Below are 72,089 nucleotides of genomic sequence, written 5' to 3' on the forward strand. Positions count from 1 at the left end.
AAGACGTATCCAGAGGGAGAGTCCCAAACGAGTCCAACTATCTTGAACTTTCCCCCCTTATTTATAAATTAGTAATAGAATGACATGTCCCTTAAAGAAAACTTGTTAAATAAGCAGCTTCAATGGTCAAGCAAGTGGTTCCTTCTGATTATTGATTAACCAGGTGTGGGTTTTTCCAGAGTTTGCAGCCTTGAGACCCCAATAGACATTCCTGGGGCAAATACATGCATATTAAAAGAGCAGGATCAGCAACTTCAACATAATTCTTATCAGGAAGGATGTGGGGTCAAGCTGCTCTTTCTGTGGCAGCCCAACCCCCCTCCCCTCCTGCCTTGGTCAAGCTGAGACTGCTGAATAGGTTGCTTTTAACAATAAGCCATAGTTGTTTCAGGCACTTTACTGGTTTGCCAAAATCTCCCCATACAGGGTAAGCCCATGTCTGCATATCCCCTCCTGTCAGCCCCACCCCTGGGGTGGCAGCTTACCTACTTTAGGCTGGATGGCACATGTTTGTCTGCTGTCTGCACCAGGCAGAGAGCTGGGCCATAGACTGTTGTTGTTCTGCCTCACCCAGGGGGCTTGAACCTGACTCTGTCTGCCCCATCCTGAGAGGTGGCCTGAAGACTGCTAATTGCCCTGACCTGCCCCAATGGGCCATAGTCTTAAACTCCTCATTGGCACATACCCTGCTAATTTCCCATCAGTTGGCTATCAGCCACTAGATGGCATAGTGCAGTGGAGTGGGCTCCCTCTGAGGCTGACATGGAGGAACCACTGAAGCCACTACACTGCAAATATTCTATGCAGTTCTTGTTAAAAGAAGCAGTTGTATCATATTCCATAGACATGCACCATCATCCCATAGACATTAAATCTATACTTCAGAGATATTTGTCTCAGCAATTACCAGGGACATAGCATAGCTTGCTTTACAGCTCATTTGCCTCATGTCTGTTTTGGTGCCTGTTAAGGAAAACCAGTTTCAGAAACACCATTTCTGTCCACTTGTAATAGTACATTTTAACACATATATATGTCAGACTTTCGCACTAATGGAGCTGATGTATAAATTTATGGAGTATTTTAAACATTCAAGTACACTTGAGAAATGTAATTGCTGGCCAACCCTTGAGAAGTTCTGGCAACTTGTTAGAGGAAAACATACTTTTCAAAGTGTTTTAGCTTCAACTAAAATGCATTACCTGGCTAATCTTTCTAGGGCAATGGATGTTAGTGTTTGAAAAACTTTAAAACTACAAGAGCTGTACATCTTCTAGGTAAATGTTATTCCAGGCTTAGGAAAGCATAACAGAGATCCTACTGGGTCATCCAATGATACTAGGTTTGTAGGGATCCAGAATGGGCATAGTATAAAATTAAGATAAGGCTCCCAGACCTGAAAATTCTTAAAATTGTCCAGAAGACCTAATTTCACTGTGAGTTAGACCAGTAGTTTCACTGAAATCAATGAAGTTACTCTGAATTTTACTGAAGAAATTAGTTCTAAATGCAGCTTTTAACATCTTTGAAAAAATCATATGATATTTTAGGGGAAAGTCAGCTCCATAATTAATGTCAAATCTCAAGTTGGGAAGAGTACTAATGCAATTCTATATCTATCTTAGTTATAAGATACCTGTTATAAGTCTGTAGTTGAATGTTTCATAATGGCAGAAGAAAGTAGAAGACTGATTCTCCACTGCCCAGCATTTTGTGTAATCATTTTACAACTATGCAAAGTGGTTGTAAAATGCCACCAAATTACAAAAAGTAGCATTACACCCAATTTTGCACAGGTTTAAATGACTGATAAAAGTGCAGGTCAGTAGGGAATAAGGTTCCATAGCAGAAAATAAATTGCACATGAATATGAAATTGATTTGGCTTAAAGAATGACAACTGACATAATGGAATGTTTAAGCAGTTCTATGCATAGGACATTGAAGGTTATAACTCATCTTTACACAATGAGGTATTACCAATATCATTGTTATTTTAGTGTGTGTGGTTGTGTGTGTAATATATATTAGGGCTGTTGATTAACTCACATGATTAACTAAAAAAAAATTAATCGCAATTAATCACTGTTTTAATTGCACTGTTAAACAATAGAATACCAAGTGAAAATTATTAAATATTTTTGGATGTATTTCTACATTTTCTAATATATTTATTTCAGTTTCAACACAGAATACAAAGTGTACAGGACTCACTTTATATTTATTTTGTATTACAAATATTTGTGCTCACTAGGAAGACTGATTGTTGTATGTAGACAATGTCTGAGTTCAGTGGGACCTTTGCATTCAGGAAGACTGCAGAAGCAGATTTTTGAAGTACTCAAAGCAAAACTAAACAGAATTAACTGGGATTCAGTAGGATTAGGAACATTATCCTGCAGTGATACATGGAATGGATTAAGTACAGTAGTCCTTTCTCAGCCCTAAAATCTCTGAGCATATAAATATTTATTGTAAACAGTTTTGGCTTTCTATCATTGCTTGAGTCTACAAGCTTGTTACTATAGGTTTATTCACAATGTTTAGGAGGATCTTTTTGGTGTGGCTTTTTAATAGAAACAAGATTACTGAATGCACAGCATGTTGGTAACTGACAGCTCTTTGAGTCACCCGAAGTATGAGGTAGGCAGAATGTGATAGTGGGTGCTGGCAGCCAAACACTAGCTGCACCTGAATGAGCTCAACTTCTTCAACCTTGATTCTTGACCAGGTTTGTCTTTTGTTAAGTGCAGAGTAATTGGCAGCTTGAACATTCAGGTGTACATTAGGGCTGTGGAGGAATTTACTCAAATCTACTGGAGGACAGGGGTGATGTCATGGCCACTGAATAGATGAGCGACATCAGGGCTAATAAGGGATTCAGCAAAGGAAGATATAGAAAGTACTTTGGCAATGTCAAATATGTGTACCATTGAGGTTTCCCTGCTGAACTGGGATCCCATTTTGGGGGGAGCTGGAGTTGTTCTGTTCCAAGCTATGCTGGGGATATGAGTCCAATGGATCATGCCTCTCTTTGGTAGCAAACAAGTGCATATAAGGGACCTGTTGGTGAGGGTAATTAACTCTTCCTTGAAGATCTCGTCATTGTGTCATAATGTAGGGTAGGGATCGGCAACCTTTGGTGTGGTGGGCCGGGACAGTTTGTTTACCTGCCGCGTCCGCAGGTTTGGCCGATCGCGGCTTCCACTGGCCAATGGGGGCTGCGCGAAGCAGCGCAGGCCGAGGGATGTGCTGGCCGCCGCTTTGTACAGTCCCCATTGGCCTGGAGTGGCAAACCGTGGCCAGTGGGAGCTGCAATCAGCCAAACCTGTAGAGTGGCAGGTAAACAAACCAGCCTGGCCTGCCAGGGTGCTTACCCTGGCGAGCCGCGTGTCAAAGGTTGCCGATCCCTGATGTAGGGTGACCAGATAGCAAGTGTGAAAAAAGGGGTGAGGGTGGAGGGTAATAGTTGCCCATAAGACAAAGCCCGGAATATCAGGACTGTCCCTATAAAATCGAGACATCTGGTCACCCTAGTGTCATCGGAGGACTATAAGTGCAGACATAATATTGTGCTTCTGGCCGACAGGCAGGTGGCCATCTTCCCCTGGCAGCTCAGTGCTGGGCCTCAGTGGAGAGGCAACGCTGATTTGGCATGAATGGAAAGGCACATTATCGGAATCAAGGGAACAGGTCATGAGAGACGAAGTTTGGATCTCTGGGCACCAGACCCACAGGTGATTTGCTAATTTCCCTGGAGGTCCACAGATGTGCCTCGGTGGTGAAGTTACCCTGAATTTTACTGAAGGGAAATTGGAGTTGGCATGAAAAGAGAAGTATGCTCAGGGACCAATTTATACTCTTTGGCAACCAGGAAGCATCTGCTTGGAGTGCTTATTTTACACCGGGCTGAAAAATCATTGTAAATTTTTTAGGGGATTGACAATCATGAAAGCATACAGTTAGAGCAGATTTAGGACCTTTTTCCAAGGGAAATTGGTCTGAAATGTTTAAATGGAGCATTTGGTAGGGAGCTGCCAGACCTCTACAGGTGAACTAGGCCAGAAGATGTGTGAACCATTGGGAATGAGAAGGATCAGTAATTACCTACCACAAAAATCATATATGATAACTTTAGTTATTCATGAACTATACAGTACATCTCTCTGAGTGGGGAGCAGATATATTTTTGGGTGTTAAGGAGGGAATTGTCACCCATCTGGGAGCCTGGCTTGGAGCGTGGGAGGCAACCAAGCTAACTGCTGGTGGCAGATGTCCAGTACAGATATTCATTCCCATATGAACTTGAACTGGAATTGGACTCAGTAGAAGGTATCACCCAAAGAAGGTGGAGAATGGGATTGGGATGCCTAATGTCTGGTACAGTGAGGAGACAATCACCATTACTCAGTCCCTTAACCCTTGTTCAAAAGAGAGAGCATTTGAGTCCCAGCAAAATGATGGGAACCATCAGTGAAAGGGTGGTGGATGATGGTAGCCCTCCACCAGGTGGAAATGATTAAGGAAGGAATTTTGATCTGCACTGTAAGTTATTGCTGGTTAATTCCCAGGTTAATTTAAATTAATAAAGTTGCAACCTAATTAAACCACATCCTTTGACGGAAAATGCTAGATTATACCTTTTAGGCGTAGCCTTGAGCAAGAGGTGTGGTACATCATCTGTGCCGTCGAGATGAAGACTGGGAAACTTTGTGGGTACACTTACACTGGTACACTTTCACTGCAGCTGGGAGTGTGTTTCCCACCTCAGGTAGACAGAAACATGCTAGCTCTGTTTGAGTTACTGCACTGTGGATGGGGTACTGTGGGCAGCAGCTTAGGCTATCTAGCCAGCTGAGGACAAACTCACCTGGACCCCTTGGGTATGTACTCAGGTGGTTAGTTCAAGCCTTTGCCTGTGCTATCCAAAGATGCTGCTATTTTTAGCATATTAGCTTGAGTGGAAATAGTGCATGTCTGTCTACCTGCACTGGGAAGAATGCTCCCAGCTGCAGTGTTAGATATCCTTAGACACCCTTTGAGGTATTTCACCCTCTTTCTGCTTCCTCCTTTCTGTGTGTGTACAGGTAAGTGCATTTGTTACTGGTCGTACACCCCTCCCCCCCCAACCTCTCACATACACAATCCTCCCCGCCTTGGCTCCCTGTCCAGTTGCTAGAAGTGTGTGTATATAATGGTGGGGAAGGAGTACACAGATGCTATGCAAACTTATTCCTGTGCTCCTACCCCAGTGCTCAGGTAATGCCTTCAAGGAGACATGTAGCAGCATTGCCAAGCTCAAGCTCTTAGAAACCACGAGTCAGGTCTAAATAAAATAAAACAGAAAGAAAACAAAAAACAAATAAAATAAATGTATTTTTAAAAGTGTATTAGTTGCCATCTGTGTATTTTGTTTTTTGTTTTGATTTTGAGCTTCATGCCTCACTGGGTTTGAGTTCTCAAGGTTTCTCCCACAACCATGAGCTAGGAACTTTAAAAACAAACAAACAAAAATAACCCTGTGATTCGCACTTAACCACTAGAGCCCAGGCACTGGGGCTTTAAATTAAACATCAAACATTGTGAGTCTTACAATAAAATTGAGAGCATTGGCAGTACTGAACTATAGTCACAAGTAGCCCAGGTGTCAGGAAAACAGATGTCAAAGGTTGGGCTTGACTCTTACTGTCAAGGAAGCTAAGACTCCCTTCTAGATTTGGTGGAAAAGCAATGATGATTTACTGTATTCTGCACTCTGCATAGTGGGGGAATAATCTGTGCTACTGGAGTTATTTCTTGGAATGTTTGCTGCCCTTAATTTTAATGTGCAGGAATCTGCAAACTGGACCAGCCTTATTGACCATTGAATTTTGTAGCAAGCATGAAATTGGTCATAGTGGATTTGTCTAAGAGAAAACAACATTCAAGTTTTAAATTATAAGTAATTTCTCTCCATAGTGGACAGGAAGTTGTTTTAATGGATAATGTATTCTACACACCATGTTATGTTACTAAATGAATATTCTAACAATCTCTATTCATCCCAGAACTGTTTTCATCACATGCTGTGTAAATAGCTTGGGAAATTATGTTCTGTATCTAAAGCAAAGGCATTGCTTGTACATAGAGAATAATGAAATTCTCTATAGCACTTTAGTCTATTCAGGCGTAATATTCTCCCTCTGCAATTTGATACTGTGCAGCAGTTGTTAGTTTGAAAATTACTACTGAATAGCTGAAACTGATAGTTTTCTATGGGTATTAAACTCTGTAAAATATAAAAATGGCAAAGGAAAGCAAAGAAACGTCACTATCCACAAGATTTATTTCTTCATCAGATTCATTAAACATGACTAACTTGTTCTTATTTTCCCCAAAATGATTGCTATTATTTTATATATTACTACAAAATCTTACGTATAAGAACATGAATTGTTTTACATTTTTGACCAACTAAAATCATTGAGATGGACCAACTAAAAAGAAAAGCTAAATAGCCCATACTCCTCTCTCTTTGTCATTGTTTATGCAAAAGGTCAAAAGTAACATTTTATTATTCAAGTTGTCAAAAGGAATAATAAAAGATGAGCTACTGCCTGAATCTAAAGTTACTACTCCAGGAGAAATGCCAGATGCTTCAACCACTTTCTCTTCTTTTAGAGCATGATTTAACAGATAATTCACATTCCATCTGATTTAAAATTAATGTTGTGTCAACATTATTAATCTGAATACACAAATTTTAATACCTGTATCACTTCATTGATCTCCTAACCTTTATGTTCTTGGCCAGATTCTGTCAAATTGATTTACCCTGAGAGGACCTTATTCCAATGATAATATCTTGGAGTGAAGTGACAGAATTCCGACTCCCGTAAATCAGAATCTAATATCTTTCTTGGTATGTCTGTGCATCCTTGTCTGGTGTAAATGGGCATGCCTCCATTTGAGTCAATGCTCATCTTTCTTCCCCAATGTGATCAAAATGCAGGAGAATTGTTGGGGCGGGGAACTGTTTTCAGGGATAAGGGATTTTTGTGTTGAGTTTAAAATATCTTAACTTAAATCTGAAATGCATCAATTTATATCAAGGAATAGGCATCCTTTTTAGTATTTGTATATGTTTACGTATATTTTCAAATATGTAATTAATAATTCTTCATATTGTCTCTTCAGATACTTTTGTCTTTGTTCTTGTGATTTCTGAGGAACACGTAGTGCTACTGATAAAGCTCTCCATCTGTTCTACCTAGCATGCACATAAATGGTTTTCAGTATCCATAATGGTGGAGAAGTATACACATCACAGGAAGAGTAGATCCATCATTATATATATTGTATGGTATAGTCTTCATTATATTTTCTAAATGAGTATAGAATTCCAATACTGGATTGCAATTTTGTGGAAGAGAAATGTTACCACTTCCCATTTTCCCCCCCATAATTCATCCCCCTTCACCTCCAATACCAACATAGATGGGCTAATCATGGGACATACTGAGGGACTTCAAGTTCTATTTACTTGAATTCAAGAAAATAGAATTTAAGGGCACTGAACACCCAGGTGGTCTGAGACATTTCACCGGTTCAAGTTCTGAATGTGCAAAACAGCTGTTTCTGATCACCTATTTTTATATATAATTTTACATAAAGCATATTTTATTGCTAATTGCCGGTATCATTGCTAGTCTGTATTCAATAACAGTTCTCATGGCAGTGGAAAGCTTAACTCTCGAGTCCCAAGTTGAGTTTTCAGGACTAACAATTAGAAGAAAAATCTTATTAGAGCTGGTCAAAACTTGGAATTTCTGTTCCATGGGAAATTCTGACCTTCCTTTCATCCCAAATCGGAACAAAAAGTTAAAAATGTGAAATTTCTCATGGAATGAAAATTAAAAAAAAAAAAGAAAAAGTATGTATCAAAACAACTTTACAGAACTGCTTCATTTTGATAAGGTCAAAATATCTTATTTTAAATGTACATTATATAGAAACGTTTAAATTAAGTGTTTTGATATTTTCTGTTTCTATAATTTTTCATCAAATTTTGACTAAATTGATAGTGCCACCAAAAATTCTGATTTTTTTTTTTCCAAATCAGTATTTTCCAAGGAAAAGCTGTTCAGTAGGGAAAGTTCTGAGCATCTCTACTTATTACTTGTGAACCAAGACCATTTGATCGGGAAATCACTGAGAAAATATGAACATGGAAATCAATTTTTATTTAGATCTATTTTGAAAAGTGACTGTAATCTTAACATAGAGTTATCCCTAGCTTCCTATACAACACAACAGAGGGAACGTCCTGTGGCAAGTTTGTCAGGTAGGTTTCACTTGAGTCTATGCACATTGTTTTCATTGTGTGAGGATCCAATGTAGGGACTGTATCCAATTCAGATAATGGGCCTGTTCCTATTGATGTCAATAGTGAAACTCGTTGATCCCTCTAGAATAGGAAAGGGTTCAAAGTCAGGTTAGAACTACATTTAGGGTCAAAACAAAATATAGCTTTGTTCCTAGTTGAAGGCTTGAGGGAAAAATTCTAAAACATTAGCTATGTTGTAGCCTTCAGGACTCGCTACTTAAACCATCTCCCCTGAATTAATTATGAAATCTAATCTTGCTTGCTTTTACTTTACCTACAAGTTATTTAGGGATCAGTTCCAATGATCGTCTAAGTCAATGAAAAGATTCCCATTGGCTTCTGTGGGCTTTAGAAAAAGGCCATTCCTCCCTTTAATAGTAAAGCATTACAAAAGGCAGGTACTATTCCATTTCACATGTTCGTCCAAATGGAACAAGGAGCAGCTTGTGCTCCTAGGAGTGATGTAGTGTCTCTGGTGGAGACATTTCCTTTTCCCATATTGTGAACTTTCCTTATGTTAAGTTGCTAGAGTTGGTAGATGATTTTTTTTGTGTGACAAATCCTCATAATGGGCAGTCTAAAGAGCTGAAGAAGGGATTGGAAGTGGTTGTGGTGGGGTTCCTATAAGGAAAAAAGGTTATTTGAAGAAATGCAAAGAAGTTTTTCAGATAAAAAGGAATATTTATGTGCTGGCCAATTCAGGACTATTGTTAAATCTACATCTTGCTCAGGAAAGGCCTGGGACAAGCCCATCAGTACATGCCTCATTGGATTCTGTTAGCATTTGGAACTTCTTTCTCCTTTTTTTTTTTTTTTTTTTTTTTACAGCTTACTCCTAATCTCTTTAAACAAACGAACGTTTTGTATATTTTAACAGAGAACTAATGAGGTAATTTGTAAAACTCAGACTCTACTATTCACCCAATAAGGTCTAAAAACATGAGGAATTCTACCTCTTCTACTGAGTTTTAGCTTCCTTAAAGACTATCCCTGTCCAACAACTCAAAATACTGAAATGGAAATCCTGAAATTGTACATCAGACTGACAAGATCCGCTATAGCGGGCATAGACTACTGTGTATCCACAAAGAATAAATCCTTAAGTTTGGCCTGTGAAATACAATAGCCATACCTTCAGTGGGAAACTTATGACTAAAGTTTTCCTCTCAAAATGGGGAAAAATATCTTTTTTTTAAATCTGGAAAATATCTCTCCCTGGTCAGCTGGGGTGGTTTTCTCTTATTCCCCGCTCTTCTCTATGCACTCCCTGCCCTGTTGGGAGAGAGGGGGCAGCAAACAGGGAAGAAGGAAGAGTAGTGTAGTTTGCAGCTTCTCTTCTAGCACACCAGGCTGAAAATAGCAATCTAGCAGTTGTGCAGATCAGGAAAGGGAAGCCCAGCAGTGCATGTTAGATTGTCACTAGTTTTATGAAAAGGAGTGTATATTCCTACTGGAAATCTATCACTTTTATGGGGTAAAAGGGTTGAACTGTTATGATATATCATGCATTTCTATTTTAAATGTGTCTAGTCTGTGTTTGATGTGAGGTGGTTGAAGAGAGGGATGTGAGTTGGGAGAAGGAAAAAACATATTGTTCCCTATGAGAATTTCAGTTTTCTGAGGCAGACAAATGTCAGCCCAGTAGATAACTTCATTGTGGACTCAAAAACCACAGCAGAAAGCCAAATTGCAAAACATTGTCCCTCCCTCCTCATTCCAGAATCATCACTCAGCCCTCTTCCCCCAAAAAACAAGATGACTGAGGATTCTTGTAGTACAGAAAAGCTTACCCCCAAATATCTAAACCTTACCAATGACTTCTATTTATCCTCTTCCCCACTCATTATTCTAAAGTACCAATATAGCATTTTGTGATTCTGAAATATTTTGTAATGGTTTTGTATTGCCAGGATGTTAGATATATTTCTTGATAACACTAATATAATTTTAGAAAATACATGTTTTGCTGTCAGGGTTATATAAGCATTCCACAATGCTCATGAGTTCAAGCCCCTCCGCCCTTAAGATGGCAATAGTAACCACAGGTTAGTACTAATAAGTTGACTCTTAAGAGACCCATTGCAGTCTTGTTTGGGCACTCTTGATTGGGTTTACGATCAAAGACAGGAATGAGTAATGATGACAAATTAAAAGGGAATAGGACCAAGATGACCTCCAAGAAATTACCTTTAATTTTACTGAGTTAGAGGGGTCATACAAAGCACAAAGAGGGGTTGAAATTCTTGCAGAACTAGCCACCGCAATCAAGCAATAGCAACAAGTATGTTACAAACAGCAGCTTCTCCTCCCACTAACAGAATACTTTGTATTTATATAGAGAGGCTCCTGACGTGCCACTAATCAAACCCAACTGAGGGATCTATCTTTTAAGATGCTGAGCAACTCCTGGAACTGGCAGACTCAAACCCTAGGAGAGCAACTAAATCTTCCTGCCATTGCAACACTTCTCATGACAGCAATCACCTAGCAGCTGCTCCCTTTTGCACCTATCAATGTTTTCTGAAGCATACAGCATGTGCCTGCTCCATGTGAAGTTCATTAACCTCCCGCCAATTTCAATTATATTGATCATTTATTTATCAACTTGAATTTTCATTTCAGACCCATGGCCCAGTGTCACTGCTGGCTTATAATGCTTCTGGAGTGTTGCATTTACTATCACGTGCACAGATGAGGTATTTGAAAGCTAAACAACACTGCAATTGAGGAATAATTGTAAGTGAGCATGCTGCAGCAGTGGAAATAAATCCCCTCTTTAGAACATATTAAGCTGAGAGGTGTCAGTAATGATTAGTCAGTGGTTCAAAACCTTGATGATGTGTTAGTTCTGCTTTTCATTCTGACTTAGACTAAAACAAATATTTAAATATCAGCATTTCCCACCAGACAGAATTTTTCTCTAGAGGAGAGAGCAAAATAAATAATAGGTGGCTTCTATCTAAACCAGGAATCGGCAACCTTTGGCACGCAGCTCGCCAGGGTAAGCACTCTGGTGGGCCGGGCTGGTTTGTTTACCTGCCACGTCTGCAGGTTCAGCCGATTGTGGCTTCCACTGGCCGTGGTTCACTGCTCCAGGCCAATGGGGGCAGCGGTAAGCGGCGTGGGCCAAAGGATGTGCTGGCCATCCACCTCCCACCGCCTCTATTGGCCTGGAGCGGCGAACCACGGCCAGTGGGAGCCGTGATCAGCTGCACTGGCGGACGCAGCAGGTAAACAAACCAGCCCGGCCCACAAGGGTGCTTACCCTGGTGAGCCACGTGCCAAAGGTTGCTGATTCCTGATCTAAACCCTGCGCATTGCCCTTTCCAAAACTCAAGTTTGTATGTGTGAATTTCTTATTATTAACTCTCTGAACAGGTTACTGAAATGTTTCATAGACATGGGGCTGGTTTTGGTTCTATTCATGCATTCTAATTTTTAGCTATATTCGTATGAAAGAATAAATATAATTCTCTTTAAAATTTATTAATATTCATTCTCTACATTTGTATTATAGTGGAACTTTGCTTTAACAATGTCAACCCTAATCTCCATGCATCCCCAAATATATTGTTTAGCTATAGTAGGCTTAGAATAGGCCTTGTTAGTTTTATCTTGAAATAATCCTGTGAGACTACTGCATGCATCATTTGCAAGCCACCAGATGCCTTCAATTCTAATCTCAGGTTTTACCAGTAGGAGAAGCAAGGAAGAACAGATATGCCTGATTAACAAGTGAGCAGAGGGGACAGAGGTTGAAATAATAATATCAAGAACTGTCAGTACTGACTGTGGTTAGTAGCTGTATCTCAGTCAATAGCAGCCCTGCTCACCACCTTCATAGCCACTGTCAGATGGCAGATTGCTCTAGGCAGAACTCTTACTGAAATAAATGAACATCCTACTGACCTCAGTGGGGATCGAATAAGTCCCCATGATGATCACACCAGCCGTGGGTGGTGGGATAGTGTTAATTGTGGAAGGATTTGAAGATAACTGGGAAGGCTTCAAACCATTAAGCATCAATGCTACATTGTAACCGTGTTTTATTACAATAAGTGGATATGCATCCTACATTCCAAGTATTAGATAATCAAATAAATAGTCTGAGGCAACAAAAGTTGTGTGGCAATGCTTCACAAATAACTAATAAATAAATCTACTGGAAGCTATTGAAGGCAAGGGACCATCTTTTTGTCTGTATGTTGAGGACCTACAACAATGGGAACCCCTCTCCTAAATGGAGCCTCCAGGCACTACTGCAATGTAATAATAGTTGTATATGGTTCATTAATATTGCAGTTATATCCAGTGTGCTCGTCACACAAAATCTTGTACTGGAAGAGATCAGTTTGTCACTGTTTTAATTCTCTGCCTCTGTGCTTACTCTCAAGGTTAATGCCATTACATTTTGAGGGAGTTTAATGTTAAATAATAGTGCCTAAAACTCAATCCAAAAGTATAGTTTTTGTATGTGATATTGGATAGCAGGTCAATGAGTAAAGGGAGGGGATATGCACATAGCCCTAGGTAGCAGATATATTAATCACACATTTCTAATTCTATTACTTTGGATATGGTAAGGTTTTGTTACCAGAGATTATGATTTCCCTGACATTTCGATTTTTCAAATCAAGTGCTGGTTGTTCTGCTTCTTATTTTAATGAGAATACACTAGATAGCTCTCCGTATGACACAGCTAATATTTCAAACTGTTGAAGTGTCAGCTCATACTAAGCTGAAAGGTACATTTAGATTTTTTTTCCCCACATATTGCTAATAATACTTGTCTATTAAGGATGTCAGTTTTTAAAATTCCCTATGTTACAACTCCGAGAATGTGAATGTCAATAACAGTATTATTAATAGAAGTAAGGTGCTGAACACTTTTAGTGAAATCTTGTGATTTACCCTTTTCCTGAATGTTCATCTGAGATATGGGACAAGCAATGAATTCTAATTCTCAAGGCTCTCTCCATTCAAAAGAAAAAAATATGTGTGTGCAGTCATTTTTATTTGCTAACATTCAATTAGTAAGATTATGGCAAGAGATTTTTTTTTTCTCAAGAAAGCTGCACATATTGGTAAGCATTGTGGTGGGTAGCAAGTATGTGTCCCGTGAAATACCTGTCTAAAATCAAGAGTAAATATCAAGGTAGTGACTTGAAACCCAGTTAGAAAAAGGGTTCCCCTATTATCAGTTTAAGATAGAGCTTGATCGGATACTGCCATGACAATACAGAAGAATCAAACACCCAATGGGAGTATGTAAGCATAGCTCCATTGACTTCAATGGAAGTACATCTATTAACACCAGTTTAGTAACTGGCCATTTATATTTGTGCACAATAGTGTTATTAAAATTCTTTTTTGTGATATTAGAATAACTCTTGCATTTAAAGAGACATGTTTAACTCAATTGTACTGCTGAAACGTTCTTTTCTTTGTGTTTTGTTTTTAAAATAGGGGAAAATAATCGTTGATTTGCATGCATTATAGACCTGGGTTTGATTTAGATTCTTTTGAACTATGTGGTACTTAAAGTTGGTTTTTCAAAGGAACATTTTCTTCTTTGCATATTTCTCCACTATTCTGTCTGCTGATAACATATAAGGAGGTACTTGAAAAGGAATGAGTCAGAAAGGAAACAAAGGCAGCTGTGATTACTGGTGCTTAACTAAAGATAAACCGGGTTGCACTGTAGTTGCAGTATCATCCTGGCATTCCTCACCTTTCAATGCTGTCTGCAAAATAATTGGTAGACCTCCAGATGCCAGTTCTGAAGTAGCATTCTCTTTGATCTGACACACAAAACAAGTGGTTTTTGTGAAACGCAGATTAGCCTAGACTCAAGAATGAGAAATCTTTTGAATCTGTGTGTCTGGTGGCTACAGGGGGAAAGGAATTACAAGTGGACTGTAGTAATTTCTTCATATAACCTATAACAACTACACTCACAGTTTTACAATCTGCATGGTATATGGAGCAGTGCACAGCTGCATTGCCCCAGGAGCAAAGCAGAGAACGGATTGAGACTCAGGAATTCTGAGAGGTAGGCAACCCCTGTTCAAATCCTTCCTCGCCCTCTCGTCGGGGTGGGGGCAGATAAATCAAATTTGGGTTTCTTATCTCCCAAGTAAGTGCTCTTACCACTGGCCTATAAGGTGGGAGGTCGTGTCTCCTCCCCCCTACATCTTGCATGGAACAAGGCTCACATCTAAACATCTAACTCAATCCCTCAAGAAATAAAACTAAACCACCTCACTCCAGGTGACAGCTTTCCATTCATGGATTGCATGCACAGATAGGTACTTCCCTGCAGCCTGGACTTATGTCTCTACAATAATGAGAGAGGAGTGGGGCTTAGGGCACACTCATCTCCTCAATATATCCCCTTGGCTAGCTTTGGTGGATCCTCACCTAGCATGTGGGCTTTTGTGGATTTCATTCCCACCCCTATTTGTTATATAGGGAGTCTAGGTATCTAACTCAGCTTTATGGATTGTAGTGTTGTCCCTATGATTTACTAGGTGCCTTTGACACTATGATGCTCGGTTTTGCAACACCTAAGTCCCTTTGTGGATCCCACCCAAAGTTACTTCACCCCTTTACATGAAACAATTAACTGTGCATCAGCAAGCTATTCTAGCCAATGAGTAGGAGGATGGAGTCAAGGGTTCCTCTCACTCCCTGCCCCCCTCCTTCTACTCATATATGGGAGTATTGGGACATTGCAATTCTGGCTACAGTGGGGACAGAAGGGGGGCAATCTATTATTACCTCTGCTATCCAGTCTAATCCTGAACCTATGGTCATCTAGGTATCTCACTGGTTTTATATTGAGCGTGTAGAATATTATTAATTTCCTAGTGTGTGCACCATAATCATTACAAACATTTAGTGATTAATCTTTCAGTTGTGGTCAGATGGGGTCAGATCCTGCCACCTGTACAGATGCTGTGTAGTACTTTAATCCACAAGAAACCTTACTGCAATAAGTGGTTTTACTTTCAGAGTAAGGTACTATTCAGGAGTGAGGCTGGCACATTCTGGCTGTGTGTGATTCTCTATATCCAAACCAGCTATCTGACATGACCTCACCATTTTCTACACTGTGTCTCACTGCTTTTCATGACATGCTAGGTCATGGCAACCCTTTGAATATCTGCTTTATTTTAGCTTCTCTTTCTTGATAAAGAGTTCAGATCTAGCATAATTTTGCTATTTCAAAATGAGAAGCAGAAGATAAAACAGAATGATTAGACAGAGAAGCCTTTATAGTGTGGGGTTCAACATGATTTTTCAATATTTTTGTTTTAATTCCCAGAGCTTTGTGGGCATCAGTTCCAGTGACTTAAAACAGCTTTATCAGAATTATATCAGCTGGTCACAAGGCACAGTTGTTCACTCTGATATCCAGCCCCTTCATCTATGTGTCCTGGGAAAAAGCTACAGGTTGTTCTATTCCTTCTCCCGCCTCACCAAGTTACAAACTAATTGAACATGAAATACAATTATATTAATATACAAATTGCTTTCCATCATAGGATGAATGAGGACATTCGTACTGTATCTCTTATCAATATATCTGTAGATTTCATAAAGTTTTACTAAAGTGGAAAGATGTTCTCATCTACATAGCACTGGGTTCATTTAATAGTTATGACTAAATCTGAAAGAATTAGGCTTTCAAATAAAAAGGAAAGAGAGTTTTCTTAGCATTTAGAGTGCTTTGAAGAGGTACATTAAAAACGAAGGAAGTAACAGACTACTAGGGATTTTAGACACAATATGTAACTACTGGTTTGTAGCTACCCTAAACTGGAGTAAGTTTAATGTGTTTTCTGGCATGTGACAAGGCATAAAAGTCACTTGATAAGTTCACAAAAAGTCAGTTTCTGTACCCATTACATGAGCTGGGGTGGGGTTATAAAAGAAAGGGGAAGATGTTGCAAGGGAGTATCCTTAAGCAAAGGGTATGTCCTCTTGCCATCCCATCTTGCTGAAAATTGGAAAGGCATCTGTTGGCTGTGACCAAGTTTTCTGTATTATTTTGATCCCATTTTGGAAGCTTCTTTGAGTTAATAAAGCCAGCCTTGAGGAAAGTGATTTTTATTCCCTGCAACAGGTCTATTGCCTATTGGCTTCCATGGCTACTCTTTCAGTATGTCTATGCTAGAGGCAGAGGTGTAATTTCCAGCTTGGGTAGACATACCCGCACTAGCTCTGATGGAGGTAGCACACTAAAAATAGAAGTGTAGCTGCACTGGCATGGGCAGCGAAGGGGATAGCTTCTCATCCGAGACCCTAGGTATGTACTCTGATGGCTAGCCCCTCTCACTGCTCATGCAACCTTACCTACTCTTCTATTTTTAGCATGTGAGCTCCCTCAGAGCAAGCGTGGGTATGTCTACCTTAGCTGGAAAGTACACCTGGAGATCCAGTGTAGACATACCCTTCAAGGCTAGAAATACTGAAGGCTTCTGGAAACTTCTAGTTAATCATACTCATCAGAAGTTGGACATTTGTGACACCATCCATCATCATGTCTAAAGTGCCCCTCAAAGTAGTATTTGGGCTCTGGCCAAATATCAGGGAAGTCATATCCCTACTGTCCAAGGGAAAAGCCATTTGCTGCCTAGGCATTTTTTTTAAGTGACAGCTTACAAGCATGATTATCATTTCTTAAACCTGCTCAAAACAAAGATCCTGTTATCTATTGCCCAGCCAAGGAGGGGACCTGAGAAAATGAGATAGCTACAGATTTATATGAACATAATTTACAGACATATTTACTAGCAGTTAGCTATTGCTCTCTGTGATTCCACGTGGTATACTTTCACTTTCCATTATGCAAAATAGTGATAAATAAACTAAAGGGATTGGCTGAAATTTCTTATCAGCCAATTGCTTATAAGCACTTCAGATGGAAACTGAAGCCTGTTGAGTTATTTAATGTTGACAGTCTCCAGCATGGGACTCCTCCATATTATCACCAACCAAACAAAGAAGCAAAGAGAACAGTCCAGACTACCAAAGAATCCTGAAGTAAAATGATCCATTCTTAATTCTATTGAGCTACAGCATACCACCTGTTCAAGCTCTGGGAAAATAGAAAAATAGAGCCTCACCTGTCACATGTTGGAAAGCTTAAACAGATAAAATAGTGAAAGATTAATATAAGATGTTATATTACAAAATAAATTTTATTAGAGCCCTACCAGTCTTTGATCTTAGACATCTGGCTTGAGTTTAAATTTAGATAGGAAGAACCAGTAGACTGAGCTGTCAGTCAAAGATAGATTTAATATTTCTAGGATCCTATATCATTGAGACTAACCAAGGACATTTTGGAAGGTAACAGAAATCTGCAGCTTGTTTCACGCTTCTTTGATGGTGCTGATGAAATTCCTAGCCAGACTCTTCCATTACCGATGAAGAATAAGCTTATTTACCGAAGTTTGCTCCACCATGTATTCCTTGGTGGCCTTTACTGCTATTCTTTCTTTTCTTTAAGTTATAATTCAGTCAGGTGATGTTGTTTAAAAGACAGCTTGATGTACCCTAGAGGTTGACGAACAATATTCAATTTAACCAAGCCTTTCTTATTTGCTCTTATGCATGGAATTCAGTTCACTTTGAGAGTAAATACCTGACTTTCCATGTAGTAAGGCACTTAAACAGCATGGGCTAAACTGTGTCCATAGGGCATTATGAGTGCAAGATTACATCTTCAAGTATTTGCTCCCATTATTTTTTCCGATACAAACCTGGAGAACATATTCTGAATATCTGATCTTGAGAAGCTATCTAAAACTTGTCCATGACTGAAGAGAGTTATGTAGTTAACAGTAGAAAGGCCCACAAAACACCTGTGTTAGATCCTCAGACATTTCCGAGAAGATTTGGGTTATAAAGTGAACTTTCAAGACTCAGGAGAGCATAATTCCTCAGGGCTGATTGACAAAAAGGGTAACCTAGAACTCTATTGTAGCTTTTTCCATGCTGTAAGCAGAGTCTGAATGAGCTCTCCCCTGACATCTAGTGGTGTCACCTAAATATCGGGTCCACTAGCTGAGAGCCAATAACAGCCAGACAGGGATAAGGAAGAGTTTCTTTATTCTGCAGAAGAAAGGAGAGCCTTGCACCTTGGTACAAAGACTCTGTCTTACACACATTTTACAGATCCTTTATACACATTCAGACAAAGGTCCTTGCAGTGTTAACACTTGATTGGTGGTTGTCAGACCCGTGCTTTTGTTATCTGGTCAGTGAAAACTGGCTTGGGACCAGCTCCAACTACCTTAAGGCCTTGAAGGGAAAACAGTTGAAAAGTTCAGGCTACTGTGTCCTTAAGGTGTCTGCTTCCCCATAATGGCCGCTGGCTGACATAATGACTGCTCTATTAAGGGGGGTCACTAGTAACTTTCACAGTGGTGAGCCGTGGAAAAAGACTTCAGAAGCTGATCCCGTTTGCATGGACACACTCACCTTGCCTAGGTGCTCAGCATAATGGGATTGCTTGCCCAAATGATCACTTCAGTCTGGTTTTGGATCCCCAGCTCCTTCTTATTGGGGCAGAAGTAATAAAGGGTTGTTACCCTTGTTGTGTGAACTGAGGACAGCAGAACAGTACTTGGCATACCCTAATGGAGGGACTCACCCTCAACTGAATGGTGCTTGGAGCCCATGTCCCTAGGCAAGGGACATGGGCTCCAAGAGGAGGAGGAGGCATGTCTATTCAACATGTCTTTGCTAAGAATCTATAAAGAATGGCCATGTTTACCATTTCAATACATTTCTAATATGTCAACCTTAAGGGTTGATGTTGGGTTACTTAGCCTGCTGGTTGTTTAATCCTCAGTGGCTTAGTGTCACACCTACCCTCCAGGATAGGCCTTAAAATCTGTTATATTGTCTATGAACTGTTACCCAATAACTTTTGGAAAGGCCCCAAATAGCTAACTTTATGCTACTGTGGATCTTATGCATGCTGGAACTGTTTGGAGACATGGGCTTTTTGTTGGCAGGTTTCAGACTATTTTGAGTTTGCCTAAGGATCTCTTAGTTTTATACTTCTCAGTTAATGGCAAAAAATGGTAGCTATTTACTGCATCCCTTCAAAGTTTTCCATTAGCTCTTCTAACCAAATTTGGATGAAAAAAAAACTAGCTGTAATCTGATAAGGTGGTGGGGACTTCATCTCTTCTTTGATGTTTGTTGATTTTGATTCACAGCTCTTTGATTTTAAGACCCAACGTTAATTATCCTCACTGTTAAAAAATTGCACTGTATTTATAGTCTGAGTTTATCTAGCTTCAGTTTTCAGCAATTGGATCTACATTTGGCCCATGCATCTCCTTTCCTTTATTTTTCAATCTAGGTTTTGGCTAGCAAACTTATTAAAACTCAGGCCATGGTGTTTTTATGGTTTTTACCATTGTACCCTAGCTGGAACTAGATTTTGTTTGCCTTCTCATATGATATTTTCTAGAGGAAATTTATCCCAACTATGGAACCTTGTTTCCAGTCTACATTTTCCAATTTTACCTCAGATGGACTGGAGATTCTACATATCTGAAGGGGAAAAAAAGTGAATCCAGCTGAAAACCACTACCGCATAGCTACCGTTGCACAAGGAGAGGAGCAAATATTCTCCTCCTGCCACACACACATCCCTCTTTCTAAGGACAAAAATCCTGAATTTGGGTGGGGCAATTGACTTGATGGAAATGCAGTATTGTAAGCAAGCTAAGAGATAGAACAGAGGTAGAAAGTTAACTTTGTATTGCTATTGAAAAGTTAATGCTCACAACTGTTTAAAAGAACCTTATTGACAGCATGACTTATGAGGTGCAAAAATATTCAACTAAAACTGTGAAATTCCAGCCTGGAAACAGTAGGAGCATCCTCCTGCCCTGAAATTCCTTTGTACGTTTGCACAGCTGCATTAACTCTTCGATAAATATGCCCTCAAAAAAAGCCATATCAGGAAAGGCATCCTTCCAGCAAAAGACTCATCAAACATGTTAAATCAGAGAATTTCCTAAAGAGACCCAGCTGCAATATCAAGCCATGTCTGGTGATCATAAGACGTGTCAGACTCTTTTTGGTCCTGTTATAGTTGATTGAGTATACATCAACATATTAAACATGCTAAGCTAGGAAATGTTTTCCTCTCTAAATGAAAGGAGAATATCATAGATTCATAGATTCTAGGACTGGAAGGGACCTCGAGAGGTCATCGAATCCAGTCCCCTGCCCGCATGGCAGGACCAAATACTGTCTAGACCATCCCTGATAGACATTTATCTAACCTACTCTTAAATATCTCCAGAGATGGAGATTCCACAACCTCCTTTATGTCCTCCCTTGTGCATAGAAATCCATATGATCAATCATTCAAAATTGTATGATCTCTGAGCTTGTATGTGATTCATATCACAAGCTTGTTTAAAGGGCTAAATTCTGGCACTCTCACTAGACTTATTAAAGCCTTACTGCTTGGGTTGTCCCACTGATTTCAATGTAAAAAGGCATAACCTAGCCCCTAGTATCCTTTTTAATTGTTTATAAATAGATATTCATTATTACACATCTGCTGTTATAGTGGAACTGTTAACAATCCACAACATTTATGAAAGTGCTACTTATAACCAATCTTCAGCTTGAGTTATAGGAGAATGGAAACAAATTCAAGTTTCCCTCTTGTAAAATATCCATACTTTAACAAAACCACAGCAACAACTGAAGATGTAAATATGAATCTTGGTATGGACTTGGACCCCAAACATGTAATAGGGTCCATGACCTGGTTGCAGGATATCTAAAAGATTGACTAAAACTCCAGGCAGAAGACTGTGGTAAACCACCCCACTTCTCTAACAAAATGAAACTCTCTACCATAAGGGTAAAGCTTGTCTCGGAAGGAGACAGAACTTTCTGCTGGCAGGTCCAAGACTATGGAATGAACTCCCCAGGAACTAGGGACCATCACAAACATCATCGCCTTCTGTTCCAAATGCAAGGTACACCTCTCTGTGCTTGCTCCTCTAATAGAAATTGAATGTAGTGTGTACATTTTAATAAATCATCTCCCCACTCTCAAGTTCAACCGAAACACTACATCATGCATGGTTCTCCCAGAGAGGAGAGAAAGAACCCCGTGGGACAAGTATTAGTCATGTTGCTTTACGCACTACTTGAAGGCGCTCAGATGCTATGGTGATGAAGGGATATCAGGCTCTATATAGATTAGAACCTATGATGTGGTCCTTCTGCCTATACAGAGCGCCACTGACTTTCAGTCAGGCTCTGTGTGGTCATACAGTCCTCTTGCGCAGATCCACTTGCAGGGATGGGACCATAGTCCTATATTGGTTGGCTTGATTTGAGGGAGAAAATTATTTTGATTTACCAAAGTTGAATGTTTGAAAGTTGTGAGCCAAATACATCAGGGAGGAAACTCCAGGGGGCCTATACCACTGAAGAAGTTAGACCTGTATATGGCAGGAAGTGTCTTAAAGCCCATATCCTCAAAACTATTTGCACCTGGAATGGATGTTAAAAGCCTACATACCTTCAAAGATCTGTGCCTACCTCTACAGATGCCCACTTGAGTGTGAGGGATACACTCTATAGCCTATAGACACTCTATAGCCTGATGGTTAAGGCACCCACCTGGAATGTGGGAGACCTAGGGTGCATTTCCCCTGCTCTAATCACTTTTTCATTACTTATCAATAGTGGAACAGCTCCAACAGGAAAGAATAAGGAAAGCCACACATCAGAATATCCCATATCTCAGTGGTTAGAGCCCTCACCTGAGCTGTGAGAGACCCTTGTTGAAATAATTGCTTCTCCTTTGGCAGAGAGGGGGAATTGAACCTGGGTCTTCCACATCCCAGGTGAGTGTTCTAATGACTTGACTAAAAATTATAAGGTGGACACCACCACCACACTCCAGCCTTTTTGTGTGGAGTGAGATAGACACCTCACTCATTCTTGCAAGCAATGCCTTAGTCACCTAAGTCACTTTCCCACCAGGAGAGGGGTTCCTGTATGTGGATCACAAGCAGAGTTAGGTGCCTCTCTGCATCCTGGATGTAGGCACCAAACTCTGTGAGAAGGGCCAGGCATAGAACACCTCCCTCTGATTGGCAGCTCCCACTGACTAGTTTTGGCAGCACCCTGCCTAGCATGTTGACTTTTGCAGATCATGTTTTTAAACATCTCTCTCCTTCCTTTCATTTTCTACGGCGCCTAGATGCCAAACTCAGGCTTTGTGGATTGCAGTGTTGCTCCAGTGATTTTCTAGGTACCTAAAAGTTAAGCACTGCAATGCTGAGCATCACCATGCATAAGTCCTTTTGTGAATATGGGCCTAAGTAATTTGTTGAAAGTTATCCAGGGAATCTGTGACAGACAAATTTTACCAGGATCACCCAACTTCCCCATGCAGTGCCTTAATTACAAGAATATCTTTCCTCTTGACTATAGATGTATTGTATTGTAGAGTGCACTTTCCTCTCCCACAAATGTACGAGTTCTGTTGGTAAAAACTGAAGATTGTAAGCTTGCTTACCTCCAAATTGTCAACTTGCTTCCATCCCCCTTTTATAGGTTAGATCCTTAGCTGGTGTAAATTAATGTAGTTCCAATGATTTTAATGGAGCTACACCAATTTATATAAGCAAAGGCTTTTTTTCCTCTTGTTTCCTAGGGCTTTATTTAAGACTAAAAATAAGTACAAAAAAGTTTGTCTTAATGTGACAATATTGTTTCCAGATATTATTCTGCCTATACTGTTTCTACTTCTCAAATATTTTCAATGACACTCGCAACTTTTGAGTCACAGAATACTTTAAGGGTTTTAATTCATTTGTCATCGTGATTCTGGGGTGTGTCCAAATGATTGATGATGATTTGGCTGTGTCTGTGTAGTGATACTGTGCGACGAACATAAATTATGGAGCTTCCCTTTCAGTTATGATGTGATTCTGTGAGTGAATATAAAAAGAGAGCATGAGCAGGATATGAAAACATGTCACGAGGACTAGAAAGTAGCGGTTCTTCTTTTCCTTGACTAATGGTATGGTGCCTTAAAAGAGACTATGGGACAGACTTTAAAAGGTATTTAGGCACCTAAAGATGCAGAGAAACCCACAAGGTTCCTATCTGCATCTTTAGGTGCCTAAATACCTTTTAAAATCTGGCCCTAAACTCTTACATACTTAAAAAAAAGAACCTAAGGTCCAGTTTTTTAAAGGTAGTTAGGCATTGCTCTATTCAGTGCTGCAAAGGCTAAGTGGCTTAGAAGCCTAAGTCGCATTGAAAGTCAGTGGGACGTAGGCTCATAAGTGCTTATGTAGCTTTTCAAAAATGGAGTTAGCCACTTACATTACATAGGCCTTGCAATGGTGAGCAGAGCAACATTAAATACCTTTAATAATCTGGATCTAAGGACTTATTTACACACAGAAATTTCACCTGTAAGAATTGTCAACATATTGGTACCAAAATAACTACTTTGGGGGTGTGAATTTAGCCTATGCTGCTTGGGTGGAACAGCTGTGCAGGAGCAGATCATAAACTCTATCTTTGGCCTAATAGACCTGTTTTTATTTACAGGATAAGCAGCAAATAATAAAAGGAAAAGTCCTACTACTGAGAGCTCCTGGGAACGATCCTGATCTCAGTTAGACCAGGTATATCTATAGTAGCTTGATTTTAAATGATTTTCTGTATATTTTCACTAGCTCAACAGGGAGCAGAAATTTTACACCCTACGTTTGTGTAAATCCTAGATTTCCTCTAGCTGGGACAACTGTGCAGCATCATCATCACAGTAAGTTTCTAATAAGGTATTCCTTTCTGTGTTATTAGTATCGCCTTGATTCTTTACAATCAGATGTTATTAGATCATATATGTGTGTTTAGAAACATTAGGTAACTTTGTGGGCCTCCTTCATTTTATGAGAAATATTCATAACTATAGGTAGAGTTAGTCAAAGTTGCAATGGACATAAAATTTTCTCTTTATTCCTACCTCCCCCTCTCCCCCCCTCCTCTTTTTTCCAGGAAAAGCTTATTTAAGATAGTGGAAGCTATGGGAGTTTCAAGTCCTCGTTTCCTATGACTTCTTCCATCAGGATGTGGATCCCACAGAACCAAGCTACTTTCAGGGGATCTACAAAAAGATAAGGAACATGGCTTTTTCTCTATCACTCATGTGTTCTTACTGGTCTCTGGCGAGCACAGCTCTTACAAGAGCTGGGTTTTTTAGAGATTTTCCCAAGCTTAAAGGGATTTCTTGGACTATAAGGTGAAACAGCTCCGACAGCTCATTCCTTCCAATTTCACAGAACCCAAGCTATCTGGAGTCCAGCAATAGGGTAAGCAAAGCTCATACTTAGTATGGAGGAGAACATGGGATCCTACTTGTCTCCTGTTTCAATTAGGGCAGGGTTAGTCAATAGGTAGACCATGGGCCAAAAACTGGACCGTCAGACACTTTTGAACGGTACCCAAAATCTTTTTATTTACTTATTATTATTAATATTATTATTATTTTCTCCAGAGTCTGGACCTCGACTATGCTTTGACCAAGAAATTTGGACTTTGACAGGTTTTTATATATAAAATTCAAAGCCAAATACAATCAAGCCTTCGCATCTTATTCCCTAAAATGTTTAATTCATTGAATTCAAAATAGTAAATCACTCAAACTCAGTAAATAAAGCAGATCATAAAAACAGCAACTGTGCTGTAACTTGAGGTTACGTGTGATAATATCACAACATCTCACTACTTTAGAGTATGTGTATTAAATTTTTGCTTAAATATATAAATGTTAGAATGCTAGCAGAATGGAAACTGAACAGGTTAGTGACAATAATTATCTCAATTAAATTATTAAAATTGCAACATAAATGGAAGCTTATTAAATATATGGCCTGTCCTTGGTTTGATTAATGTACTATGGATAGCATTTTAGCTTTTCCTTAATTTTTTTAGAGACATCATAGTCTAGAAGTGACTCTGGAAATTTGGCAATTTTAAAAAGCAAATTTAGCTCATTTTAGTGGATTTAATAGGAATACCAGCTGAAACAGAGGCCTTTCATGGCCATCCCACTCTATATGAGGTTGAGCCACACCCCCGGGAAATATTAGAGTATCCAATCACAACTTTCCCTTTCTTAGGAGATCCTAGAGTTTCTAACACACTGGAATTGGCTGGTAGTTGGCCTCTTCCTATTCTACCCCCTGTCTTTGGGGTAAGCATAGATATATTGGGAGTTTTTGTATTTGAGCTCTAAAAGGCAAAGGGTGTGTTACAGCTTAGGTTGGCTATTGCTTTTTCCTCTCACCTACCCCTCTTTGACTGCTTTAAACTTAAAATATAACTCTTAGAGGTGTGGCCAGTTGGCCACAAGAGTAATGTTTACATGTCCTTCCTGGCTCCCAGTCATTTGCAATGAGCTCTCGAAGTTGTTTTACACTGCAATTCTCTTTTTAAACCTATTTATAACCAAGATTCTAGATTTATTTTCTTCTGACAGTAAATACCTTGAATCTCATTAGCATAACAAAAAGATGATTGAGAGATGACTTGATTATAGAGTCTGAGTACCTTCATGGGGAGAAAACATAGGGTACTGAAGGGCTTCTTCAATTTAGCAGAGAAAGGCGTAACAGGAACCAAGTGCTGGAAGAGGAAGCCAGAGAAATTTAAATTAGGGAAGAAGCTACTGATTTGTAAAAAGGAGGGTGATTAACCATTAGAACAAACTACTAAGAAAAGTGATGGATTCTTCATCTCTTGATGTGTTGAATCAAGGCTGGATGCCCATCTGGAAGACATGCTTTAGCCCAACAAGTTATTTGGTTAAGGGGTAACTGAGTGAATTTTATCAGCCTGTGATGTTTGGGAAGTAAGGCTAACTGATCTAATGGCTGTTCTAGCCTGAAAGGCTATTAAAGTTAACTTCTGACATCTAAAACTTGATAGAGACTTACTGTAAAAGCTCATAAAGATGAAACTCATTTAATATCTATATCTATATAGTTATGTCATATGTAGTGTTTGTATACCCATACTCCCACATATCTATCACATCTCCCATACTATAAGAGGGTGGTGAATGAGGATTTATCCACAATCCCACTATGAAATCACTAGCCTGCAGTGGAATGACGAATTGGAAAAAAGAGTTCAGTCACTGGCTTCTATGCAGAGGTTGGATGATTCACAATGCTGATGGGGTTAGTAGTAGGATGAGAAACTAATAGAGACCTGACCCAGAAAGCAGCACCTAAACTACCACCTCAGATATAACAGAGAGTCCTGTGGCACCTTTGTCTAAGGCCTGGTCTACACTAACCCCCCAATTCAAACTAAGGTATGCAACTTCAGCTACGTGAATAACGTAGCTGAAGTCGACTTACCTTAGTTCAAATTTACCGCGGTCCAGACGCAGCAGGCAGGCTCCCCTGTCGACTCCGCATACTCCTCGCGCCGAGCAGGATTACCGGAGTCGACGGGAAGCACTTCTGGGTTCGATTTATCGCGTCCAGACAAGACGCGATAAATTGAACCCAGAAGTTCGATTGCCTGACGCCGAACCAGCGCATAAGTATAGACAAGCCCTAACAGATGTATTGGAGCATAAGCTTTCATGGGGGAATACCCACTTCGTCAGATGTATGACATGTGTCTGACGAAGTGCATATTCACCCACGAAAACTTATGCTCCAATACATCTGTTAGTCTTAAAGGTGCCACAGGACTCTCTGTTGCTTTTTCAGATCCAGACTAACACGGCTATCCCTCTGATACTTGACACCTCAAAGAGTGCAACTGATGATGAGCTGCAGGTGGAGGGGTCTCACAGTTTCCTGCTCTGGGTTGAGGAAGTCAAGCAGGTCTCTCTCTGGGTTCAGTAATGATACAAGGTTTATTTATTTACCATCAGTAGGTGATGTCATTTGTTTGTGTTTGATTCATTTATCCTTTGTTTCTCACTGCTAGGAGGCAAAGAACAAAGAAACTTACATACACAGACGTTGTTGCTCCAACATTATGGAAAGGGAGAGACTGGATCTGAAACCTGATAGTGGCAGATAGTCTAGGCATTATGGTAACAAGGTAACTTGTGCATCCACTATGTGAATATTACAATATGGTTCAAGACTTCCATAGTGAATTTTGGAGACACTATTAAGCATAAATATGGGAAGTATAAGGTTTAAATTTTCCATATTAAACTAGGGGGACCTGAATGTATGTTATAAAACCAGTAGAAATTTTAAAGAGAAAGTAATTTGTAAATGTTTTTAACATTCAGCAGAATTATTTAAAGCTGAGACAGTATTCAATATAATAAGTAGTCTCAGTTTGTGGAGAAATGTATTTTAGCTTTTAGATAAATTGGAGAGTAAGTCCCAATTTTAGATTTATTTTTCAATGCCATCTTAAATATTAAGTTGCAATTAGCAAGTAGGTCATTGAAAGTACAGGACATTATCACTGATCCAAGATAAAATTGCTTTCCTTTTTCCAGCTCTTGACTTCTTTCACTACAACCAAGATAAACACTTGATTTTAATTAACACTTCTACCTCTGATTATTTTAGAACATAAGAACATAAGAACATAAGAACGGTCATACTGGGTCAGACCAAAGGTCCATCAAGCCCAGTATCCTGTCCTCTGACAGTGGCCAATGGCAGGTGCCCCAAAGGGAATTAATAGACAGATTATCATCAAGTGATTCATGCCCTGTCACCCAATCCCAGCTTCTGGCAAACAAAGGCTAGGCACACCATTCCTGACCATCCTGGCTAATAGCCATTGATGGACCTATCTTCCATGAATCTATCTTGCTCCCTTTGAAACCCCGTTATAGTATTGCCCTTCACAACACCCTCTGACAAGGAGTTCCAGAGGTTGATAGAGCGTTGAGTGAAAAAATACTTTATTATGTTTGTTTTAAACATGCTATCTATTAATTTCATTTGGTGGTCCCTTGTTCCTGTATTATGAGAAGGAGTAAATAATACTTCCTTATTTACTTTCTCTATACCACTCATGATTTTATAGAGCTCTATCATATCCTCACTTAGTCACTTCTTTTCCAACCTGAAAAGTCCAGCCTTATTAATCTCTCCCCATACGGAAGCCATTCTATATCACTAATAATTTTTGTTGCCCTTTTCTGAACCTTTTCCAATTCCAATGTATCTTTTTTGAGATAGGGCAACCACATCTGCATGCATTATTCAAGGTGTGGGCATATCATGGATTTATATAGAGGCAATATGATATTTTCTGTCTTATTATCTATCTCTTTCTTGATGATTCCCAACATTTTGTTCGCTTTTTTTGACTGCCACTGCACATTGAGTGCATGATTTCAGAGAACTATCCACAATGACTCCAAGATCTTTCTTGAGTGGTAACAGCTAATTTAGACCCCATCATTTTATATAAAAAGAACAGGAGTACTTGTGGCACCTTAGAGACTAACAAATTTATTAGAGCATAAGCTTTCGTGGGCTACAGCCCACTTCTTCGGATGCATATAGAGTGGAACATATATTGAGGAGATATATATACACACATACAGAGAGCATGAACAGGTGGGAGTTGTCTTACCAACTCTGATAGGCCAATTAAGTAAGAGAAAAAAACTTTTGAAGTGATAGTCAAGATAGCCCAGTACAGACAGTTTGGTAAGAAGTGTGAGAATACTTACAAGGGGAGATAGATTCAATGTTTGTAATGGCTCATCTGGGCTGGGCCTTGTAAGTATTGGGATTTGGAGTCAGTCTCTTAGGTGGCTTTGAAAGTCTCAGAATTGAATTTTTGGCTGCTAAATTTTAGACTATATTTATACAGAATAGGTATGTGTGGACCTTTGCAGACAAGCAAACAATCCAAGTCTCTGCCCATAGGAGCTTTTAATCTACTTCAGACATTAGCGAGATATATTACTGGACATAAGAAAAGTCTAGAAAAATAGCTATTTTCCCTTATACACAGAGCCCAAACTTATAATTCAGTTTTCCATTGAAAACTAAGGTCAGTAATGTTGAAATGGTTTCAATAGGATTGAATTGGCTGATTAAAAACTTTCTAAAAAAAATCCGACACTAAGAGCTGGAAGGTACACATATACATGCTAGCGTTGGTTGAGTTAGCATGCTAATTTACAGTGTGGGGGTGTTAGGGTTCCCTCCCCACTTTGAACTTTAGGGTACAGACATGGGGACCCGCATGAAGACCCTCCTAAGCTTCTTTCTACCAGCTTAGGTTAAAAACTCTCCAAGGCACAAATTCTTTCTTATACCTTGTATTAAGTAACCCTGCTACCACCAAGTGATTTAAACAAACATTTAGGGATGGCTACTCGGAGCCCTACCTTCCCCAAATATCCCCCCAAACTCCTATACCCCTTTTCCTGGGCAGTCTTGAGAATAATCCCCTCACCAATTGGTACAGGTGAATACAGACCCAAACCCTTGGATCTTAAAACAATGAAAAATCAATCAGGTTCTTAAAAGAAGAATTTTAATTAAAGAAAAGGTAAAGGAATCACCTCTGTAAAATCGGGATGGTAAGTACTTTACAGAATAACAAAAGACTCAAGAACATAGAGGATCTCCCCTCTAGGCAAAACCTTTAGTACAAAACCAGGGATAAACCTCCCTCTAGACAAAACCTTAAAGTTATAAAACCAGGTATAAACCTCCCTCCTCCTACAAAGGAAATCACAAGCCAAAATAAAAGTAAGCTAATGCATTCCTTCACTAGTACTTGCTAATACTAATGGAATTGGATTGCTTGCTTTCTTGATCTGTCTCCATCAAGCACACAGAACAGACAGATAAAGGCTCCCCCCTCTGTATATTTATGTTACCCTTAGCTGTATGTTTATGACAGGGTGTGACAACATAGCCACCCAACTGTGCAAACCCCCAGATTTGAAAGTATCTTGTCCCCTTTCGGTCAAGTGTCAGCTAGGTTACCTGAGCTTCTTAACCCTTTACAGGTAAAAGAGGAATTAACCCCTTACAGGATAAAGAGGGATGTTATGCTACCCTTAGCTGTATGTTTATGACAGGGTGTGACAACATAGCCACCCAAGTGTGCAAACCCATCCAAGACTCTAGGTAAGTACCCAAGCAGCTAGCCTGTCCCAGCACCCACATCATGGCTAAATTGCTATGTTTAGCACACTAGCTCAATCAAAGCTAGCATATGTATATCTACCCAAACTGGAAGTTACATCTCCAGCTTCAGTGTAGACATGCTCTGTATTACTGGTATTCAGTGGCAATATAGCTAGTGATTACATGATGGAACTCAGAGCCAGGATTCATGGGTTATATTCCCATCTCTGCTACTGAATCAGTCTACTTGGTAAAGTCATTTAATTGCTCTGCCTTAGTTAGTAAGATATAGATGTAATAAATTATTCACCTTGCAGTGGAATTGTGAGCCTAAGAGTTCATAATTTTTTTTGAAATCCTCGGATAAATGTATAATTAGTACAAAAAGGTGAAATTTGAGTTTGTAAGAGAACTTACCTCTGCTACTGTGAATCCAGATTTGCTGAATTATATAACTTGGTTTTGCTTCAGGCAAAACAAATGTGTTTCCTCTGGTTTGTTTTTAAATAGACTATCTGCAATAGCTTTTTCCAAAAATGTATCTTTTCCCAAGCCAATATTGATGCTCACAGTAGGAATTCAGATGCACTGTCAGTATGATACAGACTAACACTCTGCATAGCAAAATAGTGGTCTAGGAGAGAGAATGTAATGGCCCATTCCCCAGCAAGAGCTTTTCTTAGTATGATGAGCACACAATCAGGAAAGATATGACAGCCTGAAAGTTGTGCTTACTTCCCTGACACTGTTATGGACAATCTGTGAGCAACTGTCATGTTCAGACTATCATTAATGTTACAAAGTTAATATAGTTGAAGGAAAGGAATATTACAGCCATTCTGAGACTACAGACTACTTACGATCTTTGTCAGAAGCAGTTGGCAGTGTATAAAATGAGCATTCAAGGACAGTTCAAGTAATGAGTGGCATCATAGAAGACCAAACCCATTTTCTTCAAAATGTATGACTTTGTTGCAGAAGTAAATACAGTGATGGCTAATACATTTTGAAATCCTACTCCATATCTTTATAGCCCTAAGTAAGTCAGGACCTTATTTTCATTGTCAGTGTCTTGCATCACTATGCTAGTTATATTTGGTAGGGCTACTCTGACTGAGAGTTCAGATTTACCACATGGGAATGAGGGACAGAGCATTCTCAGAGATAAATGGCATTTAGAGATTAACCCAAGCTTGAGTTTTACCACCTTCAGATTACAAATTAAGATGAGGCTATATTCCAGTCATTAGAATGATCAAATAACCCACTCATAGAGCATAGTGCTAAGAAGTGAAGTGAAGACATTCCATTTTTCAGAAGAAACTACATGTTTTGCTTTCAAAATCAAGACATTAGATACCATGGTGACTGGCAAACTAAATTGCACGATATAATAAGATCAACTAATAAGTGGACAGGCTTGACAGAATTTCATGATTCCATTAGTAATTAATATTTGAGGAAAATCTGACTTAATAAAGATTTTACACCTTTGCAAGATCTAAATCTAGTGTAAAATTTTCAAGAGTGCCTAAGTGACTTCAGGAGCCTAAATCCTATTGACTGTCAATAGGGCTCAGGTAATTTTAAAAATTTTACACACAGAGGTGAAGGGTGCAAATCTGAAAACATTCCCAACTCAAAAGTTATCCTGGATTTACACCTGACTAGCTGAATTTGCTCTACTACCTTCAGATATGCTTTTTTAGGGATCTCTTCTTGACTAAGTAACTGAATGTTACTAGAAAGTGTTCTAATAAAAAAAATCACCTGTTGAATTGGGAAAGTTTTCAGAATCTTTAAATTTCAGACATACTTTGCAAGCCTAGTTATTATATATTTCTACTTCCATCCTATTTGGATTGGAGTATTTGCACAAAAAATAGGAAAAATCCTTAAAATATAGAGATATTTTCCATAATTTGATATCTTTGCAAACATCTTGAAGATAATAAGGTGATAAGTAACTGTCAGCATGGATTTGTCAAGAATACATGGTGTCAAACCAACCTGACAGCTTTCTTTGACATTGTAACAATGCCTTGTGGATAGGGGGAAGTGGTAGATGTGGTATATCTTGACTTTAGGTTTTTGATACTGTCTTGCATGATCTTCTCATAAGCAAACTAGGGAAATACAATCTAGATGGAGCTACTATAAGGTGGGTGCACAACTGGTTGGAAAACCCTTCCCAGAGAGTAGTTATCAGTGGTTCACAATCAGGCTGGAAGAGCATAAAGAGTGGAGTCCCACAGGGATAATTTCTGGGTCCGGTTCTATTCAATATTTTCATCAACGATTTAGATAATGGCATAGAGAGTACACTTACAAAGTTTGTGGAGGATACCAAGCTGGGAGGAGTTGCAAGGGCTTTCAAGGATAGGATTATACTTCAAAATGATCTGGACAAACTGGATAACTGGTCTGAAGTAAATAGGATGAAATTCAATAAGGACAAATGTAAAGTACTCCACTTAGGAAGGAACAATCAGTTGCACACATGCAAAATGGGAAATGACTGCTTAGGAAGGATTACTGTAGAAAGGAACCTGGGGGTCATAGTGGACCACTAGCTATATAAGAGGCAACAGTGTAACACTGTTGCAAAAAAAAGCGAACATCATTATAGGATATATTAGCAGGAGTGTTGTAAGTAAGACACGAGAAGTAATTCTTCCACTCTACTCTGCACTGATTAGGCCTCACTGGAGTATTGTGTCCAGTTCAGGGTGCCAAATTTCAGGAAAGATGTGCACAAATTGAAAAAAGTCCAGAGAAGAGCAAAATAAATAAATAAATAAATAAAAAGGTCTAGAAAACATGACCTATGAGGGAAGATTGAAAAAACTGGATTTGTTTAGTCTGGAAAAGAGAAGACTGAGAGGGGACATAATAACAGTTTTCAAGTATATAAAGAGTTGTTATAAGGAGGAGGGAGAAAAATTGTTCTTCATAACCTCTGAGGATAAGACAAGAAGATATAGGCTTAAATTACACCAAGGGAGGTTTAGGCTGGACATTAGGAAAAACTTCCTAACTATCAGGGTGATTAAGCACTGGAATAAATTGCCTAGGGAGATTGTGGAATCTCCATCATTGGTGATTTTGAAGAGCAGGTTAGACAAACCCTTGTCAGGGATTGTCAAGATCAATGCTGGGCATCCTGCAGCCCACAGGCCGCACGCAGCCTGTCAGGTAATCTGCTGGCAGGCCACAAGACGGTTTGTTTACACTGACCGCTGCAGTCACAGCTACCCGCAGCTCCCAGTGGCCATGGTTCACCGTTCCCAGCCAATTGGCGGTGTGGGAAGTGGTGCAGACTGGTGAGCCTAGAAGGATTTAGGTCTTTAGCATTTTACCCAATTGTATCATAGTTGACACCAGTCCTTCAGATCTATGAACCTTGACTTAAGCCCCAATCTTGCAATATCTGCCCTGTGCTAAGGTACATATATGCTTATGCCTCTCTCCTCCCCAGAGGTCTTCACAGGGTTCTACCCACCCTTAACTCCACGCATGAAAAGGCAAATAGTTCAAAAATCTAATCAATATTAATAGAAACCATCTGACCAAGTATAATGAAAGCAACAAGCAGTGCAAGCTGAATTGGTCATTTTTAATGCCAGTTTCTACCAGTAGCTTACTATATTTTATTCCGGAAATAGGTCAACCAATTAGTCCTCATTAAAGTCCAATGGCATGTCTAGTTTGAGTTTGTATAATGAGGCCAAGCTTTAGCAGAGTACAAACAATGTCTCAGACTCAACTATTTTCACTATAATAATTCCAGTAACCCAAACAGCCAACAACTTTTAAACAGATGATGATGGCACTTGGGCTAACTGCCTTGATTGGGAATCATATATCGTTTACACACAGTCAGTCCTGCTTTGTCTACAAATTTGCATTTCTATAACGATTACCACCGCCTCTAAATCTAGAACTATGCATACCTGAAGTTGCTGTGTGCACTACAAGATGCATTTGGTTATATCTATCATCTTCAATTATGCTCACACATAGCCACCATTCTTTTCTATTTAGTTTGTATTCTATTCTCGTACCATAGTAGCTGAGCATCTTCCAGCCATTATCCATTTGTTGTACATCCTAGACAAAGAAGTCAATTGTAAAGAAAAATGAGTTTAAAAATTCTCAGCACGCTTCCTGTTGTCCAACAGCTTAATAGATCAGTAATTGAAATGAAATGGGGATATTTTCTCTCCACTAAATTGTATGGCTAACAATCATCTTTGAAACACACAAATCTATGTAGAAAAGTATTCTTTCAGCTTATACAAAAATGTTATCAACAAATTAATTTGGTAAAGATTGCTCAACATATTTGTTGAGCTTCTTTATAGCACTGAACACTATTTTTGAATAAGCAAGCTGTTACTATGATTACCTGTTAAGAATATTCTTACTTTGTCCAAGAATAAGGAAGATAACTTGCAGAAATAAAGTTGAAACAGTGAAATGAACAATATTTGTTAGAGCTGTGGAGAAAAAAGAAGCCTTATACAAGAGAGTGAACCCAGTGCTTCTCCATAAGTACTTCCAGGGCTTCATACAGTCAACAGCAGCTTACAGTGAATGTTGTCAAAGCCTATGGATAGATTGATGGTCTGGGTATTGAAGTGTGTTCCCTGGCATGATTGTAAGGAAGTTACAAGTGCATCACTTTGTTACGCACTGATATGAAGCCTGATTAGGAATGGTATTAGATTGTTGGGAGAGGACAGACACTGTTGGAATTTGGTTATTAATAGGTTCAGTGGTTTTGCCCTGGAGAAGAAGTTGTTGTGTCCAAGCTCTCCTCCTCTTGATTACTGCAACATCCTTCTCTCTGACTTTGACAAATGCAGTCTTGCCCCACTCATATGCATTCAGAATGCTGCTGCAAAGATAACTTTCTGAGGCTGTTGTTTTAGCCGTCATCCCTGACTTTGAGTCCATCCTCTGGCTCCCTCCTCTGTATCTCAGACAAACTGCTTATATTCATTTTCAATCCCATTCATGGTCCATCTACACCCTACCTATAATCTTCCATTCACTATGAAGCTACCAATACTTGTTTCAGATTGTCCCATGATACCAGCCTCTATTCCCCACTTGTTAACATTTCTTATAAACACATTTGTGCTTTCTCCCATGCTATGCCACATGGTTAGGAGGCACTCCCCATAAACATCTCCAAAACTACCTCATTATCCATGTTCAATCTCTCCGTTCCTGTGGTACCTACAAAAAACACATGACAAAAGTTGGTCTACTGGTGAACTGAGACACTACCTATCATGCTGACTAATATTGTTTCTTTGTACTCCTGTCTGTCTGTATACATCTGTTGTCTCTTGTCTTATATTGTAAGATCCCTGGAATTTTGTGCTTATACAACATCTGGCACAAAGTGGTCCTGGTCCATGAGAGGTCTCCTGCACACTTTGGTAACATAAATAATGATAATTTTTCATACTAATAATGTTGGTATCAAGTGGTGGTGTTTTTTTTTTATGAGAATTAAGAAAATTACACTCTTGAAGACAGGCTGTTCCCCTTACCTGGATTTGTTCCCAGTACTTGGAGGAGTTTACTTGTGCTGTTGATCTTATTGCTTCTCCATGATTGGACAATTTAACTAGCTCATTATAAATAGAGATGGGCAAAATATTTTTGATGAATCGTTTCAGTCAACCTGAAACTATTAGTGAATTTGACACACATTTATCAAATAGTTTTGGCCAAAAAAGTTTAGGAGAATTCGACACCATTCATAAAACTGGGGTAGGTGGCCATGGCACTCTTATAAACCCAGTGATTAGGGTACTCACATGGGATGTTGTAGACCAGGTTCAATCCTCTCTCTGATGAGGAGACCGGATTTGAAGTTGGGTCTTCCACATTACAAGATACTGGCTTAAGCTTTTTGGGCAATAGGTTATTCCAGGGTGGGTCTCAGTATCTCCTGATGGAGCTGTGACAGTGTGTATAACATTAAGTAGGATAGTCAGTGAGAATTAAACTATAGCCTAGTGGTTAGGGCACTCACCTGGGCAGTAAAAGACCCAAGTTCATATCCCTGTTCCAAATTTATTTATACAGTGTGGAAGCAAAATGGTTCATTTTGGGTCAAATGTTTTTGGATCAATCCAAATAATTTTTTGTTCACTATTTTGATTCACTGAATTTTTGGATTTGGTTCAATCCAAATTAGATTTATTTTTAAACTGCAAGTGAACTAAAAATCAAGTGAACTAAAAATCAAGTATTTGCCCAACTCTGGTTATAATATACCAGTTGTGAGTTACACTGCTCTACAGCCAAAATGCTTCTGAAATAAATGTAGTCAAACTTTACTAATTCTGGGTCACTGAGAATGAAAATGATGCTTAAAATTGATGATTGGCTCTAGTTTTCAAGATATGCTATTGGGTCAGTATATACGACCCTTGACTTGGGAATGGTGGAGGATAAGTGAGTTATAAAGGGACGGGATCTCAATTTAAACCAGAAATGACTAAAATACATCTTTGACTGGATCTATGAATAAATCTATGATTGGGTTTGGACAGTACTTGCTTTTTAGGCAAAACAATGAATGATGCAATCTGAAGCTGGTATTGCGTCATACATGATATGAATTGGATCATGTTATTCCTAGAAGTCATGGATGATGCAATCATAACAAAGCTTACATCACTCTGCTGAACAAATTGCCCTATATCAGCTCTAGAAATCATACAGTGTCGTGCTCTCTTATTTGTCAGTGTTTGCTTTTGCAAAGGGACACATTTCTGTTTAGCCAAAGTGAGCAGAGATGCCTCGTACTTGTGTGAATAGTGCAGATAACTTCTGCTATGTTTGTGGTGAAGTGACTTTTGCATCACAAAAGCGCAGTATAACCACTATGGTTAAGAGAGCCTATCACCTTTATTTTGGCTGCAAAATTGGAGATCAGGACAAAAGGTTGGCCCCACACATATGCTGCAACACTTGTGCAACAAATCTTCGCCAGTGGTTGAACAGGAAAAGCAAATCTATGCCTTTTGCAGTGCCAATGATTTGGAGAGACCCAACAATCCCAGCAATTGTTACTTCTGCATGGTGCCTCCAGTTGGGAAAGGTGTGTCAAAGAAGAAAAAGTGGACTGTGCATTATCCAAACATTCCATCGGCTATACGCCCACGGAGAAGGACTGCCGGTTCCTGATGCACCAGAATCATTCTCACTTGAGTCAGACGAGGAAGAGGAAGAGGATGAAACTTCTGGTCCTGAACCATCAATGTCACAGAACCCACATTTTCTCCCATCCTCCTCCTCTGAACCACACCTCATAACACAAGGTGAACTGAATGACCTTGTCAGGGATTTGGAACTACCCAAAAGTAAGGCAGAGCTGTTGGGCTCCAGACTACAGCAGTGGAATCTCCTGGCAGGTGATGTTAGGATTTCCATGTTCCGTGACCATCAAAGGATATTGTCCTCCCATTCTTCTTCATGGAAGGTGATCTTGTAGCTTGCAACAACATCGATGGTGTGATGGCAGCCCTCAACATCGTTCACGATCCAGATGAGTAGGGAGACTGTTCATTGATTCATCGAAGACGAGTCTTAAAGCTGTTTTACTGCATAATGGCAATGTTTTGCCATCAATTCCAGTTGGTCATGCAGTCCATATGAAGGAAACCTATGACAACATGAAACAACTTTTGAGGTGCATAAACTATGACCAACATCAGTGGCAGCTTTGTGGCAATTTGAAGGTTGTTGCTCTCTTGCTTGCTCTGCAGACTGGATACACAAAGTACTGCTGTTTTCTCTGCAAATGGGATAGTCGTGCAAGAGATTCCCAGTACATCAAGAAAGATTGGCCACTCCAACAGTCATTGGAGCCTGGGAGGAAAAGTGTTCAGCATCCACCACTTGTTGAATCAAGAAAGATTTTGTTACCACCCTTACACATCAAGCTGGGTCTGATGAAGAACTTTGTCAAGGACATTGACAAAACACAAGCAGCTTTCAAGTACCTCCATGGAAAATTTCCAAAGTTAAGTGAAGCTAAGATAAAGGAAGGTGTCTTTGTTGGTCCTCAGATTCATGAACTTTTTCGAGATGATGCATTTGACCATGCACTGCGAGGCAAGGAAAAGACAGCATGGAAAGCCTTCCACTTAGTGGCAATAAATTTTCTCGGAAACAACAAGGCAAACAACTACAGGTTGTTGGTGGAAAACCTCCTCAAGGCATAGAAAAGCCTTGGTTGCAACATGTCACTAAAGATACATTTTTTGCACTCTCATCTAGATTTTTTCTCCACCGAACTGCGGAGCAGTGAGCGATGAGCACGGCGAGCGATTTCACCAGGAGATTGCAACAATGGAGAAACACTATCAGGGCAAATGGAGCTCATCAATGTTTGCAGACTATTGCTGTACAGTGACAAGAGATGCTCCATTTAATGAATACAAGAGACAAGCCAAGAAGTGCTGAGTAGACACTGAATAGGACGAAACTATGTACAGAATACACAGTCTGGTCATTCAATGACAGACCTGCGGGTGGCTATCTTACAACAGAAAAACTTCAAAAACAGACTCCAACGAGAGACTGCTGAGCTGGAATTGATATGCAAACTAGATACAATCAACTTAGGATTGAATAAGGACTGGGAATGGCTGAGCCATTACAAACATTGAATCTATCTCCCCTTGTAAGTATTCTCACACTTCTTATTAAACTCTCTGTACTGGGCTATCTTGATTATCACTTCAAAAGTTTTTTTCTCTTACTTAATTGGCCTCTCAGAGTTGGTAAGACAACTCCCACCTGTTCATGCTCTCTGTATGTGTGTATATCTCCTCAATATATGTTCCATTCCATATGCATCCGAAGAAGTGGGCTGTAGCCCACAAAAGCTTATGCTCTAATAAATTTGTTAGTCTCTAAGGTGCCACAAGTACTCCTGTTCTTTTTATGTACAGAATAGTTTTTTACCTTTTGTTTCACAATAAATTTGATTTATATAACCCTTTTGCTACATAAACAGGACAGGTGAAATATTATCATGTAAAGCAAGCATAAACACATGAAAAGACCTAGGTTTACAATTTATGATTAAAACTCTACTCTCTACACAATATACATAGACATAAAATGTAAAAACTTAAATATCTTAGAAACAGTAGCCAATCAGTTGTTTTAATTGTCATATTTGAATTCATAGCACATCAAAATACGTAATAAATAGCACATTTTATCTCTGAAGCAGACGACTTCTCAAAAATTGTAGACGAGTGTTATCAGATGCTAGGCTTCGCTCACATCTATGGCATATTCTTAGGGGGAAAAACCCTTGTAGCGCTATTGATTTAGAATTTGTATGCTTCACCCCCAACCCCACATCTTTTGCGTTGGTTTTACTACTAACAGGCTCTGTTAAGTTTATAGCGCCCATTTTTCCAGAACCTTTTTTTCTTTTTTTTTCTTTTTTAAAGATTATAAGTACACTAGCTGCTTCTTTATGTCCTTAGCGATTTGTGATTTAGTGAAATTTCTCTATTATACTGCAATTAAATATTAAAGTACAGATCTGTTAGTCACTCCTTCAAATGAGTTCCTGGACAAAAATATTAAGGTGAATTTAATGTTGATAATACACAATTTTTGTAGGTAAAACAAGATTATTATTTTTTGTAGGAAAAAACTCAGTCACTAGAAATCAGGAAATTCATATGGAAATTAAACTTAAGAAACCCAAATATTTCCTGTATATTTCTGCACTTCTAAAGGGATCTACCCTATCTTAACTGTGTTCCAGAAGCCGTGCCAGCCTCTCATATGCCCACCTTTCTTCCTTGCATACCTACTTTGTATAACAAGCTAATTTTAGATTGATGACTGTTTCTTAAGGGCTTGGAGATGTCCATAGCCATATGTTGGCCTGAATTTTATGGGTTAGTTGTTATGGCTCGCCACTGATCGCATCCGACCAGAAGATTTATAGGTTTTTGTCCAATTCAGATTACAGGGTCCGAGAACTCAGAGTTTTCTATATCAGGAGAGGAGTCTCAGGGTGCTTGGCAAAAACACTTATACTGAGGACAATACTAAATTGATAAAAACTTTATTGGGATTAACAAAATAATAATAAATTATATGAAACTTATGACTGCAAAACAGTAATAGAATTCCAAAACTCCTGATGGTAAGATTCCTATTATACTAATAAGATTCCTAACTTACTCACACCTTTCCATGAAGACCCAGTAATAGGAGGTGAAGGACCAGCCTTACTCCTGGCATGCCCGATAACATGATTGATCTGGCTTCCCCAATAGTTTGGAATGCTGAGTAGTTATACTATACTACACAAGCTGAGCTGATAGCATGATGGATGATAGAATGATAAGTAGATAAAAAGATAGTCTATAGAATATAGAAGAACAAAGAAAAGAAAAAAGCTCCCTAAGATATCCTTACATGGTATTTTATAGGATCCTGACACTATGTAATTCAGGGGCAACCTATTATACCCAAATCTTGTTTCCATACCCTAAGAAATTTATGGGTACCCTTATCCTATAGGTTAATGGATTATGACACTTACTCTCTACATATTAATAAGGATTGTCTCACTGCATAAACTGCCAACTTAGGCTCTCTTGGCGACTTCCAGGTTTGTAGTATACCCTGTGGTTACCAACCAGTTGCAGACACCAGATAAACCTATTCAGTGTTGTGTGTAGTTCCTCCCTTCGGTTTCCCAAAATTCAGGGACTATTTCTATCTGTCTGTGCCAAAGCTTGCCAGCCTTTATGCTGACTTACTCTTAACTGATCATACTTTTAGCTATTTAGCTGATCTTAGCAGATACAGGCCAGTCGGCTTCTTGCATTTCAGCAAAACTTATTCTATGTATAATTATTAGGAAACACATATCATATGCCTCAACACATCCTAATTTCATAGGAATTAATACTGATAAAAAATGAGAATCATATATGAAATGGATTATTCAGAAAGAGAAACATATTATTTGTTACGGCTGGCTGGACTGGTAGGATATAATAGCTAGCAAAATAATCCTATGGGCTACACATACATTGTAGACATCTTAAATTTAGAGAGGAGACTATACTTGAACAATTTGTGGGCAAAGATCAAAGGTTTACTTCACAAAGCATTAGTTTTATAACTGATCTCTGATATGAGTGGGTGATGGTTTTTGGCCTGTGTTATGCAGGAGATCAGACCAGATGATCATAATGGTCCCTTCTAGCCTTAAAATCTATGTCCCAGGCTACCAGGGCAACTTATTATTTTTTTCTAGATAAGTCATTGTGAAACTTTTCTAGTATTTTTGTAAGCCATGCATTTTGAAGACTGTCTTCACAAAGGGAAAAAAAAAGCCAAAAAGCTAGTTCCAGTGAAATCTTAGGTTTCTACCAGTCAATTAGGGCCCTTTAGAAGTCATCTGGATCACACCAATGGTAGTGATGTTTCTAATTCACCATGCCTCCCCAACCCTCATTTGAAGAATGCATTCTGCATCACAGGGAATGTTGACATAGTTTTCTGGATTAGGGCAGGTGAACTCACATACAAGGTGTGGAGAGAGAGCTAAAAAATAACACTACCACATTTTTGTGTCCAGAAGTGCCATGACCCAATCTCTCTGCACCACCAGTCTGATTGGGGTAACTTCACTAAGATGGGACGAGTCAGCTACTCGTGATCTATTTATATATTTTTAAGAAACAAAACATGTCGTTCTTCCCATATCAATCTCAGGACTTTGTGCAAAACCGGGAAGAAACTCTAAATATCAATATAGAGGAACAAATGGGAGCAGCATAGATTATTAATTATACCTAGGAAAAATATTTTATGCTACATCAGACTTCTTTTATAAATTGATTTTGTGTTATCTGCCTTTGTATATAGGGGGTATAGTACTGAGAAATTGAATTAGTTTGCCCAAATTGCAAGGTAGTATGTGATAAATCCATAAAATGTGGTTGTTTGGTATGTGTCCGCACAGCATGATTTATTTCTACACAGTTCCGAGTGCTGTAAATTTGACACCATCCAGCTGATCTTGTGAAAGCCTTCCCCTGCTCCCCCACCCTTTTTAAAGAGTTTCTATTTAACTGTAATGCTACCATCATCATATATAAAATAGGTAATGAAATCTTAAGTAAATCTCATCTATTTAATTTTTCCCTATATAGAATCTTGTAAATCTACTTTTAAGATTAACATTTTTTGTTAAAACTAGTTTTCTCATACACCAGCACTACTATCCTTTGAGGTTCATGCAAAGGCATGTGGTAGTAGCTGTGAATGTTTAGAATCACTATTCAGGGTGACCACTATATGGCATTCCATTAGTGTTTAAGTCATATTTCCTTACATCTTTATATCTTTACATAGAAGTATGTGCATTTTGGCATGCCTTTGTCTGAAGCAGCACCTGTTAGAACAGGCTATAAGGCCTGCAGTAGCACTGGGTCTCTTTTCAGCTGGTGACACTGGCTGACCTCAGCTATCTTCCTCCTCAACATTGATAGCAGATAATCCCCTGGACTCTGATTCTTCCTCAAGAAGGGGAAGAGGTTGATCCATGTCTCCTAAGGCACCTTGAAAGAGGACCCATAAAATGCATCAGGGACTTTCAAACAAGAAGTTTGTTGTCCTCTCCGTCAAGGACAGTCTTCTGATGTCCATAAGACATGGGTAACCAGGGCAGAGCTGGGCTGTCAGCGCAATGTGGCAGCAACAGACTTACTCTTCCTGTCCATACCTGCCTCCCCACTAACTCAGGAAGCGGGCATACTATTGGCACCATTGACTGTTCCAGGCCCCTCCATTTCTGTAGCTTTAGGGCAGGGACCATGATCATCAATTGCCTCAGTAATAGTGAAGAGGTAGGTGTTTTCCTTGTTTCAGAGGCTTCTCAGGCTGGCACCAATACCCCTCATCCCTGGCACCATCTACATCCCGCGTTTTGGCAAAGACGACTTCAGTACCTAAGTACCCCTCAGAGACCATGCCAACTCCATCTTGCTCTTTGTTTCCAGTAATAGAAAATTTCCCAGTACTGGATCCTTTGGTGAGACATACTACTTCTAGGCATGGGTGGATACTTTTCTGTCCCAGTGAAGGTACTTGATTGATTTCCAGATGGAGCTGCAGGAGGAAGGAGAGGAGTGCCCTGGCATTGCTCACTCCCACTGGAAGATGCTGCTCGGTGTGTATAATTTCTGGAACTTCGTAAGCAGCTCGCCCACACTCTCTAGCATGAGACACATGAGGTCATCTTTGCTAGTTGTGAAGTGGGTTGCTATAACTGTCTGGGAGCTGGCTATACCAGACTGCTACAGGTCCATTGCCAGGTTTGGGGTTGGAAAGTTTACTGTGGGTAAAGTGATGGCAGAGATAACTGTGGCAATTAGTTGTGTATTTTAACCCAATGTGGCAGCCATTAAATATATTCCAAAGCTAATTGCTGTCTTTGAAATAATGGGGTTTCCTAACTCTGGTGGTGCAATTGATGGAACTCATGGGCCCATAGTTTGCCCTCCTCAAGGAGCACACATACCACAAAGGGTACTACTCCATTGTTATGCAGACATTAATGGACAACAAAGGCAGATTTATGAATGGCAATGTGGATGGCACAGGAAGAGTCCACAATGACACTGTTTTTTGCCGCTCTGATGTCTACATTCATGGATTCAATTTCCATCAATGACATTGACATAAAGGGTGTTACTGTCCCCAGTGTTACTCTAGGGGACCCCACATACCATTTTTTTGCCTTGGCTTATGAAGTTGTACTGTGATTTCAGGGGCCCTGGCAAAAAAAAGTTTAATTACACTCTAAGCAGGTGTAGAATGATCATTGAATGTGCTTTGAGCAGTTTAAAATCCCTTTGGAGGTGTTTAAAAAGCAGTTTGGATGCCTGTGTAATTAATGCTGTCTGCATTACTGTAGCTTGCTGTGCTCTTTGCAACCTTTCTGAAGCCACGGGTGACTCTTTCCCCCGCACCCGCAAATGACAGCATGGGGATGCTAGATTGGTTCCCTCCGCCAGAAAGTGAAACAACCACTGCTGGATCTGGTTGCACCCATGCAGCACAAGTAAGGGATGCTTTGTGAAGGGACCAATGGAAGAGAGGGAATGGTACTTGTGCAAATGTGCTTGGTGGGGAAAAGTGGCATTTATGGCAGTGCTTGGGAGTGGAATGTTCTTGATTGCAATGTACTGTAAATCAATGATATGATTAAAAATACATTTGTGTGTGTGTGTGGTGGTGGGGGGGGAATAGAAGAATACTGTTCACTTTGTAATGCTTAAATACTCCTTAGCATGTTTTTACCTTTATTAGCTGAAATCCTGATTTTATTGCTACCAGTGCATTACATCATATACTTTCTTGAAAACAAAGTGCTTTATTTGTAAACAGGTCTGAAAACAGTAAACAACTCAGCATTGTGCAGGCCAGCTGCCATTACAAAACCAAAAATAGAGGGCAGGAAATAATTCATACCCAACACAATCCCCCTCTCACTTCATGTCCCATGGACTGAAGTTCTCCTTTCTCTTCTTTACATGTTTAGCCCTCATTTTGTTGGAGAGGAGGGAGAAGGGAAGAAGAGGGGAAGAAGAAGGAAGGCTGAACAGGGTTTAGTTGCCCGGCCCATCTCCTCATGAGTGCATGGTCCTGAGTACATGGCCTTTCCCCAACATGGAGTTGCGTAAGCTGCTCCTGGGCTTTAGCGTATGTTGTAGGGGCATCATGCAGTGGTGTAGGAGAGGCAGCAAGAACTGGTATTCTTGCAGCCATTATTAATGGGAGTTACTGGAACAGTTCTCTGGTTGGCTCTGTCCACCTCCCTTAGCTGATGTTCATGTTCCAAGTGCCTGCTCCCTCGTTGAAACACACTCCTCCAGCTGGATGGCGAGCCTCTGCCTGTTAGCATACTATTTTTCCTATCGTCTTCTTCCTCTTCTTCTAGTACTGCACCTGCTGGTCTGCCCTCTTAAGAGCATCAGCCATGAGTTCTTAACAGAAACACTTCCTTTTGAAATGGTCCTGGAGGGCACATTGGGCCAAGGATGGAGTTCCTGAAGAACAGCAGGTAGTGTAGGTTGAGGGTCCTAAAATAGGACAAGAAACAAAGAGTTGTTGTTTAAAGCAGCTTTGAGGAGGACCTCAGAATTAACAACTGTGGAATGTAAAGGACATAAAACAGTTTTAAAATGAACCTACACATATTGTGAAGGGGATGCTCCAGTCCTCTCACTCCCTCTTCACGCTGCCTTATTATTCATAATTGCAGAAGTGCAAAGGCAATGGTAAGTTTAAATTAAAAACCTTTACTCTGCTTCAAAAAAATGTCCTAACAAATTGCAATAGCAGGCAGGGGATGGGGTGTTTTAGTGAGCCCTCACAAAAAAAAAGTCTCTCTCTCGCTGTCTCTCGGTTCAGGCCGTTCATGTTTTGGAAGACATAACATTTCTTGTGGTGTCCTATTGGCAGAGAGCTGTTATTCCAAGTGACTGGAGGGAAATCTGCAGCATATGCAGCAGAAGTATTTCAACAAATAGTGACCAAACAGCACATTCATGAGTGGAGTGGAATAGTCTGCTATACAGGGGGTCTGGAAAATATGTTCTTCCCCATGATATGACAATCTGGAGTTCCTGCCTCAGGAGAAGTTTGCAGCTATCAGCAGCCAGGATTGGATCTTAATCCATGATTGAATTAACATGATGCTGTGTTAGCACACACAGCTTACCCTGTTACTGCTGCATGCAAAACTCTGAAATCTCCAGCTTTCATACACCTCTACATGGACTACCTCTAACTAAAATGGACTACATTTGGAAACAGAACAGTTTCCCAAACTCACACTACATTTGCTGTTCACTGGCAGCTACCTAGACACAGGAGGAATGATTGCAGGGTGGCAAATTCCCAACTACTCAAAGGAAAACAAGAACACCCATAGCAAATTTCTTTATCTTAACTGATAAAATAACTGTTACAGCTGTATTCTAAAGTTTGAAATGCAAATTCATTATTTTTAAGTTCAAATGATGTGGGGTAGGGAAACACACCTAGATGCTGTAAACAAAACAAAAAAAAATTGCCATTATTGGCCAAATGCTGTTAGCTGGGATTTACCAGTTTTGCCTTGTCACTTAACCAGAAATTCCTCCCATTACTGTGATAGTAAACTTAATTTGAATCATGCACTTACCAGGCTCTGGGGCAGCTTCTCTCTTCTGCATTCTCAGTAGACTTGGCCCCAGGCTGTTTCTTGGGTGCTGGAGAGGGCTGAAATAGCTCCTCTGAGCAGAGACTGAGATTTTCCAGTTCAACCTGCTCCACTGCCTGCTGTGGGACTGGTATCATTACAATAGTCACTTCACAATCTTGGCTGGGAGCAGTCCCCAGGGTGAAGATGTGTATTCGGTGGTCAGCAGTGTTCGATCCTGGCTCATCAGGTCATCATGAAGCACAGTAGGCTCTGCGCTGGGCACAGTGCCCACAGGACCCAGTCAAAGTGATCATAAAATGGGGATATTGCTGGTGAGTTGCCGGAGGTGCAATTCTTAATCTGGGTCTTCCTGTATTTGCTCTTTAGCCTCTTAGTTTCCTATACTGATCACCGGTCCGGAAATTCTCCAGAGCTACCAGCTTTTTAAAAGGTCTCTGCTGGTATGCATGGTCATTCCTTCTGCTTTTGTTGAAATCCAAAGTTTTACCAGTCTCACACCGCAGATTTACCAAAAATTTAGCTGTGCTTTTCTGACCAGGAAGCAGATCTCTTTGCAAAAAGCTTCTTTTGATAAATCTCCATTGAAAATCCTGCAGGCTCCGATAGTGTACTAGCAGAGGAGTGTTCAGTGGATAATGGGTTAATACTGATCTGAGCTGCTGCCATTTGCAAAGGGAGGTGTGGCTTCCATTTTCACTAGAGGGCAATAGATTGCACTACAGATTGTTGGCATGGGGAGGAATAAAGAAGTCATCCAGAGGAGCTCAGGTCCGTGAAGTCCTCCAGATGCACTCCAAAGTCAAGCCAGGTGCCACGTGCTAACAAGAAATCAATAGGGCTCAAACCCTAGGTCCCAGCTTAACGTGGTCTCAGACCATCCAGTCCTGCTGGGTCCTGGGACCGTAGGTCTAAGCCCTAGGTTAACACAATTGGTGTGTAGATGCGAGGGGGGTTAGACTCAAGCCTGCACTTATGTTGCTGTGCAGACATATCCCTAGTCATCAGTGATTTCATTCACTTATACTATGTGGTCAGATACTAATTTTGGCAATGTGATGTTGCAATCATTGTTTGACTACACTCTGAATTCACCTCCAAACAGTACTATTTGGGAGTCATTTGAGTGGAATACACACCTGCAAGTGCTTGAAGTCTTCACTGGAGTCTGAAGCCACTTGTTCTGGTGTGGAAGAACAGAGGCTGTCAGGACAGCACTTCCCTTATATAATCTCAGGGGTGAGGGCCCACAAGGAAGATTAGGACAGGTGTGCCACCCTGACAGGTGCTGATGGGGGGGGGAGGCGGGGAGTCTCTGACTTCAGTGTATTCAGCATGACCACACCTGAGTAGAATACACATCTGCTCCCACATCTTTAAGATGAACAGTTACAGAACGGGTAAGTAACAGTTTTACAGTGTGGGAATCCTAAATTAAGGTAATTAGAATGACTATATCAATTTAGGATTTAAATACAAAAATCAAGAGAGTGTAATACTTTACTAGAACTATGGGTTTTTACTACATGTTAAAGGCTACAACAGTGGGATGTATTAATCTTATAGATGGATGAACCTTGGGCAACATGCCTGCAAAGCAAATTCACCCACCTATCTAATGTGTTCCCTAAGACTGCAAGCTCAGCAGGATAATATTCCTAAGATATTTAAAGCAGTAAATGCTTGAAAAATAAGATATTTCCAAGGAGCTTGTGATATGTTCTGTTTGTGAAAGTAGTTCTCCAGCTCCCAGGCTTTCACACATAATGGGGAAATAAAAATATTTCTCTCAAATTAAACTTATCTATTTTCTTACCTCTGCTCCTCACTTTTTCCTTTTAATCTACCCTGACTTCATGACCAACTTCCACCATCAATTCATGCCTTCCATCCACTTTCATGTGCCACCCTACCTCCTAATCCCTCTGTCAGACATGTTTCTTCCAGAAGGCCTGTAAATCTTAGTTCTCTTCACAGAAGAGCATCAAATATTTAAACATAGATCTAAAAGAAATGATTACAACCTCCTTCCTCCCCCCAACAACACAGAACAAAACGTTTTGCTAGACTTCACCATTTAATTGTTTTTCATTCTTCATCTGTACTTAGTCTGCCTCCATCAAACTCTGAGTCAAAAAACATTCTTGGTCCTACACAAATACTTTTCTTCAATGGGACTAATGACAAATGCTCACCCACCTAAAGGTTACTCAAATGCCATACAGAATAAGACATTAAACAAAGTATGTTGTCTGTATGGCATTTGACCCAGATGAAGTAGCAGTGACCCTGCCTATTTTGCTCATGTAACTGCAAGATAAGTGTTAGAGAAACTCACTAATATTATGGAAGCATCATAATAGTCAGAGGAAATGATGGAGCTCTTGTTTTGCCTGAGGGCATTTGAGTCTTTGCAGTGATTGGTTAATGATGCTGCTTGCTGAGAAGAAAAGGAGATGGCATCCCCATTAGCTTGCTAACTAGTAAATTAATACATATACAATTGCAGTAGTGGATAGCTACAGGCCCTTCCCTCCCCAGCATCTCGGTATATAACCCAAGCACAACCCCTACAGTCCTGCTTAAGGACTCATGGACTCATGAACCTCTGTCTACTTGCACATCAAGAGGCCCTGCCTGGCACATGCACAGAGTAGTATACTGGTTCATTGCAACCCCAGAAGTGATGCAGCAGTATGTAGGGATTCCATGACCACCACTCCCAAGAGAAGGAGGCTGGTGGTGGTGGTCAGGGACTCCCTCCTAACCAGACCGGGAAACTCAAGAAGTGCGCTGCTTACCTGGAGCTAGAATCCAGGATGCGACCGAGTGTCTGCTGAGACTGATCAAGTCCTCAGACAGCTACCCCTTCCTTCTTCTTCACGTTGGCATCATTGATACTGCCAAGAATGACCTTAAGTGGATCACTGCAGACTACTTACTCTGGGAAGCAGGATAAAGGCGTTTGTGGTGCAAGTCGTGTTCTCTTCCATCCTCCCTGTTGAAGGAAAAGGTAGAGACCGTCAAATTGTGGAGGTGAATGCGTGGTTACGCAGGTGGTGTCGGAGAGAGGACTTTCGATTCTTCGACCATAGGATGTTGTTCTGGGAAGAAAGATTGCTAGGAAGAGATGGGATCCACCTAATGAAGAGAGGGAAGAGCATCTTCCCAGGCAGGCTTGATAACCTAGTGAGGAGGGCTTTAAACTAGGTTTGCCAGGGGATGGGTACCTAAGCCCAGAGATAAGTGGGAAAGTAGGATACGGGGAGGAAACACAAGGAGGGAGGGTACAAGACAGGAAGCCTCCTGGTTCATATTGAGAAAGTAGGACAATTGGCTATATCTTAGGTGCATATACAGGAACGTAAGAAGCCTGGGAAACAAGCAGGAAGAATTGGAAGTCCTGTCACAATCAAGGAACTATGATGTGATTGGAACAACAGAAAATTTGTGGGGCAGTTCACATGACTGGAGCACTGTCATGGATGGGTATAAACTGTTCCGGAAGGACAGGTATGGGAGGAAAGGTGGAGGAGTTGCATTATATGTAAGAGAGCAGTATGATTGCTCAGAGATCTAGTATGAAACTGGAGAAAAGCCTCTTGAGTGTCTTTGGGTTGAGTTTAGAGGAGAGAGCAACAAGGGTGATGTTGTGGTGGGCATGTGCTATAGACCACTGGATCAGAAGGATGAGGTAGACAAGACTTTCTTTGGACAACTAACTGAAGTTTCCAGATCACAGACCCTGGTTCTAATGGGGGACATCAATCACCCTGACATCTGCTGGGAGAGCAATACAGCAATGCACAGACAATCCAGGAAGATTTAGGAGAGTGTTGGGGACAACTTCCTGGTACAAGTGCTGGAGGAACCAACTAGGGGCCATGCTCCTCTTGACCTGCTGCTTACAAACAGGGAAGAATTGGTAGGGGAAATAGAAGTGGGTGACAACCTCGGCAGCAGTGATCATGAGATGACTGAGTTGGAGGATTGGACAAAAATAAATCTGATGAGGTTCAACAAGGATAAGTGCAGAATCCTGCACTTAGGAAGGAAGAATCCCATGAACTGCTACAGGTGGGGACCGACTGGCTAAGCAGCTGTTCTGCAGAAAAGGAACTGGGGATTACAGTGGATGAGAAGCTGGATATGAGTCAGCAGTGTGCCCTTGTTGCCAAAAAGGCCAAGGGCATATTGTGCTGTATTAGTAGGAGCATTGGCAGCAGATCGGGGGAAGTGATTATTCCCATCTATTCGGCACTGGTGAGGCGACACCTGGAGTATTGCATCCAGTTTTGGTCCCCCCCACTACAGAAGGGATGTGGACAAATTTGAGAGAGTCCAGTGGAGGGCAATGGAAATGATTAGGGAGCTGGGGCACATGACTTACGAGGAGAGGCTGAGGGAACTGGGGTTGTTTAGTCTGCCGAAGAGAAGAGTGAGAGGGATTTGATAGCATCCTTCAACTACGTGAAAGGGGAGGAGGGTCCAAAGAGGATGGAACTAGGCTGTTCTCAGTGGGGGGAGATCTCAGAAAAGAAGCAATGATCTCAAGTTGCAGTCGGGGAGGTCTAGGTTGGATATTAGGAAACACTATTTCACTAGAAGCATGGTGAAGCACTAGAATTGGTTACCTAGGGAGGTGGTGGAATCTCCATCCTAAGAGGTTTTTAAGGCCCGGCTTGACAAAGCCCTGGCTAGGATGATTTAGTTGGTGTTGGTCCTGCTTTGAGCAGGAGATTGGACTAGATGACCTCCTGAGGTCTCTTCCAACCCTAATATTCTATTGTATGTGTGATACCTGCACGGGCCAAGGCAGTACCTAAATTGCAGAGGTCTAAAATTTCTATACATTAAAGCATACACAGCTCCTATTGTAGTTTGTGTGCTTCTACACCAGTCATGTGTGTCAATCAAGTTACATAATAGCATCTCAAAGGATGGTCTCTTCCACTACTTTAGAGTCATCTGTCAAAAAACACTTCTCACTGGTTACATCAAAACTGTCATTGTGAGCTGAAGCACTGTTGTCTTGTATTTGCTTTATTCCAAATATTTGGCTTTCCCCTCCCCAATTTACCACTCAATTTTACCACCTCTTTGTAATAGTGTTACTGTCTTATTTTCATTTTCAGTCTTTCACATTTCTCTATACTTTCTGGGAGTTTGCTTTATTTATTGAATGTGACTGATGGCATTGCACTGTTAGTGTGTGTGTGTGTGTGTGTGTGTGTGTGTACACACTCTCTCTATATGCTATTCAGATGGAATGTTTCACCTTAAGTTTGTTTTCAAGTTCTCCTTACTTCCACTGTAGAGCTATTAGGAACAGTATGTTCTAGCTCTTACTCTTCTATTCTCTGCCATATTGCACTTCCAGTACCACTCTATTGTTTTGTTTTGTTTAAGGCAGGGTCGGCAACCTCTGGCACGCAGCTTGCCAGGGTAAGCACCCTGACGGGACGGGACAGTTTGTTTATCTGCCGCGTCCGCAGGTTTGGCCGATAGCAGCTCCCACTGGCCGCGGTTCGCCGCTCCAGGCCAATGGGGGCTGCAGGAAGCGGCACGGGCCGAGGGATGTGCTGGCCGCAGCTTCTCGCTGCCCCCATTGGCCTGGAGTTGCAAACTGCAGCCAGTGGGAGCCACGATCGGCCGAACCTGCAGACGTGGCAGGTAAACAAACTGGCTCTGCCCACCAGGGTGCTTAAACATTTCAGGGTGTTAGCTGGCTGTGTAGTTTAATGGGCAATCTAGGCTAAGAAGGACATGCCTTTAGATATGGTAGCCTCATAGACTCATAGACTCATAGACTTTAAGGTCAGAAGGGACCATTATGATCATCTGGTCTGACCCCCTGCATGCTGCAGGCCATAATACCGTCCCTACCCCTTCCCTGGACTCTGCTGTTGAAGTCCCCAATCCTGTTTTAGGTGACTTCAATCGGCAGAAACCCTCCTGTTAGAGATCCCTGCCCCATGCTGCGGAGGAAGGCGAAAAACCTCCAGAGGCTCAGCCAATCTGCCCTGGAGGAAAATTCCTTCCCGACCCCAAATATGGCGATCAGTAAGACCCCGAGCATATAGGCAAGAGTCTCCAGCCTGACCCCTGTCAGCCATTATACAATTTACCTACCATTTCTTGGTTTTCCTTGACTACTATGTTTTACCATTAAACCATTCCCTCCATAAATTTATCTAACTTAATCTTAAAACCAGGCAGGTCCGTCGCCCCCACCGTTTCCCTCGGTGTTTAGGCTTTGACTGGACTAGGAGAAAAGGTGCTCAAACAAACTAGTTTAACTCATTAACCTCATCTCCCAACATCAATGTAGACATAATTTAATATCTTTATCAGGTCAAGTTATACCATAGGCTACACTAAGGGCCAGATGTTCAAAGGTAAATGAACAGAATTGCACATATACACTTACACATCTGTGTGTACATGTTAATCAGGTTTAGCTATCTAATGTGCTACATGCGTGCAAAATGGACAGGTGTGTACACATATAGCTGTATGTTCATACTCCCATCAGATATATCTTTGTATGTGTTAGACACAGAAAAATGTATGCACAATTGCATGTGCCCAACTTTGAAAATGTGTTCATCATTTGAAGCTAATGACCTGACACATGTCACTGTTTATTTACAATAAAGAAAAAAATATTGTAAATTTGTACATTTAAAATCTCAGCTTTAACAGACTTTGCACTGATGATTTTTTTTCAAACAAGTGAAGTATATTCTAATATTCCAATTAATTCAGCATCTTTGTGCATCCACATTGTAGAACTGTCTTGTTTGGTATGGCATATTGCATTACATGTGCAGTTAATTATATGTTTTTAAATGCATATAAATACATATAAATGTGCAGTGTAGGTACATTAACTTACCTGTAGGAACTTTAACATTTTTAATTTCTTAGTTTCTGGGTGTTTAAATTAATGTTGCATTAACATAGGTTTTTACTTTGAATAACCCATCTTGTTGGGTTAGTATTGATTTAATGGGGCATTTCTTTGCTGTCCCTGACACACGTCTCATTTTTATTAAAATGTTTTGAACTATGTCAAAGTGCTGCTGATTTATGAGTCATAAATATGCAACATTTTAATTTGCCATTTCTTTTCCATCCCTGTTAACTTCCCATTTTTATGTTCACTGTCATGTTTTTATTGTTTGCATGTGGTTTCTTTGTGAGAATACATATACTGTTGTTAAAAAATATCAATATCTTGATCTAAGGACATCCTGTCTTCATCATAGTATCATTACTAGGTTAGTCGTGTTTGTAAATGAGCTTCTTGTCATAGTGACTACTATTTGCACTCTCTCCCTTGGTGAGAAAGACATTATGTTCCTCATATTAGCATTCAGATAACACTATTTCATTTTTTTTCATGATTTGCAGAAAATTACTTTTTAATTTGCTATTAATAAAACATACAAATTCTTGCCATCATTATACTTAAAGTTTATGATGTTTATGAAATGAGATAAGAACAGAGCAAACAAATATTCAATACCATGAAAGATGAATCCATATATTAGCATTATTTTGTAGGTTTTGTAGAAAAACAAACACACACAGAGGATATCCCACAAGAGAAAACTCAATTTAGCAACAACCCCCCCCCCCCCCCCCCCCACAAAAAAAAAAAAAAACCCACAAAAAAACAACACTTATTAACAAAAATCTTGAAAGTTCATGTATTTTTTGTATACAACTTGAGGGCCTAATCTCAATCAAACTTCTCATTGCTTGTAATTGTATTAAATACTCTGCTAGGTGAAGTGTAGTATAAGCAAAAAAATATTGCATACCTGATGCTCTGATGCTTAGGAATGGGTTGGAAGGGTAAGAAGTAAGCAGCATGGTGTGGCAGGAGCAGGGAAGGTAGCTAAATAAAATGCTGTGATTTTTAACACTTGCTTTGTGTATATATTTAAACATAGATAGCATTCCCCCTCCAGCCCCAAATTTCCTTTCTGATTCCCTGAATCAAAGAAATATTAGACCATATGAATAGTAATTAATAAGGGTTGATAAAATGAAGTGACTGCTGTATAGTCACTTCCAAGAAAAAGAAATACATTTAGGGCCAAATCATATATTTGGATATCTTAGGATGTAATATCTCCTCAGTGCAGGATATTCCCTCTGGGTTGAAAATTGCAGGAGAGGAAGGCACAGAGTAAACTCTGCTAGTTCTATACCTGCTGCAAACTCCCCATAAACAGGGACAAAACAATGGAAAGGAGATGGACCAGAACAGAGAATCTGGTCCAAATAAGGGCTCTAAAAATCAGCAGAAACAATTATATATGGTTTGGATGTAAAATAGATTGTAGGCTATGGCCTGAATAAGTAACACAGTTTTGTAGGGTAGTCTGTGGAGTAGTCATGTTTTATTAATAGAATATTAGGAATAGAAGGGACCTCATCTAGTCCAACCCCCTGCTTAAAGGCAGAACCAATCCCCAGTCATATTTTTACCCAATTCCCTAAATGGCCCCCTCAAGGATTGAACTCACAATCCTGGGTTTAGCAGGCCAATGAGCAAACCACTGAGCTATCCCACATCTTATCCAGCAGCAATATGACCATGTTTCCTGTTGCAGAGGGCACTGTGTTCTACAGTAATTGACTAAAGTAACTGAGACAGAGTTGCACTGTTTAAATGCTGTGGCATTGTTTTAAAGAATGAGGTTGGCTAAGGGTGTAAGAATGCCAATATATGGAGAACCCACTGTTATTTTAGCTAAGCCAAAAGTAGTGCACAAACAGGCTACTATCCATGTGATATGTAGGGAGTAGCTGCGATTATTTCGATATAGTATCTAACTCTTAAAGATATGTCTACACTGGACCTGAAGGTGGCAATTTCCAGCTCCAGCAGACATACCCACACCAGCTCTGATTGAGCTAGTGCAGTAAAAATAGCAGTGTAGCCATTGCTGCACAGGAATTGGGATGGGCTAGCTACCCTGAGTATGTATCCAGGGTTTCAGATGGGATTGTTTACTGGGCTAACTTGTCCTGCCGCCTCTACAAGCACAGCTATCTGCTGTTTTTAGCACATTAGATCAATCATAGCGAACATAGGTATGTGACATTCCCCAGAGTACAATCTGGATTGATGGATAGCTGTGTCCCCTTAATTATCCAACCTTGGGTGACTTTTACACAGCTTCACTATGAGAGCTACCACACCTGACCTGCTCTCACAGCCTCCAACAGGTAAATCACCCCCAGCTATACTGTATGAGTCATATAACCAGCCAGCACCCACCCATGTATTACATTACAGAACAACACCAGCAAATTTCTAGTTCCAGACTTCCCTCCAGATAAGTGCGTCTTCTAATGTCCAGCATGCTTCTGGAGAATACAAACTCATATAAAGTCCATCATTTCATTAATAGAAAATGATATGCACAAACCTTTTTATCACCATTGGAGTTTTGAAATGAAATGATTGGAGATATCCCATCTCCTAGAACTGGAAGGGACCTTGAAAGGTCATTGAGTCCAGCCCACTGCCTTCACTAGCAGGACCAAGTACTGATTTTGCCCCAGATCCCCAAGTGGCCCCCTAAAGGATTGAACTCACAATGCTGGGTTTAGCAGGCCAATGCTCAAACCACTGAGCTATCCATCCCCCCCAAGCACTTCAATCCAAACACACACTGGTTTGATAAAATAATAAAACAAGTTTATTAACTATAGATTTTAAGTGAATACTTAAGGTAATGAGGCATAAAAGTCAGAATTGGTTACAAAGTAAATAAAAGGTAAAACACATCTAAAGCCTTACTTAATAGCTAAGGGCATGTCTACATTACGTGCTGGATCGACGGGCAGTGATCGATCCATCGGGGGTTGATTTATCGAGAAGATTTATAGAGAAGAATGGGGGCACAAGACATGATAAATCAACCACCGAGGACTCTCCCATTGACTCCGGTACTCAATCGGCGCAAGAAGCGGAAGTGGAATCGGTGGGGGAGCATCAGCAGTCGACCTACCACAGTGAAGACACCGCAGTAAGTAGAGCTAAGTACGTTGACTTCAGCTATGATATTCATGTAGCTGAAGTTGCATAACTTAGATCGATCTCCCCTCTCCGCCCCCAGTGTAGATCAGGCCTAAGGGAATTCAAAACAAATTTTTCTGGCACCACATGCTTTAGCTGTCTAGCTGCCTGACATCCTTTCAACCAGTATCACTCCCCCAGCTTAGTATTAATGTCCTTGTCCTTCAAGTGTTGTTGATGCTGTGAGTAGAAATGAAGGGAGAGATGATTTGGGGCCTCTGGTCCTCATTTTTGTCCTTTTCTTCTTCTTTGAGAATCATCTCCAGCTGGGGTTCAGGAGACAGAATGGCTGGGGAAATGGGAACCTCCAGCTATGTCTTTGCCAAGATGTAAATTTCTCACTCACACCCTTTTTCCTGCCAAAGAATGGCCTCTTAGCCAGGTGATAGTCCATCTGATTTTATTGACACCTGGCGGATGCATTGGTTTGCCTTTTGTCTCTGAGGAACTGGTTTGGGGCTGTTTCCCAGATTTAGACTATGTCTTAGTAACATCATAGAGCAGAATCTTATAACTTTGCATACAGTGTTGCCAGACATATTTTACCTGGACAATAATGATCAGCAAATCATGAGGTTTCAGATGATACCTTACAAGGCATAGTTTTACAAAATTTATCACAGTCTTGAAAAAGGGGTGAATATATAGGGTACAGACCATCACAGTTTATCTTCCCAATCTGGAAATAACACCTCCAACTCTGGTGTAGGCATACCCTTAACTTGAGCTGGCTGGGAATTTGCCATCAACTTGTTTTTTCAATGGAAAATGCTGTTCCCAGAAAATCTAATTTTTCTATGGGAAAAGTACAATTTTACTGATTTTATTTATTTTAGTTTCCCACTCCAAAAATATAAACAGAACATTTTATTGTGGGTCAGGTTGTGCTGAATCAAAATATTTTGATTTCTAGAACCACATTGAAATGTGTTGATTCAGTTCAACATTAATCTCTGTCTTCCTATGCTGCTGTGGTGCCTCATGCCTCCATTTTCCTCTCACAGCTGAACTCCTTGGATAAGCTACACATCCTATGATGCACCACGGTGTCACCTCTGGTTGAATCGTTGCTATGCATCATATGAGTCAAATAGCTGTGGTGCATCATGAAGGATATAGTCTAGATGTGGGGCTTGGTTTATAGAGAAGAATGGGGGCACAAGGCACCCAAACTACAACTCCCATGAGGCACCACAACAGTTCTATGTAAAATAATTATTTTGAAACATTTTGTTTTGAACTAAAATGTTGAAACAAAATATGGGAGCATTTTGACCAGATGTAATCATAACACTTTATTGATGTACTCATGCCCAGAATTAATAAAAAGATATTAGGATGAAATCCCAGCATGAATGGGGAACATTCCTCCACAACACTATTTCCGGGGGGGAACCTCAGAGCCATATTTATGACTAGAATAGTTTTTTTTTAATTATTATTAAATTAACAAAGTAAAATTTATTTGAATTTCCTGCAAATACACGGCAAGATTCTGCCACCCTTATTCAGGTTGAGAGAAATTTTCCCCTATATATAGGGCCAGCGACCCACCTGCATCCACCACCTAAGTCCCACCTAAACCTTATTTTGAAAGCTTAAGGTGGATTTGAGATATGGTGACAGAACTGAATCCACAAAGAATTCAGTTTTTTTAATATATCAATAGGTGAAATCCTTTTACAACTGCAGCTTGTGATGGTCTTTTTCTTCATCTACATAACATCAAAGACATGGTTATATTCCTTCCAATTAAGAAACACATCTGTACCAATACAAGTGTTTTCTAGTTAATTTTGGAATAAACCTAGATTTTAAAAACACACAAAAAAAACCTATAAAAAGTTTGCAAGTTCCAGATGGCTATATAATTTGATGAATGAAAGCTACATTGAGATAGGCGAGTTCAGAACTCAGCTGTATTCTCACATACATGCTCTTTAAAAATATAGTAGTATACATAACTAAAACCAGAGTTGTCTGGCAGATAGCTTGCTTTCAAATGGGGAAAGAACAGTCAATACCATTTGAAACAAGGTATTGTCATATCTTGGTTTTAAAATAAGTTCTACCTGTGTTTTTTTTTTCTTATGTCACCCATAATTGTGCAAGCTGTATGTTTTACGGATGTTGGTCTAGGCACTCAAAGATTTCTTTCTGGATTTTCCCCATCTTCATTATATTTTGTATTTTGGAGGTTATAGAGTCTTGTCTGATGGCAATGAGTAGGGAGGTAAAAGAGTCGCATAGTCAACATTGACATTTCAAGCTTTTAGCACACATAAAGTAGTTTGATGTATTGAAAATAAAATAAACACCTAACCACGAATGTGCTTCTCTACAGGATGGTCAAACAAAATCATTTGCATTCCAGTTTTTGCTAATTTGGAATTAAATTACTGTGCCTTGCTATCAGTGCAGTGAGAGACAGGATACAGATGCATATAATATGTGTATATAGGCTATTACCCAGCTGTAGGTGGTATTTTGGTGTTCTAGTATCTAGAACAGTGGTGGGCAACCTGCGGCTCGTAGGCGCATGCAGCCTGTCAGGGAAATCCACTGATGGGCCGCAAGACAGTTTGTTTACATTGACCATCCACAGGCACAGCTGCCCACAGCTTCCAGTGGCCATTTGTAAACAAACTGTCTCATGGCCCACCAGCAGATTACTCTGATGGGCTGCATAGAACCCGCGGGCTGAAGGTTGCACCCCACTGATCTAGAGGATATATGGATGCCATAGTAGATATACATTATATTCAGTTCTTAATAATTCCAAATAATCTCCAAAGCATCCTGATCTATCAGGTGTCTGCAACTGCAAGGGGAAAAGAGGGTTTTCTATGCTGTGTGGGGTGGTGGAGAAAATAATCTAGAATCCTGTTTCAAATGGGAGCATTTTATTGAAATGTTTGCAAGAAGTAAACACACGCACAGAGATCTTACCAAAACTCAAGGCTAGAGTGTTTTCTAGGGCCACCAAACTCATAACACCTTGCTCACCAGAGCTGTGTCCTTTTGACCTTTTAACATAGTTCCTAACTTTAAAGAGCTAGGCACTGAAGAACATAGCTCTGGCATCCCATCTAGTTCTGTGTGAAATGAGCATCTTACACACACACACAGTCAGTTACATATACATTCTGACTCTTGAGTGCTACATTAGAAGGTCTATGCTAATTAAAAGAATTCCTGACTTCCTTGTTTGAGCTGCTTCCTCTTGGATCCCATTGGTTGGTGACCTCCAGCTCCTTTGAGACTGAGTAAAACTTCCCAAGTAAGGAAGAGCAATGAGCAACTTTGGCTTGATCATTGAAAGAGGGAGATTGGGGATCAACTGTATCCATAAGATGCTATAATTAACTGGCTCCAACAATCTCCTAAAGAGCACAGAAACTGAATGTGACTTTAGTAGCCATTGGGGCAGTTGCATCCAGACAGAGGAAAACAAACATTAAATTTGAAATGTGAATCTGCATATATTAAAGTATTGAATCAGCATGAGGTGTAAATAAGCTCTGGAACCCAGATAATTTTAATTTGCTTGATGGTGCTCTATGAAGGAGAGAATAGATATTGGGTTTTGTATATATTTATATTGATTTATTATACACCTTTGAGATGCATTTTGCCCAGATCTGGGAATAGAAGCCAGAACTCCTGATTTCCAGTTTGCTTCTCTAAATCCTAAACCACACCCACATACTTTTAGAGGGATATGAGCATTGAAATATCCTGATTTGGAGTATAATTACTCACCTACCCCAAGACTACATTTTGGATTTTATATGACTAAAAAAAATACTGATATTTACTTTTATGCAAATGAATCGGAAAAAAGTCTCATATTCCCATTTGCTTTTCTGTTCATTTTCAAACGAAAGGCTTGTCTTCACCGTCAGTTAGTGTGCAGCAAATGGGGGTGTAAATCTGCAGTGCACTAGCCTGCTGCACAATAACTGTCCATGCGGACCCTGCTACCATGCAACAAAAGTTCCACAGTGTGCACTGACCTACAGCTTCAGTGCACGATAGCAGAGTCCGCATGACTTAATGCATAGCAGGCCAGATCACTGTAAATTTAACTCTGTGTATAGATACAATTTTTAGTGATTTTGTCTTAAATGGGATAAGGGTCAGAGGTGGGAAGACCAGTGTGTACTATTTCATGGATTTTTAAAACCAGAAGTGAACATTCTGATGCTCTAATCTGACCTCCTGCACAATACAGGCCATGCTATTTAAAACTGCAGATATTATGAAGTAGCAAGTAACTGAAATATCATAGATGTTAAAAGTTTAGATACATTGTGGATGTTTTTGGAGTAACGCCATCATTATTTACTAGAAATGGGTTTTACAATGTACACTGCTAAAAGCCTGTGATAGGCAATATAAGACAGTCAGAATAGCATAGCATATATATCTCATTATCATATGTCATAAAATATGACTGTCATACCAATGGCACTTTTCATTCTAAGGAGCTGCACACACTGTGTATAGATATGGTTACAGGAGCTGTTTCAATCACTATGAAAGCATGTCCCCCTGAGGGTGTATAAGTAGTATTCAGTAACACTAATCTTTAATGCATTATGAATGTTTGTTTCTGTGAGTGCCAGTTGACACTATATCACAGAAGACAACAGCAATGTTGTAGGCTGCACTATAAATTCTATAACTAATAGTATTGAAGAATAAAAATAATTATAATAAAAGCACAAAACTTTTTTTCTGAGTATTCAGAAATAACAACAAAGCACCGGAGAATACATAATCATAAGGAGCAAAATTCACTGTTTGAATAATTCTAAAATTTCATACATCATGCATGGATTTACTGTATAAGCCCACATCTATTAGACACCATTATACAGCTGAATAAAATTCCCACCAAGAACTAGATCATGCTGTTCTCCACTAAGATTAAATTGGTTACACCTGAAAACCCTTTTGGAGGAAAAGAAGAATATCACATGAACTGAAGGAAAAGCATAAAGAAAGAAATTATGCATTGAAAATGGAGAAGAATTTTGGTGTTTCGTTTGAAAATGTGAAGACACCTGGAGGATAAAAACATAATAGAAAAGAAACCCTTGCTGTGGTATTTATCCAATGCAAAATAATGACAACATGATAACAATAACAAGAAGCTTGTCCTAGGTTCACAGAAAGATATTAAGAGATTTACAAACTTTTCAAGCAAACCTGGATGAACCAAATGTCATTAGATTCAGGGAGATTTATGCTTCACTGTTGACATCTTGCAAAAAATGGTAATTCTTACCCCATCAGAGGCTAAGGGTATGTATACACTACCCGCCGGATCGGTGGGTAGCGATCAATCTATAGGGGATCGATTTATCACGTGTAGTGTAGACACGATAAAGCAATCTCTGATCGCTCTTCCGTCGACTACTGAACTCCAGCTCGGTGAGTGGTGGAAGCAAAGTCGACAGGGGAGCGGCGGCAATCAATCCCACGCCGCGAGGATGCGAAGTAAGTGATCCTCAGTCGATCTAAGATACGTCGACTTCAGCTACGTAGCTGAAGTTGCATATCTTAGATTGATTTCCCCACCCCCCCAGTGTAGACCAGGCCTAAGATTGGACCTGAGGTCACCTCAAAGCAAGATGATTTTCGGGGGGGGGGGATGAGGAGGGGGTTCAATTTTTTTTTTTTGCTGAGCAAGAGACAGGAAACAACTAAATGGCAACATTTCACAAAATTAACACAGCTTTCTCCATTTTTGGGTGAAAATCTAGTAGTTGGTTAAGAAAAAAAAGTAAACTGGAATTTCCTATAGTTCTGAATAATTTATGTCCTCAGATAATTTGGCATTTGGGTGGCATTAAAATGTCAATATATACAGCTCTACCCTGATATAACGCGACCCGATATAACACAAATTCGGATATAACGCAGTAAAGCAGTGCTTCGGGGGGGCAGGGCTGCGCACTTCAGTGGATCAAAGCAAGTTCGATATAATGCGGTTTCACCTATAATGCGGTAAGATTTTTTGGCTCCTGAGGACAGTGTTATATTGAGGTAGAGATGTATTGTGTGACAGCATTTTGCAAGAAGTTCAGAAGTGCAATCATGCAGTTTTTGAACATCACTGTTTGTCCAGATGTTTGCCTATCATGACCAGTTGAGTTCCCTAACCTTTATAGAGTACCCCAAACAGTGTAAAGAACAGAGTACTCAGTCATGACCTTAACTTTATACTCTCTCAAGGAAATAAAGGGGCATAAGTAGCTCAGTTATCCCCCTGTACAGGCTACCCATATTGCTATAGCCTATGTGGGTGGACAGCAACCCCCCCGGACAGGTTGGTGACAAGTGCCTGCCTCTCCCAACACTGAACAGCACAGCTGAGCTAGGACAGAGAAGGAAATAAGATGTGCCATGAAAATGGCTTGTGCAGCTTGATTCCTTCATGGACCAATGGAGAAGCAGGAATCAGTGACGTAACAAGGGTGAGGCGAGTGAGGCACTTGCCTCGGGCACACAAAGCCGGGAGGGGGCCCAGAAAGTGGTGGAGAAAAAAAAAAAAGGAGCTGAGAGTCCCTGTCTCTCCCCTGCAGCAACTGCTGCCACGGGGTCCTAGCGCCCCCTATCACAACTGCCAGGCCTTCCTACTCAAACCCTTTCATTTTCCAGTGGGACCCTCCAGCAGCACAGCCCCTCCCCCCACCGTCTGCAGTCACCGCTCCTGCCCCATGCTGGGCAAGGAGGCAGCCCCATCCCGCACCCCCAGTGAGGCTACAGTCAGGGGCAACAGCAGGGGAGGAGGTGCACGCAGCACCCTCCAGCCCCCACCAGGGGGGAGGCGAGGGTGATTCCTGGACCTGAGAGGGACCCTAGGAGCACATACAGTGACAGTGGTGGGGGTGAGTGTGCTGCTGGGGGTGGGGAGGAAAGGGGGACTTGTCCCCTAGAGCTTGCTGCTGCCAGCAGGGAAAGGGCTGGGGGGAGTCCTCCCCTCTGTCCCCTGTCCCGGAGCAGCCTGCCTACACCCAAAACTCATCCCCAGCCCTGCCCCACCCCAGAGCCCACACCCCCAGTCAGAACTTTCACCCCCCAACTGCACCCTCAACCCTCTGCCCGAGCCCTGAGCCCCTCCAGCACCCCAAACTGCCCATTCCCAGCCCTAGACAGAGCCCTCACCTCTACTCTCACCCTGAGCCCCTCCCACACTCCAAACCCCTCATCTGCAGCCACAACCCACAGCCCTCAGCCCTGCACCCCTCCCGCTGCACCTCCTCCCATCCCCAAACTCCCTCCCAGAGTCTACACCCCAATCCCCTGCCCCAGCCTAGGCCTGCACCCCAGACCTCCTCCCTCACCCAAACTCCCTCCCAGAGCCTTGGGCGGGTGGGGGGATGGAGTTTGGGCGGGGCGTGTTCTGGGCACCACCAACATTTCTACAAACCTGCCACCCCTGATCCTGCCCTGCAAACCTGAACTCCCAGCATTCTTAGGACAAATGCTGATCCCTAGTGACCACTGCTGATATCCAGCACCTCCCTCCTCTCTTAACCTGTGAGTCCCTCTCTGGATTGGAACTGGACTGGAACCAAAGACCATCTTGGAGGCAACATTACCATCCCAAGCAGTCAAAATTATGAGTTAGACCCCCCAAAATTACAGGCTCTACTGCTGCCGCTTCATTCATTCTTCGGCGGCAGACCCTTCCCTTCGAGAGGGACTGAGGGACCCCCCCGACGAATTCCCGCAGAAGAGCCAGCCCTGGGGGAGGGCGCAATTTTATATTCTTGCCTCGGGCACAAAAATACCTAGTTACGGCTCTGCCAGGAATCATGTGAGAATTATGATTTAACCCTGTCCCGCTCCAGGTGCAGCACTGCTACATGCTCCCCTCGAATTTGGATGGACTGCAAAGTGTAAGTCCAGCTCATCTGCAACACTTTGAAGTGTATGTAAGTTAGAATTTGTGGGGAAAATTGCAAATATATTTAGATGACTTGAGTATACATGCTCTGAAAGTCTAGCTGCATGTAGAGTAGAGCTGAGAGAATAGTGGGGAAAATGTCCATGAATATTGATTCAAGCTTGAAAAAGAATTTTGATTAAACATGTTTGTGACTACTTCATGCTCACTTTCCACTAACTATCAAGTGTGCAGCATTACAATTCTGATACTCATGAAATAAATGGGAGTTACATGCCCAGGACCTTTTTGAAGCCCACCCCTAGGTGCCTATCTGCATTATTAGGTGCCTACATGCATTTAAAAATCTTACTTTGCCACGTAACAATATGGAAATGTGTCCTTAGATGTTTTTCTTTACAAAATGAAACACCGTGTCCTATACCTTGAAAGAATTTTGCACAAAGTTGACCAAAAAAAAAAAAAAATCACTATTGCCCAGAAACTACCCATGGAAAAGTTACTACCCCCAAGGTGGATGGTTTAGTAAAGCACTGCATGGGGGTGTGAAGAGTGAAGACAAAGGGTTATATTAAATCTCTTTTTTAACTTTAATTACCATGAAACTAAAAACTAAGGCCCAAGTCCTGCCAAGACATGAATATATGCAGACCCCTGCACCTACACAGAGTACAATTGACTTCAATGAGGCAATGAGTAGGCATCCAGGTCCACCAGTGTGGATTGCTTAGCAGGATCTGGGCCTATGGCTGCAATGCAACTAAAACCCAAATAGAAAAAATAAGGAGATTAGAGTTTACCCAGGCTGTCAATAGTATCTGCAGGCTTTTTAGCTCATGACATCATCTGCCAGCTACTGACATGGTACCAAACTAATCATGGAAAGTAGCCAGAATAAATTTAGCTACAGCTGGCTGTGGGACTGTGCTGAAAAACATTTCACAGCCTCAAAGCCAAAGAGGCTGTGGTTTGCCCTGAAGCAAGTGGCTGCCATGTGACAATTGGAGGCAGCGCTCTGCATCCCATCTTTCAGAGGAGCAGGGGAAAAGACCTGCAAAGAGTGTAGTGGGGAAATCATGGGAAGGGTTGAAACAATGGCTTAAAAGCTAAGGTTCATAATAGATAAAAATGAGCAAACATACCACACTACAATGAAAGATATGTGAGGATCCAACCCTTATATATGGCTCATGACTGTTTAAACCCTGACTTTCTACAGTGAAAAGACACAGTGTAAAATGTGACTCCGGTACCATTTAATTACACAGTGGGACTGTGCTAGGAGTGTTGGTGAAGTGGAAGGCACATAGGGGATCCCTGAGAGGGGTCTTCAGACTGGCTCCCAGTAGACAAGATTAGAGTGGGTTTGGAGAGAAGAGCAGGCAAAGAGTTACTGGATCCATGATTACACAGATAAAGTGCCTCAAAACCTCTAGGTAATAGGATGTGAAGCTTCAATCAACTGTTATTCGGTTTATTGGGCAGAAATAGGAGGGCTGCAGTAAAGCACTTTGCAAGTGCCGGGATTGATCATGAGAAATTCTGTTCCCTTCCTGCACCCCACGCCCACATAGATAGTACTGCACAAAGCCCAACGTTGTTGGGCATTTAGCTGTATAGACAAACAATATCCTAAAGAGATAAAGAACAAATGAGCACCAATAACTGCACTTATGTACACTTCCATTAAAATATGGATGGGACAGAGTTCAGGCAACTCCACCTGTGCTCCCTTTGCATACACTTTATGATAAAGTTTGTACTTACACAATGCCCCCCACATTCTTGCAAAAGGACAGTGTCTTATTACAGCCCTTTGAAGGGTGTTGTATACTTCCCTTCCCTTCGCCCCAGCTTGGCAAGGGTAGTTACTTCTGTTGACTGGTATATAGGAATAAAGAGCCATGGCTCTGCCTACTGTCCTTTTCTCCATGCCCCCTTTCCAGCATGTTGCTCCCAGGGGAAAATATTTGAACACGACAAGGGAATTTTCTTATTCCCTAACCCATGCATGGCTGAATAAGGGTTAGCTACTAGCTAGTTTATATTTTTTAATGGTGCATTGGTGCTGCAGATAGATAATAAAATGTGAATTATAACTCTGTTTCCTTGTATCACAAAACATAACCTGTAACTTCCTTATTATTATGCTAAACTTATGTTACTGTTTAACATCCGTGCTTCTCTTAATATTGCACTATTTGATTTACTTATATAAAAATTAAAATTTCATTAAAAAGAAAACTTGGCAAAGGGGTGGATTGACTTAAATTTGGCCTGCAGATCAGAATTCTGGGAATTCCAAAGAACAGAAGCATAGTAATAAAAAGTAGCTGAGCCATAGATTTTTCCATTTAAAAGGAATGTAATTCACAAGATATTGATCCAGAAGAGTGAAGTTGTCTGGGTGATATCTAATTTGTAAGATGCTCAGAGAGAGATGGGAAAAAAGACTCCATACAGAAGATGGATATTTTCTGTTTCAGCACTTGCAGGAAGTAGATGTCTTGGAGTTCCACGTACTACATGCTGGAGCAGAGAAACAAGGTAGCAGTACAGACAACGGATGAATTGTACTTCGGAAAAATCTATCTAACCCTGAGTGCTGAGGAGTTGTCTTGATGAAATATTTTCTCGGTATATATACCAGCCCTTTTCCTGGAAGGCATTAGGAAGAATTTTGGAAAACCAGGTAGTAACATTTATACTAGACTGCTAAGAGTCCTAATAACAAAAAAGGCTAATTTAGGTAAATTTTCTGACATGTCAGCATCTTCTAAAAAGGCAACAATTAAATGAACAGAAAAGGCCAAAGGCATTGCTAATGGGTAATCTATCATTCCAGTCAATTTTGGTGTAAAAAAACCAGCCAGTGTTTCCTCATCTTTGTGTTATACACACACATTCTCATAATGTCACAATGCTGAGCTGAAGATCAATTTATACCAGTGGCGGGCAATCTGCGGGCCATGGGCCGCACGCAGCCCATCAGGGTAATCTGATGGCGGGCCACGAGACAGTGTTTACATTGACCATCCACTGGCACGGCCCCCTGCAGCTCCCAGTGGCCGTGATTCACCTTTCCTGGCCAATGGGAGCTGCGGGAAGCATGTTAAAGCATGTAAACATACACACACAAATGAGTTACAGTCTTAGGTTCCAAAAGGTAACAGAAACTTCTGCTTTATGCAATTTTTCTATGTCCTCTAGATATAACCCAAGCCAAGAAGCTTGGGGATTCCTTTCTTATGCTTAGAAATATTGGCCACTCTAAACTCCAAGCAGCATAGTGATACAGTTCTTTCTGATCAGGGATGTTTATTCCTGCCACCCACCCCCCTCGCCCCCCAGAATTCAAACTGATGGGACTAGTGTTTGTGCCCATCTATTCTTCCTGTGTGCATGTGTGCATGGGGTGTACAGGGGAAGGGAAATCAACAATCTTTGATCTTTGATGTGTCACAATGGCTTATTTGGTTTCAGTTGGCCTTCTTTTATGCAGGACCAGCACTTTACATTAATAAATGCTTCTTTCCTGTTTGGTGAGTTACACAGTCACAGAAGTCTACAATGCAAACACTCGATATAAGTTTATACCATGGAACACAGATGTTACAAGTGAGCTCAATACATGCAGCATCCTGCGAGCATTTCATCAAGTCTAAACACTAAATGCATTCTTATAAACTTAACATCTATTTTAACTAAAGTAACACAGTTGAGCCAGACTGGCTTCCAGCTATACACTTATCAGTGCTCGGTGAGGAATAGGGGCCTTGGTATAAGCTGGCACCTGGTCTGCCACTGTCACATCTATATTTGAAAGCTGCTATGTTTCCCAAGCTGTCAGTGTGGTCTAAGAGGAGGCTGCCTTGCCCTCAGTGTTACGGAGATGTATTGAGATGACAGAGGAGATGCCAGAAGTAGGAGAGCCCATCAATATACCATCTCTGCATCTGGTGATGAAAAATGCTGCCAACTATTACAGTTTTAATACTGACAGAATTCTGAATAACTGTTTTCATATCCAGCTGGGCATGGAAATGGTTAAACATCAACTTGGTTCTTCTTGTGTGAAAAATGCCTGCTTATTTGATGCATTTAAATCATTTTCTACTTTGGATTAGACTACTATAAAGATTTGAGACTAGCTTATTCACTTGATATCTTTCTTGAACAATAAATTACTAGAGTAGGAACATATTATGAGAATAATTTACTGTTCTGCATTAATAAGAAAAGAATGGAATCATTTACCATTTGCATATTGCTACTTGTAATCCAAGCCAGAACCAAGGTCCTTGATTTCTCATCAGGAATTATTCCTAAACTCACATAGTCTCAAACTGTATTAATTTTGATCTCAGGTGTGCAGGGTTGTTCAAAATTAGCACACAGTACATTGAAATACTTCCACTTGAAGTTTATATATCTGCTTGGTAATTATTTTTGGTAAGAGAAGGTGCATACTCTCATATTAAATGTACATATTAAATGTAAAGAGTACCTACTTAAAATGAGGAATTAGCAAATGATTTGGAGCATGAAAAAGTCTAAGATATAAATTTAGGAACCTAGCGTTAAGCAAGAGGCCTGCATTTTCAGAAGTGACCAATGATATTGAGGACCTCAGTTTTCAGTTGCCCAACTTGATAGAACTTCAAAAGGGTCAGAGTTTTAGAAAGTGTGAGCACTCACCATGTGAAAGTCAAGCCTCTTTATATGATTTTCAAGTAGAGCTGGTGAGAGGGATAGCTCAGTTGTTTGAGCATTGGCTTGCTAAACCCAGGGTTGTAAACTCAATCCTGGAGGAGGCTAAAAAAAAAAAAAGAGTTTGGTATTGGTCCTGCTTCAAGCAACAGGTTGGACTAGATGCCCTCTTGAGGTCCCTTCCAACCCTGATATTCTATGAAAAGATCTCAACACTCTTCAGCTTTTACAAAAATGTGCATTTTTAATTCCCCCCACCCAATATTTTAATTAAAAACATCAAAATGTTATTGCACTGGTTATCAAAATTTTATTTTACACAAAATTGGATTTGGAATACATTTAAAATGTCAAACATTTTCCATTAAAATTTTGAAGAACAATTCAGAATATTTATTTGTGAAACATGTAGAGAGAAAGGGAAATAGAGCCATTTTTAACACTTTGAAATGAAAACAAAGACATTTTAATAAATTAACAACAAAGGTTTTCTTTTTTTGACCAGTCAAGCTTTACAGCTAGGCACCCAGGTATTGAGGCACACAAGATCACCAGTTCATTTTGAAAATGTAGGCCCTATTTTAAAAAATTCTTGGCCTTATCCTTTACTGCAGTGGTTTTCTCCTGGGAGTCCATAGACTATGTCTAAGGGTTTGCAAAAGGTTGTTGTTACCATAGAATAGTGGTTTTCAACCTGTGGTCCATGGATCCCTGGGGGGTTCCGCAGACTATGTCTAAGTTTTCCAACGGGGTCCACACTTCCATTCAAAAAAATTTAGGGGTTCATAAATGAAAAAAGGTTGAAAACCACTACCGTACTGGTTCCAGGAGTGACATAAATGAACACTCTTCAGAGATTTGCCCTCCTGGAATCTCTAAGTAAACCAAAGATTGGTGGTGAATTCATGGGATTTTAGTCTCCTATATAGGTCCCAGAATCCCCCTCTTCCTGTACTCGTTCTTCTCCTTACATACAAAATTGAGAAATAAAATCCCACCAAGATGATACATCCTAATGATCCAGACCTGAAGAAGAGCTCTATGTATCGGGCCCTACCAAATTCACGGCCATGAAAAACGCGTCAGAGTCCTTGAAATCTGGTCTCTCGCCCACCATAAAATCTGGTCTTTCATGTGCTTTTACCCTATTATATACAAATTTCCCAGGGGAGACCAGCATTTCTCAAATTGGGGTTCCTGACCCAAAAGGGAGTTGCAGGAGGGGGGTCACAAAGTTATTTTAGGGGGGGTCACAATATTGCCACCCTTACTTCTGTGCTGCCTTCAGAGCTGGCTGGCCGGAGAGCGGTGGCTGTTGACCAGGCACCCGGCTCTGAAGGAAGCACCCAGCCAGCAGCAGCGCTGAAGTAAGGGTGGCAATACCATACCACGCCACTCTTATTTCTGCACTCTTGCCTTCAGAGCTGGGTGGCTAGAGAGTGGCAGCTGCTGATCAAGGGCCCAGCTCTAAAGGCTGAAGCGCAGATGTTAGGATGGCACAGCAATACCATAGCATGCCATTCTAACTTCTGCGCTGCTACTTGTGGCAGCTCTGCCTTCAGAGCTGGGCTCCCAGGCAGAAGTTGCCACTCTCCGGCCACCCAGCTCTGACAGTAGGGCCACCATCAGCAGCAGTGCAGAAGAGTAACAATAATCTTGCACCCCTCCCCCCCCAACTTATTTTTGGGTCAGGACCCCTACAATTACAACACTGACATTTCAGATTTAAATATCTGAAATAATGAAATTTATTATTTTTAATATCCCATGAGTGTGAAATTGACCAAAATGGACCGCAAATTTGGTAGGACACTATTTATCTAAGTCCAAAATCTTGTCTCTCTCACCAACAGAAGTTGGTCCAATAAAATAGTAGATAATGTTTTCACCCCTCAGCTCATAATAGAGCCAAGAAGCATACCCACTTTGTCTCTCTAATATCGTGGAACCGACATAGCTACAACAATGCTGCGTACCTACTAATTTGGTTTGAAAGTCTGAGTTGCTGGGTGGGGTCTGGCTAAGACCATGCCAGTTAGGTCCATTCTGTGGAACATCACTCCCTTTAGGCACTGATTATAGAGTAATAGTAAAGTCAGAGAATTAGATGTTGCTGTCTGCCACTTTGCTATACCTGAAATTACTAGTCCTGCTAACATTTTAAACTTGCTTTATTGGCTGTTCTTGGAATCCTACAAACCCAGTAAACATTACCTGTTCTGACCAGCACCTTTCCCCATCCATTTCCTCCCTTTTACCAATTAATAAACAAAGATATAGTGCCCCTAAGCTACTACACAAGGGCATACACTACATTCAAGCTCCCAGAAAGAAGATAGTGTGACTTACCCAGGGTAAGTCCCATCAATTCTCCAAGCTGTGGTGCATTTTACACTGCTTTGCTATGATAACAACCACTCTGCTTACACACAGGCTCTATCATGTAACTTACTCCCAGGTATAGTATATACGAGTGGTTTAGCCAGCCACTCCTGAATTATATTACAGAGCAACACTAGAAAATTC

General features: G+C 40.5%; 1 long non-coding RNA gene across 1 annotated transcript; it reads left to right on the forward strand.

Moving 5' to 3' along the window:
• Nucleotides 1-27,169: 27,169 nt before the first annotated feature.
• LOC117871498 lies at nt 27,170-47,065 on the forward strand. Its single transcript, XR_004644258.1, has 3 exons — nt 27,170-27,513; nt 43,491-43,791; nt 46,089-47,065. It is a non-coding gene; the product is annotated as an uncharacterized LOC117871498 (long non-coding RNA).
• The last annotated feature ends 25,024 nt before the right edge of the window (nt 47,066-72,089 follow it).

The sequence above is a fragment of the Trachemys scripta genome, chromosome 1 (assembly GCF_013100865.1).
Source record: "Trachemys scripta elegans isolate TJP31775 chromosome 1, CAS_Tse_1.0, whole genome shotgun sequence".
Classification (NCBI taxonomy): domain Eukaryota; kingdom Metazoa; phylum Chordata; order Testudines; family Emydidae; genus Trachemys; species Trachemys scripta.